Source organism: Physcomitrium patens, chromosome 26, assembly GCF_059467195.1.
Source record: "Physcomitrium patens ecotype Gransden chromosome 26, ASM5946719v1, whole genome shotgun sequence".
Lineage (NCBI taxonomy): Eukaryota > Viridiplantae > Streptophyta > Bryopsida > Funariales > Funariaceae > Physcomitrium > Physcomitrium patens.
In genome coordinates, this window is record NC_143435.1 from 3,622,818 (window position 1) to 3,694,906 (window position 72,089).

At 34.1% G+C, this 72,089-nt stretch overlaps 4 protein-coding genes and 3 long non-coding RNA genes across 13 annotated transcripts in view; 3 read left to right on the forward strand and 4 right to left on the reverse strand.

Moving 5' to 3' along the window:
- Positions 1–11,761: 11,761 nt before the first annotated feature.
- LOC112278006 (alpha-dioxygenase PIOX) lies at positions 11,762–15,722 on the forward strand. The gene is made up of 10 exons (XM_024510960.2): positions 11,762–12,055; positions 12,768–13,037; positions 13,159–13,308; positions 13,413–13,543; positions 13,655–13,868; positions 14,004–14,149; positions 14,283–14,513; positions 14,620–14,822; positions 14,934–15,177; positions 15,289–15,722. Exons 1-10 carry the CDS (start codon positions 11,957–11,959, stop codon positions 15,533–15,535), a joined length of 1,935 nt encoding a protein of 644 aa, XP_024366728.1. The 5' UTR covers positions 11,762–11,956; the 3' UTR covers positions 15,536–15,722.
- Positions 15,723–16,306: 584 nt separating this feature from the next.
- Positions 16,307–17,758, reverse strand: LOC112278007 (peroxisomal membrane protein 11-4). Its single transcript, XM_024510961.3, has one exon. It carries the CDS (start codon positions 17,346–17,348, stop codon positions 16,593–16,595), a length of 756 nt encoding a protein of 251 aa, XP_024366729.1. The 5' UTR covers positions 17,349–17,758; the 3' UTR covers positions 16,307–16,592.
- Positions 17,759–61,122: 43,364 nt separating this feature from the next.
- On the forward strand, positions 61,123–62,288 carry LOC112278090 (uncharacterized). The gene is made up of 2 exons (XR_002968593.3): positions 61,123–61,511; positions 61,595–62,288. It is a non-coding gene; the product is annotated as an uncharacterized LOC112278090 (long non-coding RNA).
- Positions 62,289–64,786: 2,498 nt separating this feature from the next.
- LOC112278021 (uncharacterized) lies at positions 64,787–66,795 on the reverse strand. The gene is made up of 2 exons (XM_024511009.3): positions 66,554–66,795; positions 64,787–66,001 (listed from the first exon to the last, which is right to left on the reverse strand). Exon 2 carries the CDS (start codon positions 65,976–65,978, stop codon positions 65,283–65,285), a length of 696 nt encoding a protein of 231 aa, XP_024366777.1. The 5' UTR covers positions 65,979–66,001; positions 66,554–66,795; the 3' UTR covers positions 64,787–65,282.
- An 820-nt stretch (positions 66,796–67,615) lies between these two features.
- LOC149986198 (uncharacterized) lies at positions 67,616–68,094 on the reverse strand. Its single transcript, XR_016501230.1, has 2 exons — positions 67,957–68,094; positions 67,616–67,881 (listed from the first exon to the last, which is right to left on the reverse strand). It is a non-coding gene; the product is annotated as an uncharacterized LOC149986198 (long non-coding RNA).
- Positions 68,095–68,443: 349 nt separating this feature from the next.
- Positions 68,444–72,089, reverse strand: part of LOC112278018 (transcription factor ABORTED MICROSPORES) — a 7,623-nt gene continuing 3,977 nt past the window's right edge. For all 7 annotated transcript variants that reach the window (XM_024511001.3, XM_073531722.2, XM_073531723.2 and 4 more), the window contains 10 exons: positions 72,049–72,089; positions 71,814–71,883; positions 71,507–71,578; positions 70,516–70,759; positions 70,308–70,367; positions 70,089–70,145; positions 69,758–69,942; positions 69,376–69,648; positions 69,074–69,244; positions 68,444–68,968 (listed from right to left, as the gene is read on the reverse strand). The exon at positions 72,049–72,089 is cut by the window's right edge and continues 148 nt beyond it. In XM_024511001.3, coding sequence (XP_024366769.1) covers positions 68,792–68,968; positions 69,074–69,244; positions 69,376–69,648; positions 69,758–69,942; positions 70,089–70,145; positions 70,308–70,367; positions 70,516–70,759; positions 71,507–71,578; positions 71,814–71,883; positions 72,049–72,089 — 1,350 coding nt within the window. In that variant the 3' untranslated portion in view covers positions 68,444–68,791. The remainder of the gene's footprint in view (positions 68,969–69,073; positions 69,245–69,375; positions 69,649–69,757; positions 69,943–70,088; positions 70,146–70,307; positions 70,368–70,515; positions 70,760–71,506; positions 71,579–71,813; positions 71,884–72,048) is intronic.
- LOC149986199 (uncharacterized) lies at positions 70,142–71,152 on the forward strand. The gene is made up of 2 exons (XR_016501231.1): positions 70,142–70,314; positions 70,493–71,152. It is a non-coding gene; the product is annotated as an uncharacterized LOC149986199 (long non-coding RNA).

Here is a 72,089-nt window from a genome sequence, read left to right on the forward strand (position 1 = left end):
AGACACCCTTTTCTTGTGTGTGGTGAAAAAAAAGAAATTGCTACCATACTATTATATGATTAGTGCCAACATAGGTAACACATTACATGCTTGATACTACTTCTTTGAATTCTTTCTTTAAGAAGTTAGATTTTTTCTTATTGCAGAAAATCTTTTAGCCATGTCTCATTTGATAATAATGGTTAAAATTTTCTTCTTCCACATTTTTCACATATTTTGGTAGTCTAGTTGCTACAACATCAATTGACAGTAATCAATTTTGCAACATCATTGTGATATTCATCTCCGACTATGTATATATTGTTATTCTAGTTGATTGATAAGGTTGTTGATTAATTAGAAGAGGTACTTAAAAGTGTATTGATTATATACTCTTATTTGGTTTTGATTGCATATTTGATGATGGTTTTTAACACTTGATTTGTTATTTATGGTAATTTTTATTTATACAAAAACTATCACAAAATGTGATATTAGATGCCTAATCACATTAGATGGATATAATTTACTTTAATTTAGTAGATTTTTATCTAATTAATATTTTATAATAATTAATATTGTAGTATCAACTAGGATTTAAGGATTTAGATTTAAAAAATTCCTTGACATGTCATTCTTATCAAGTCAAGTCTTATGAGTGTTTTTAAGAAAAAAACTTATAGCTGTAAGATTTTTCTTTGCTATGGTGATTTAGCCATTGAGTAAGTTTTGGATTTTTTCTACGCACTTGCACTCTTAGATTCTTTCTTTATGTCGTGAGAGATATCTTGACTAAGTTGTATTTAGATTCTTCATCTTTTCTTAAAAGTAGGTTAAATATGCATTCTTATTTGGATTTGATTGTATTTAATAATAATTTTTGAAAATTAATTTTTTATTCATAATAATCTATATTTATACAACAAGATAATGAATATTGTCTTTATATTAAGTATTGTTTTTTATTCCAAATAACAATACTTAATATAAAGACAATATTCATTATTAAAACTAAATTTCTTAAAATAATAAGTTAATATGTAAAAGTATTATAGAATATATATATTTTTTATTTTATTATATTCAAAAATTATTATATATATATATATATATATATATATATATATAAATTAGTATACGTTTTTGCATCCAAATATTTTTAAACAAGAAGATTTGGTTGAAACCTATGTAATTATTTTAAAATATCTTATAGTCTAAATGTGAATTTTTTGGAATTTAATTTTGTAAGTTAATTTCTATTTAAATTAATTCTATTAAAATATTCTTTAAGCTTTAATATAAAAAAGTACCGCAAATAATGATACCTATTAATGAGTAATTTTTTTCTTAGCAAATCCATTTTGCTTCTAAGTATACACTGTATTTTTTTCTCATTCTGTTTGTGGGAAAGGTTAGCAAAAATATTAAATAAATAAATATATATATATATATATATATATATATTATTCTATTATAACTTTAATTATTTAATTTTTTTGTTTATCTATACAAAAAAGCTATAATGTGGGAGTTGTTTTAATAACTTGGTTTTTTATAATAAATTTTGATGTCAATATTTGAAATAATCATTTCAAGTCATACAATTTTAAATATCCAAAACGTATTCTAACTTGCTTTAGATTACATATATTACAATCGACCAATTATAGTGTATTAAGAGTTCTTATATTTATTACTGGAATTTTTTATTTTTTACAATTCTCTTAATGTAAAGAACAAAAACATTAAATCAAACTAAATGAAATGAGCATGTTTATCTTTTGATAAGACTTGAATTTTTTAAATTATTTTTAATTAATGTTGCAAAGAAGTAGATGTCACAATTAGATTTAGTATACAATTTTTTAATTTTTTGTTCATATTTGTTCAATTAGAAGTTTAATAGTAACGTTGTCATCTCTTTTAATAAAACAAATTGTAGAATCATTTTCAAGATACTCTTGTTTATGACTCTTGGTATATAAATTAAACCTCTTTATTGGTAGCACATGTATTTCATGGCTATTAAATCTATATATCATGCAATTTATATTTGTTGTTAGTGACCAATGCAAAGAGTAAATATGTCTAATGTATGTATGTGTATACATATATATATATATATATATATATATATTTCATCTTATTATCAAGTTATTAGATTTTACATGTTAACATCTTTTTATAATAAGTCTTGTTTACAATCCTGTTTCAGGTGAATATGCTTTTTGCAGTAGAAGTAATTTTATGTCAAAATTAGAAGACTAAGATTTTTTAAAATTCTTCTTTTGAAATAAAAAATAGTATTCTTTTCCTTTGATATGATCATTTTCATAGTCACTGTTGTAATATTGTTCTATTCATTAGTGTAAAAATCAGGTTTATTGTGCCTTTAAATTATATTTTTTGTTCCATTTACTATATTCCGCAATTTTTTTATTTTGAGGCTTGGATTTAAGCCATAATTATATTTTTGAAAGTCGCATCCTTGGGTACTTCTATTTGTACTTATAAATAGTATACTACACTATCCTCGCAATGATTCCTTGCAGATACCAAAACGGTCGGTCAAGCCTATAAGATCGTCCAACATATGCCAACATTCTTATACAATTCACTCAATATTCACTCAATATTGCAAGCAAAGCCAAGAGTTAGATCTTTTTATATACAACAGATAGCTTCAAAGATGACAAACCTCTGGTATCTGAGAACCGAATAGTAACGGTTAACTTTTAACACAGTGGTCAATTCTGCTAAAAACAACTTTCTGTCACCATGTCGCGTAGAAATGAATAGTGTGGCAAGCGTGCATTTTTTGTTGTAGATTTCTTCGGAATAAATCAATCAGAAATGTCGACTATAGAGGAGCAATACATCTTGTGAAGGGATCTCCAGGCGTCAAATTCCGTTCAGATGAAGATATAACAGTGATTCCTGATGTGCTCACAGTGAACACATCAGCATTCCTGGTATTACTTCAGTGTAGACATTGAAATGAACTTCTTTTGTAGCCATTAACCTTTTGTCACTTAGATCGAGGTATATCCGTACCCAATTGTATTGAATTGCATCTTATTTTTTATTTTTTTGATCTTTTATGCCATCCGGGGATTGTGGAAAATGACCTCAGACCTTCCTACCACAACGCTATAAAATATTTAAAAAACAAAAACCATAAATGTGGTACCATACAATCATGTACCCACAATCTGAATGACGAATGTAACATCAGCAATTTTGATATCTCTCGAGTATAAGTCAATCTTGCCCTCATATTCTCCGTGTTCAACTTATCTCTATTTCAGAGGGTGCTGTACAACTCCAAAAGCAGATTATACGTCATTGATATAAAAATAGAAATAAATAAAATGAGGTCTGGATACATTTTCTACAAAGGCGAGGTACATATTCTTAAGCAGGATTACCTTGGGTTGAAGTGAGTATATATCTATATTATCGTCGGACACCAAAGTGTAGATAAGGTGGTCACTCCCACACCCTGGTTCACCATTGCGTGTTGCTGGTATGGTTGTCCCTGTGGTGTTTGACTTCAAACTGTGCACAGTTCCCTCCATTGCTGTACGAGGTGGAATGCAGTATACATCCGATGGATGAGCACCTCGCCAATTTGCAGTTAAAATCAACAGTTACTATCTTGATTTGAGTTAGGTACAAAACAATCTCATTCGAAAGATACTAATAATAACAATAACATCACCCTCTGAACTGCTCAAGTGTCTCACAGACCTCAATGCAACATATGCTAAATCAGGATTCGAAACCAGGAATCAGCATCAGTTGGTATTACACGAGGTTCTTTCGCTTCAAGCTAACACTGCTTCACTCCAAGTGTTTTCCGTGTCGCCGATATTTTAGCAAACGTGCTTAAGCAACAACAACAACCCAAAGCCTAGATCGTTGTCGAAAGTAATCACGAACAGAGAGCAAGTTGCGCGAACCTGGCACGCTTGCCGCATCGTCCGAGCATTGACCAGGTCCGGAGCACGTTGTGTCTGATTTCTGTGCTAGTCATCAGGACCTAAACCTGGGCTGATGCAAAAAACGTGCAAATGTTTTAATACTGACAGTGGACTCTGAAGACCCGGTGTGCGTGCTTCGTCGCCAATAATATCAGCTGATGAGGTGCTTACGCAATTGCTTCCGAGCAGTCAGTGAGCTGGATTGTGAACGTACGAGGACTCGTCGAGGATGGAGGTGGGGCAATCACGTGATGAAAGAAAGTGGAACAGTGTGTCCAAGTGACCCCCATGGGAACAGTGTCCGAAGCAGCAGCCCCACCAGGCTACCTGATTCCATCGCTGTAGCAGATCGCTGAACTAGGATTATCGAAGTTGATTGTGGGGTTAATATAATAGTATAAGAAACGTCTGGATTAGATTGCGGATTCCGACTTATCAGTTTCAGTTCCGCTTTGCAGCGTGCATTGACTTCTTCAAAGAATGGGCTTTGACGATACTTATATGTGTCCGGCACCGTGCGCGGTGGATGCGTTGAGCTTCGATGCTTCGGAGAATAGACAACGTGTCCTGCAATACTGGCGTGCATAGTCACGTTCAGACTCTGAACAATATGATTGTGTTTCTGCATATTAAGATATATATAAATATATATATATATGTATACATATAAACACACTACAGTAAAAAAAATCGATTTTTTCCTGAGCCAAATTCTGTCTGTATGTAACATCAAAAAATCCCATTGGCTGGAGCAGTAAAGGGCACTGATTTGCTGCTGAGGTATAAAAGAAATTAATGGCTGGCAGAGGAAGAAAATGAGGCCCGGGAAGTTATGAGTATTGCAGCCAATTGGACATTTCTTTTGGCGGATTGACCACTCTTTTCCAGTCTGCTTCCTTGGAATTGTGCAGGTCTTACTTTGTTACTTACCCGTTGGACAGATCTTCATGAGAATTGTTAAAGTTGCTCTGAAAACTCCGAATGAGATGCCTGTAATCTCAAATTGAACTCCATGCAGATATTACAGAAGGATATGTAACATTGTTGTCAATAGGATAAGCTTGTTTATGTCCTTTGTTTGTCTTGTTCCAATTTGTCTTCCACGTTAACCCTGTCTTGTTGATTATATATATCTATATATATATATATATATATATAAATATATGAACACAAGATTAATGTGTTTGTTTATATTTCAGTGATATTATGATTGTTTCATAGAAATATTTTAAAATATTTGTTTTCATTTGAATTCTCTTTCATAAATATATAAGCCTATTTAAATAAAAACTGTGGAAAAAAAATATGAATAAATTTATGTTAACAACTTGATATAGGTTTATGTATTTAAAAGGATTATTATTATTTTCATTATAATTTTTGCTATTGCTACCATAACCTATTATAAATGTATAAATTTACTTTGGTTAAAGGAGTTAGATAGAAGTAAGTAAAATTGATAATATCTTAGATAATTCTCTTAGAAATTTTATAGATGTGGATTTGACTTTATACATGTTTACAGGTGATTGATAGGTTAAAAACTTAACTAATAAGTTGGCCATGTAATGCACATATAAAAAACTTGTCTTGTAAGTTAAACATATGTCTTATAAATTAAACATGTGTTGAAGGTCCTATTGAATGTTGTCACATTTAATTAAAGCAATTAAAAAAAAAGGTAGCAAAGACAAAACTCTTATTTTGACTACAAAAATAATGATCACCTATCATATATATTATTAAATTTTAAAATCTTACTTAAAATATAGCTTAGAATGAAAAAGCCTTTATCAATAAATTTTAATATGGATTAATAGTTAATGTTAAAGACTTATTTTTGACAATAAAAAAAATAAATTTATTAAAATAATTTATTGTTCAAGCCATTATATACAAAAATTGGCTTTTTGAATGATGCCAAAAAAACAAAGACTTAGCTGGAGAGGAATAAGTCAAGTCATGAAAATAATTCCTAAGTTTTTAAAAATATATTCATCAAAGCTTGAACTTATGTAAAATTAATATAGTATGTTTTAAACTTTTCAGTAAGCAAGAATAGAACTATTATTGTTAAGAAGGATTTTACTTATATTATGGAAAATATAAACATACTTCTCCACATTGTGCAAAGAAGCAATACAATTATAAAATAAAAATCATAGTTACCAAAAAAGACAATGTATTAAAAAAAAAGTTTGTCCAACTATAATAAAAAATTTGTAGTTAATATCTTATATAATATCTATTAATAGTTTTTTTTCAAATCTTTCACCTTACTTTATAATAGATATTTTTTTAATATCAAAAAATAATAAAGCCTCTATATTAATAGATTTAGGAGCATCAATTTGTTTTACAGATAAAGATTTTATTAAAAAAATATAAAATATCTTTCATCAATAAACTAAATTAGTACATGTAGAAGTCATAGATAATTTTTTATTGTCTCCTAAAGATGTTGCTTACAAAACTATTTTTTAGACATAGCACCTAATGATCAATAGTGTATAATAATATTTAATATTATTAGATCTTCCTTATACTCAATTATTTTAGATTTAGTATAGCTACAAAAATATGATCTTAAAAAAAAGTAGATTATTGCAATCTTGATTCTTTTCAAAGCATAACTCAAAGTTTTGTCATTGAAGTAAAAAGTCATAAGTCTATTGCAATCAAATTTTTATTAATGGTGTAAGAACTTTCATGTAAGTTACAAAAAAAAAAGATCACATGATATAATTTATGATATACTTATTTTTAATGTTTAGAAGACTTAAAGTGAAATTTGAAGCCAATAATAAAAATAACAAGATATTTTTTAGAAACAAATAAGGATATATTTTTAGAATATTATCCTTATGATTGCTCAATTAATCTTCAAGAAGAAACTAAATTAATATTTGAATTAATCTATAGCTTATGAAAAAATAAGTTGATAACACTCAAGAAGTATATTTATAAAAACTTGATCAAAAACTTTATATGCCATTCATAATCTCTAGCATGAGCTACTATTTCTTATACATATATATATATATATATATATATATAGATTATTGTGGATGTGTGTAGATTATCAAAGATTCAATAAAATCACCATCAAAAATAGATTACCTCTATTTTTGTTATTAAAATTTTTTAATCAATTGAATCAAGGAAAGATCAATACTAAATTAAATCTATAAGGAACATACAATTTAATAAATATTAAAGAAAGAGATAAATAGAAGACTATATTTTGAACCAAATATGAACATTTTAAATATAATATCATATCTTTTGGACTTATAAATGTACCAATTGCTTTTCAATATCTTAAAAATGATTTTGTTTTAGATTTTTTAAATATATTTTTTTGTTTTTTATTTAAATAATATTTTAGTCTATTCTAAGAACAAAAAAAGAACATGTATTTTATGTTTAATATATGTAATAAAAATTTAGAAATATAAGTTTGTATGCTAAGATAGAAAATTGTGTATTTTATACAACTCAAGTTGATTTTTTATAATACATCATTTCAAATGATGGCTTTGTAATGGATTCTAAAAAGAGATTAAACTATCATAAATTGAAAGATTTCAAGAATAATAAGAAATGTATAATATTTTTTGGAGATTTTTTAATTACTATTAGATTTTTATCATGATTTTTTTTTTTTTTTTTTTTTAATTTGAACCTTGACTTATACATATTACTTGTAAAGACAAAATTGAGTGAAATAAAGAAGTTGAACCAATATTTAAAGCTTTAAAGATAGATTTTATTTCTATATCAATCTCATTTTGTGTAAATTTTTCAAGGCATTTTTATAAAAAAAAAATCTTTGTACATTGCTTTATATGTCATATTCTCACAAATAGGAGCAAATAACATACTTCACATAATAGCTTTTTATTTAAGAATTTTTTTAGCAACCAAGACTAATTACAAGACCTACAATATAGAACTTCTTGTAATTGTAGATATATTTCAAGAATAACACCATTATCAAGAAGGCACTTTTAGTTTAGTGATTGTTGATATAAATCATAAGAATCTTAAGTATTTATGTCTTCACATATTTTGAATTGTTGCCAAATCTATTGGGGTATGGTTTTGTTAATATTTGAATTCAAGATCAGTTGTCAATAAAGAAAACAACAAGGTTTATTAAATGTCATTTCTAAACATTTTTATTTTATACCAAAAGTAGGAGTTGAATTTTTTTTATTAATAAAAAATGATTCTTTTGAAGTTAGAATAATTTCATCTTTAAGCTATGAAATTAATATTAGTTTTTTATTCAATCTTTTTTTATCTAAGTATAATGAGGTATATCCTTAAATCTTCTTATTTATGATACTAAAAATATTTCTTCAAAATTTTATGTTATTTCTAAGTTTGAGGTTTAAGAATAATCTTTTTTATTTTAAAAGATACTTAAATGTCCTAGAAAATAAAACACAACTATGTGATCTTTAAGCTCACAATAATTTTCCAATTATATGGAATTTTAGATATAACAAGACTATAAAGCTAATATCAAAAGATTTTTAATAGCTTCAAATATAGAAATCAATTAAAGACTTTGTAAAATTATATAATATTTGTTCTAGATCAAAAATTCCTTATAATTATCCTAATAGACTTTTCTAACCACTACCTATATTATAACAACCAATGTCTTTTATTTTTATGGATTTTACTATCAATCTTTTGATCTCAAGTTCTTATGCTTTTATATTTTTAATAGTAGATTGTATTTTTTATTTACAAAAAGAATAAAGAAGATTGATTTTTTATTGGCAACATCCATCAAAATTAAGATGAAGAGTTTATCAATTCATTATCAAAAAACAAACAACAATTGCATCATACCTTTTATCTTTATTTGTAATTTTTGTAAATTTATTGCACTTATGAGATGAAAAATCAACAACCAATAGATTCAAATACAAGAATTATTATTTAATGAATTATCAAATGAAGCATTAAGATTGTGATAGTCTTCAAGACAACATAATAGAAATAAAGACCCTCAAGAATGATATATTCTTCCTCACATAGATGACAAAATACAATACGTTTGGTATTATGATTTTTGAAGAGACTCCCAATATCTAATAATATTATTGAAGGTGGGAACAACCTCTAATGGTCTTTCAAATATTTTATTAAAAGGAATTTATGAAGGCATCAATAATGATCGAATATCAAATTTTATTGTGATATGAGATACTATTGGTAGTTGAGGGGACCTATCAACTACCTTCAAAAGAATAATTATCAAAGTATGTGGCAAATATATTTTGTTGCATCTTCCACTTTCTTAATATGAAATAATAGCTCTTTGTGGAACTTGGCCCTAGAAAGGAGAGAGAACATAAATCTATATGCAAGGTAGAACTTATTTCTAGATTAAAAGAGTTAGATAGAAGTAAGTAGAAGTAAGTAAATTTAATAATATCTTATAGAGAAACTTTTTAGAAGCTTAAGGGATATGGATTTTACTATATATGTATTTGTAGGTGATTGGCACATTAAAAATTAGACAAAAAAGTTAGCCACGTATTATATATGTTGGAAACTTGTGGTATAAGTTGGTTAGGTGACGCACATGTAGGAAACTTATTTTGCAAGGTAGATATGTGTCTTGCAAGTTCAACACATGTCGGATGACTTACAAAACGTTGCCATATAGCTCATAGTTAGATAGTATATATGGAGATAAGCATGAGGCGTTCTTCACTCTTGTCAACATCTTTCTTGTTTTTAGTCTTGTTTTAAGAGTCTCTAGTCTTCTTATCTTTGGCAATAGCCATTCTAGTATTAGTATCATACTATCTTTCAATAAATATCTACTCTTTTGAAATGACATAAGAATATATTGAAGTTTTTATTCTTTGTAATTCATGTTCTTGATACAACTTGCTATCCACTCAATACGTATCTCTAATTTCTTTTTATTCTAATGAAAAATAATGTTAATAATTATATATATATATATATATATATATATATTGATTTTAATTATAAACTAAATTAAATATCTAATAAGAATCAATTGTAGTAGCATTAACAACACCTTTCAAAACATATTTAAAAAATTATTTTTTTTATTACCAAATTAAATGCTACAAACTAAAAGTAGTGTAATCTAAGCTTAAGCATCTTCTTGAAGATATCTATGCCAAAGTTGTTTAAGACAAGATCTTCTATTTCAAGAATGTCTAGGTAATTGTAAGATTAAGATAATTTTTATTAATTTAATAACTTTAATAAGATAAATTCAAATTTAAGATCCCAAGACTTCATGAAGAACATCTAATTTTATATTATAAAAATATAAAATAAGACCACAAGACTTAAATTAGAGTTTTTTAAAATTATTTTATCATCTCTTTTTTTTCTAAATATCTTCATTTGCAACCTCTTCTAAAAACTATTTCATTCACATCATTCCTATGAAATACATTTTTGTTTTTTTATAGGTGCATTGATTTATTTTTATAATTTTTTTAATAAAAGACATAAGTTTTTATTCAAAAAAATAGTTGGATAAAATAATAGCACATATGTTTATTTATTTATAAATGCATGTATATATATATATATATATATATATATATATGTATATATTATAATATACAAAGTATTTTTAATATTTATATTTATTTATTTATTAAATATATTATCAAAATTATATTTAATTTTACTCTAAATTGTACCAAAAATAGAAATCAAATATATTTAATTAAAATATATAATTTATTATAGGTATTTTAGATCAACAACTTAAAAATATATAGATTTATATAAAAAATTAAATTCAAAGTTAATTAATAAATATTAATAAATTATTCTTATTTTTTGTAGACTATATTCTTAGATAATCAATTTGTTTATTTTTGCTTTAAAAACCATATTTAAACTCTTGTTTAAACTTTAATTGAGTTTTTTGCTAATAATTTGAATCAATTTGGATATAACTTTGAATTTTTTTAATAGATAAAGTACAAGTTTCTTTAAGATGACAACAAATCAACCAATTAAATCCATTGTAACTTAGTTTTCTACATGTTTGGTTTTAAAAGGATTTACTCACAGGAGAGAGCATTACTTAAATGAAAATGGATCATTTTACAAAATCCCACAACTGTATCTACCAATGTCAATTCAAGTTTTAATAGTCAATACTTGTAATATTTAGATATCAACTCCATTATTTTTATAAAACCATAAATATCATACAAAAAGAACTTGAAATATGTTTAAATAATATAAAGATGCACAAGTTCCAAAACTATTTACAATAATCTCTTGAAATAAATTAGTCCTAAAATTTGAAAGCATCATCTACTTAAACCAAACTAAACAATACATTTTGACATGCTCTATTTTTGGTACAGTCTATTTTTGGTTTATTATTAACAATGGGCATTTCGAACATAACGACACATTCCTTGGTATTATAATAGTAAAATGCTGACATGGAATCTGACGTGGCGGCGTTGAAGACTTCTGACAACAACGACGCCGCAGCCGTCTCCACACCTTCGTGGAGGGCATGGTGCAAGAGCCACGGCGACGATACAACGACGCATTGCAAGGGGACTACTAACGGGCACCCACCAGAGAAGAAAACGGTGCCATGAAAACTACCCCATGATCTCCATTTACCCTTGAACGGTAGCTCATCACGTGCACATTGTTTGTCTTTCGCCGCCGTCTGACAGCATTCTCTCTGGCAAAAGTCGTGCCTTGTGCATGAATCTGCTAGATCGACATGGGCGAGTCGTGAGGGGTAACCTGGATTGGGTATTTATAAAACCGTAAGCCACCTCGGTTGCGACGTCACTGGACATATTTGCTGGCGAAGTGGGTGAAGCGTTGGTGCTTTATGCGTTTGCGTAGACAAGCTCGAGTGTGGAGTAACGTTGGGTCAGTTGCTGGGGATCGACAGTGATTGATTGCAGGTTGAGTTGGTCTCAGAGGGTTTGATCAACATGGGACAAGTTTTCGGAGCTCTGACTTCGTGGATGGTGCTCCCAGATCTTCGACCCACGTACAGACAGATGAGCTTCGTTCACGAAACCATGTTTCTCGTGAGCACTCACCACCTTCGCCGATGCCCCTCGTATGTGATTGGATTGTTCACACCAAGGAATGTGTCGTTATGTTCGAAATGCCCATGTTTTGAACATCATGCTTCACGTACCATGTCTTTTAGGTATTGAGGACCGGTCGATTGGCAGATCATAATAAGTTTCGGGATTCAAGGTTTCGAGACCGGCTCTGTAAATGTTCGACAACCAAATACTTGTATACGACGTTGAACACACTTCAAGTGTAGTAATTCTTTCAAATCACATCCATTGCAATTTAAGATACTCCACCAGGTAGATGCCAACAAGGAAGTATACTTGCTGAATATCCGGAACCTCATCGAATTGTTGCTCTTTTTCAAGAACAGAACCGCAGAAAAGTGACATAGAAGTTTGAAAAGGTTCTGCTCATTTTAACGGTGATTATGTCGACTGAATGGGTGTTGAACTTTCATGGGGTAGTTTCCTTGGGGCTTGACTGTGTAGGGGCTGTCATCGATGTTCTCGCGCTTCATTATGCATCTTCGTTCAGGATGCCTCACTTGGATAAATTCGCTACTAACAAGCTCGTGATAAATCTGCATCAAACCACAGCATGCGTTCCACATGGCCTTTGCAGCCAAGCGATTGTAGATTACTAGTATTGTCTGCAGCCAATTCTCTGACACCAGAATCTCTGACTAAAAAACTGAACCATCTCGTCCCCCAACAGGTAGTGCACTTCTCCGACCGCTTCTGGAGATGGTACAACACCCCTGTTGTGTTCGGTCTGTTGTACCTGGAACTTCGACGAACTATTCAGCAGAACTACAACCTCATAGCTGTCGGAAATGCGAAGGATCGCAATCTCCAGGTTCCAACTCCAAGTCGAATGGCGGTTGTCAATTATATTGATCAACCAGGAAGCAGTAGCCACACCACATTTGATGAGGAAGATTATGCTGGCTTCTTTGGGCGCAACATGGGGCCTCAAAAGAGCGAGGTGCACCTCTCTGACACTTATAATTGATCAATATGGTATAGCTTGCTAGGGGCGTAATAGCATTCGGTAAGTACTAGAGTTAGCAAACTGCAAACTGATCTCTGTTCGTCGTTGTGTGCAGCTGGTCAACCCCCATCCATCTGTTGTGGCCGCGAAGTTGCTATCTAGGACGGAATTGAAAGATTACGGAAAACAATTTAACATGATAGCTGCTTCATGGATCAACTTCATGATTCACGACTGGGTTGATCACCTAGAGGAATTGAGCAAGGTGCAATTCATCATTAGTAACCATGGCTAGAAACTCATGTGCTCACTGATCAAACTTGAAACTCGAACTGAACAGAATCTAACAGTGCCAGTTCTGGTGCTCAGGAAGTCGAGATTACGGCTCCACCCTCTGTTTCGGCGCAGTGTCCTTTGAAGAATTTCATGTTTTACCCTACGAAGGAGGTTCCTGCAGGCAACAACGTGACCGGTCACATCAACACTCGAACACCTTGGTGGTACGGTTCCTCTGGGAGGAAGGCTTAATTTCCAAATAAAAATGCCACTAAGCTCTGCTTTCCGAAAGACAAGCTAATTGAGTAGAATTATGTGTATGTTGTGACGAGCAGGGACGCAAGTGTAATCTACGGAAGCACTAAAGAAGCCGAGCGTAATGTTCGAACATTCCGAGACGGCAAGCTCAAGGTCCGACCAGATGGTTGGCTAATGACCGACGAGGACAACCTCCCGGTCACTGGCGACATCCGCAACCTCTGGGTCGGAGTGGCGATGCTCCAATCTCTGTTTATTGCAGAGCACAACATGGTCTGCGATACAATCAAGGTCAGTCACATATGAAGCGCAATTTCTCCTCCACACCTTGTTAGCCACGACTAGTTGAGGTTTAATGCTGCAGACTTGCTGCGCGGTGCTGGGACTTACCAACGAATTCCTCCAAACGTCTCCCGCTTTGAACAGAAAGCGCATCCAGACTTCAATGACGAGGAGCTCTTCCAGCACGCCAGGGTTGTGACTGCTGCGGTACTCGCGAAGATCCACACTATTGACTGGACGCCGCAGCTGCTGAAGAACAATGTCTTGCTCGCAGCAATGCGTGCCAACTGGTAAGCTAATGTGCCCTCAATCATCTTTAGAAACGGAGATCACAACGTGCACATGAACATTCGAATCTTATGAATGTTGTCTCACGTCCATCATGTTTTACTCACTTCCTGCACGAGGCTCTGTCTGTCATAGGTATGGATTGTTGGGAAAGAGATTCAAGGATACGTTCGGCACTACTCCTATCTCGCTCTTGAGTGGGTTGGTCGGCATGAAGAAACCAGTGGATCATGGTGTGCCCTACTCACTCACAGAGGAGTTTACAGCAGTGTACCGGTTACATCCTTTGCTGCCTGAGAAGATTGACATTAAGAACATTACGGCAACTGCGAGCAGTAGCCTACACACACCACCAACCGTAGACGAGTAAGTCCGTTCCTTCGTGGCCAGTTTATCGAACATTTAACCCATTGACAAGAAGCTCCCAAACAAGAGAAAGGAGTTCAATGATTTGACATTTAAACATTGGCAGGATTGCTGTGCCTGAGCTGCTTGGAAACAAGGGGAACGACAAGGCACTGAAACTTGGGTTGAAGACGCTTCTCACATCTCTAGGACATCAATCCGCAGGAGCTTTACAATTGTTCAATTACCCTCAATGGATGCGGGAAGTGACCTCTCAGAACAGGGACGGTACTGACCGGCCGGACAAGGTGGACATGGCCAGCCTTGAGAGTAAGTGTATCATTGTAAGAATATCCAGCATAATTCAGTCTGCGGTGATATAATTGTGCATAAGAATATTGCTATCAAGTGTTAAGTGCATTCGCAACGTTGCTCTTGCAGTTTATCGAGACCGGGAGCGCTCTGTGGCTCGCTACAACCAGTTCCGAAGGAACTTGGTGATGCCCACCATTGGGAAGTGGGAAGATTTGACAGAAGACAAGCAAACGCTAGCAATTCTTCGCGAGCTTTACGGCAACAATGTGGAGAGCCTTGATTTGCTAGTAGGGCTGCTGGTGGAGAAGAAACCCCCAGGGTTTGCCATCAGCGAGACTGCCTTCGTCATTTTTGTTCTCATGGCCTCCAGGTGACGGTGTACACGACGCTCAAATTTTATTTCATGAGTCCATAGAAGTGATGCTGACCCATATTAACCTACTGGTTCCAATCGCTGGCCAATTTGTGTTTCTCTGTGCAGGCGTTTGGAAGCGGATCCGCTTTTTACTTCACACTTCAACGAAAAAGTGTATACCGAGGAGGGATTGAAGTGGGTGAACACCACGGAGGGCCTCAAGGATGTGCTGCGTCGCCACCATCCCGAGCTGGTGGGAGACTGGATGACGGCATCTTCGGCATTCTCGCTATGGAATCAGACACCAGAGAAGCCGAGTTGGATCCCTTTGTACCTCCGCTGGGGCGCGAACTCCCCTGCAGCGAGCTCCTGAAGACCTACGGCAGACTGCCAAAACGAATATGTCGTTGATCTCAAGCCTGTAGAGATATAGAGGAAACATAGTTGTCTTAAATTTGTATATTGCCTATTGTGCATATTGAAAACCCAGTTGTAATTCTTCATCATGAATTTCATATCCTTTCTATGCAGTACTTTCAAGTGCTGTGCCCATTGACTCATTTCTTGACCTGGCTACAGTGAAAGATGTGAAGAGCTTCTCAAAGTTGAGTGCATGTATCGTAACAAGGTTGTTGGCGTACAAAGTTTCGTACAAGTTTGCTGAGAGTTTGCAGACCATGAGAAATACTATGTCCATAGAATACGAAGAAGGCATTTTCAAGACAGTCGGTGGTTCTCTGGTGGTTACAGGAATCTGAAGCTGTGGGGGATTGCTCCGAGGTAGATGCGTGCACACGTGATAATTGACAGTCTAACTCACTACCCCGGACAATTAAATTACTTTTAATTTGGTTTGGCATGCACTTCAATTTTAAAATACACAGCACTACACTGCACATTTCTATTATTTTCTCATAATGAGACCGGGCCACGAGGTGAGGTTCTCGGTGGTTCCGGATGCACAATCCGATGTTTCCTAATTGACTGGTTGCAGGCCAAGACAAAGATGAGACGGAAATACTTCAACGCTGTAAGGTATACTCCGGTGAATACCAAATGAGAAGCATACTGTTCACAGTTAGAAGCGGACAAGGACTCGAATGCAAGGGACTGAATTACGCACCACCCATGAACAAAACAAATGGAAGATGAACTTGTTAATATTCTTATCGAAATTATTAGCTTCCGGTTTCCTAGGAACGGTTGAGGTGGCCAGTTCTCCACTTGAGAAATTCTCTATCCATCGATCAAAAATGTAGTAAGATTTACTAAACTAAGGCAAAGAAGAGAAGAACGGACCGCCCAGCTTTGCTACGGCGGTAACAGCTGCTTTCCTTGAGGCCTCTCCAATTGTCCAGCAGATAACGATTTCTCGCAGTCGGAAGCAAGACGAAATTGAATCCTCGACAGAACTGGTGAAATTGGCTGCCTTACTTGGACGCCGGCCACAGTTGATACCATCCCGCCCAAGCAGACGCCAGCCCGCTGAGACCCAGCGTGATGGTGTGCGACACGAAGGGGTTAGGATCCACAACGGCAAGCGCAATGAAGAGGTCCGCCGTCTTGGCTATGATGGAACTGACCGCCATTACCCTCTGCAACCTGATGGAGGAAAGTTTTGCCTTCAAGCTCTTGATCTGCTCCCCCGTTGCTGAATCCTCCATCAACGGGGCACGTGCTTGGTCCTCAGACTTCACCAGCTTAGCCAACTGTTTTTTGAGCTCTACCTCAGTCTTCAAGCCCCGCTTGATAACGATCACGTCCATGGTGATGAAAAAAATGTACCACACGCTCTCACCAAACGCTGAGATGTACGCTGTCCTGACCCCAACGCTGGGGTCGAGCACGCCCACCTTGGACAGCCACGTGAAGTGGTCGAAGAACCAGTACACCATCTCCCCTCCATACCCAAAGATGGTGAGCAGTTGAATAGTGAGATCGGGGTGTGAGGCGGTGCGAAGCGTGTTGAACGCACCCAACGACCGTCCCGTTCGAAACGCCTTACGGCTCAGCCCGGCCGCGACCTCAAGGTTCTTGTACCGAGCGGCGAGGACCGGGTTTTTCCGCTCTAACCCATAGTGCGCCAATTTGCCCACATACTGAAGTGTCTTCACCACCTTGTCAATCCCGTCTCGCTTCGCCAGGAAGACCACGAGCTTATCGAGCGTGTCTTTCGGTTCTCCCATCCTGCGCACCCTGCAACCGAGTCTCCCCTCTACTCTACAACACTACCCAATTACGGTTCAATTCGCCCCTTACAAAAAAAACACGCACAATTCAACCCTATTGTAACCCGACCACGAGCGCCGAGAAGTGTGCGAAGGCAGAGTCGAATTACGCTAGAGCTAGTGTAAATCCCGTGCCGCTCTCAATTCCAACCTGCAGCTGTTTCTTGCACTCTACCGAAGCTGCTTTTCCCTGCATTGCCCCAGCGTCGCCCACTTCTCCATAACCCATAATCCGATTCCTAGTTCTAATTTCTCACAATCGCGAATGCTTGAGGATAATTCTCGCCCTGGTATAGCAACGAATTGGCTGCAAAATCCGGCGGCGGGGCTGAATCGCTGGGGCGAGCAGAGCAGAAAGGTCCGCTCGCGTTGCGCCAAGAGACACGGTGATCCGGGCTACCGTTCCTGCGGTGGAGATGGGCCCTTCTGCTGTGCCACGTCAGCTGTGTGGATATGGTTGCCAGACATTGAATGGCGGGCCAGGCGAGTCTACGTGGCGGAAGGGCTGTGGCTGTCGTGACACGGGGCTTCCTACGTGGCTCCTCCCCTGTGGTATGGGTTACAATATTAATCTATGATTTTTTTTCCTTTTTGGATATGCATCTAATAATTCTTGGTATATATATATATATATATATATAGTTATATATATTTTGCTTCTTAGAGGTTGCTGAAGCATATTCATTGTATTTGGAAATTTGAATCTAACATACTTGATACCAACAATAACCTTTTTTTTTCAGACATAACAAATATTTACAGATTTATTAACAAAGTTTGAAGCACCAATAACAGAAAAGAAAACAAGACTTATTATTTTTATTTATTTATTTAGAATTTTTTAAAAATAAACTAGGATTTTACTAAATTAATACATCATCATCACAAAACACATAGAATGTTGGCATCATTTGCATCATCATTATTTTGATTTTCATTTGAATTGATATAATAATGATTTTTTTAAAATGAAATTGATATAATGATGGTCAAATTACTAATAACAATAACTAACTATCAAAGCTTGATTTAATAGTCCATTTTCTTTATCTATATTATCAGAAGTATATCTTTTATGTACTAAGTGTCACAAATATTTATAGGTATTCTAATAAATACCTATATGATTAGATAGAAGTAAGTAAAAGTAGATAAAAGTAAATTAATTTCATAATACATTCTAGAGAAACTTCTTAGAAGCTTCATAAACAATGCTTTGACTTAACATGTGTTTGTAGTTGATTGGTAGGTTAGAAACTTGATCAACAAATTAACCACGTGTTGGTAGCTTGCGGAACAAGTTAACTATGTGGCGCACATATAGAAAACTTACCTTATAGGTTAAGATACATGTCTTGTAAAGTCAACGCATTTTGGAAGTTCTACAGGACATCTCTAAGGAGTTCCTAGTTAAGAGTATATATAGAAACAAGAATGATGTCTTCTTCACTCTTATCAATGACTTTCTAGTCCTTAGTCTTATTTCAAGACTTTCTAGTCTCCTTGTTTTTGGCAATAACCATTCTAATTCAAATTTTTGAATTTACTTGAGTTGTCTATGTAAGGAAAGATTATGGATGCTATTTTCAGTGAAAGTAAGAATAGATTTGTAACTATTGTAGATCTTCATGAGCTTGTCAATACTCCAAGAGTAAAAATCTCACATATTTCTAATATGAATCATCAAAGTACTATGCATATGGAAGAAGTTTAGAGTCTGTGATAAAAAGTTGTATAGTTGAAAGAAGCAAGTAGATCGACCTCACAACCAAATCTAGAGAGTTTTGCTTCTACAAGTATGATAGGGACAAGGATTAGTATGCGTGAGAAGTTTGATGGAACAAGATCAAAATTTTGAGGATATTTACAATAAGTCAAGCTCTATTTAAGATTATATCCTTTCAAATATCCCAATGGATTTACTCAAGTCAGATTTATTGGTTTGCAGCTTTAATAGAAAAGGATTTGTAACTCTTTTATGTTTTGAATTTATTTTTAGAAGTATTTATGACTACATTTGAAAAAAGTGATCAAGAAAGAGCAGTAGAGATTAAGCTCTTATCTTTTTGGCAAGAATCATGGTCAACCACCATATATGCTGTTGAATTCCAAAACCTCTCTTGCAACATGGACTAGAATGATAAAGCTATTATCAATTAATTTTGATATGGATTGAAGGATAATGTTAAAGATTTGTTACTAATAATACCAAAAGTAGAATCTTTAGAACAATTTATTACTTAAGCCATTGCATACAATAATCAATTATTTGAAAGACATCAAGAACAAAGATTTGGCTACAGAGAAACAAATAAAATAATGATGGCATCTCCCAAGTTTTCAAAAACTTATTCATTGATGCTAGAACCAATGCAAATTAATATAATACATTTTAAACTCCTCACAAAGCAAAAAAAGACTCGACAATGTCAAGAAGGCTTATGCTTATATTGTGGAGAAGCTAAACACATTGTTCAACATTGTCCTAAGAAGTTATGCAACTACAAAATGAGAAGCATGGTTGCGAAAAAAGATAATTTGTCAAAAAATGAGTTTCTCCAACTATAATAGGGATCGTGCAATTAGAATCTTGTATAACTCCTAGTAAAGGTCATATTCTCTCCTCAAATTCCTCATCTTATTTTACAATAGAAGTTTATTTAGGACCAAAAATCATAAAATCTTAGCTTTGTTAGATTCAAGAGCCTAAACTTATTTTATAGATGAAGATTTTGTTAAAAAATAGGAAATATCATTAATCAAGGAAACTAAACCTTTATATGTAGAAGTCATAGATCATGGTTCACTATCTTCTATAGATATTATGAATGACGTTGTTCCTTTAGATATAGCAATTAAAGATCATAATAGCATAGTTATATTTAACATAATAAGATCTTCGTCTAATTTGATTATTTTAGCATTATCTTGGTTAAAGAAGTATAATCCTCAAATAAATTAGATTTCTTATAATCTTAATTTTTCTGATAGTTTAACCTAAAATTACATTATTCAAATAAAAATATATAAGTCTAATACATCCAAACCCTTATTGATAGGTGCAAGAGCTTTTATGTATGCTGCAAAAGAAGGATTATCTTTTGCTTTATATGCCACATCTATTTCTGATGGCCAGAAGACATCAAGTAGTATTTTTAGCTAGTATCAAGATTTTTAGGACATTTTTGAAAAAAAAAAATACAGATATTTTTCTAGAACATTGACCATATGATTGTTCCGTTGATTTTTATGAAGGAGCTCAACCACCATTTGGACCAATCTATAGGCTATCACAAAATGAGTTGGCTGTATTCAAGGAGCACAATGATAAAAACTTGGCTAAAAATTTCACACATCATTCTAAATCTCCAACCAAGGCTCCTATCTTATTTGTAAAGAAAAAAGATGTAACTCTAGAGATAAATGTAGACTATTTAGGACTCAATAAGATCACTATTAAGAATATGTATCTTCTACCTTTAATTTTAAGACTTCTTGATCAACTAAATCAAGCAAAGATCTATACAAAAATAGATCTACAAAAAGCATATAATCTGGTATGCATTAAAGAAAGAGATGAATGGAAAACCATGTTTCAAACCAGATATGGATATTTTAAATATAATATCATGCCTTTTGGACTCACAAATGTACTATTTACTTTTCAACATTTAATAAATGATGTCTTTCATGAATTTTTTGATGATTTTAGCTCTAATATTTGGATGATATCTTAATCTATTCTAAGAATACAGAAGAGTTTGAAGTTTATGTTTGTCCTGTATTACAAAAACTTAAAGATGTAGGATTATATGCAAAGTTAGAAAGGTGTGTATTCCATACTACTGTCAAGGACAAAGACTCGATGAGGGAAAATATACACCAAAAGGCTATCTCGATATAATAAGTCAAAATATAAACAAGTAGGTATATTAAAAGGAAACTGGAATGGCTATTGCCACAAGACAAGAAACTAAAGACTCTTGAACCTGGACTAGAAGCAAGAAAGGAGTTGACAAGAGTGAAGAAGCCTTCACTCTTATCTGTATATATACTATCTAACTAGGGGCTACGTGGCGACGTTCTATAGGACCTCCAATATGTGTTGACTTTGTAGGACACATGCCTTGACTTACAAGGCAAGTTTTTCTACGTGTGGGCCACATAGTTAGCTTGATCTTCAAGCTAACAACATGTGTGGCACATGGCCAACTTGTTGACCACGTTTCTAATCCAAAAAGTCAATTAAAGACACCTATGAAGTCAAAGTAGCATCTAGGAAGTTTCTAGGAAGCTTCTATATTAAATATTATAGAATTAACTTACTTTTATCTACTTTTACTTACTTCTACCTATTTCTATATGTAATTATTAGCTTACATGATTATGGCCATGACATTATCCCCCCTTCTAGAGACGAGTTCCATGAAAAGCGGTCATCATATGTTGAGGAAATCTATGATGCGACGAATTGTATTTGCCACATACTCTGATCTCTATTCTCTTCGAAGATGATTGATAGGGCCTCTCAACCATCGGTAGTGTCCCATACCAGGGCGGGAAGACCACCCAGTTATTTGATCATTGTTGAGGCTTTCGTAACTTCCTTCGAATAGAATATTCGAAATAGCATCAGGAGTTGTTCCTACTTCTAGCAAAATCACCAAACATCGAGAGTCCCTTCCCAAATCGTGATACCAAACGCGTTGTATCTCACCATCTGTTCGAGGAAGAACATGTCGTTCTTGAAGATCTTCATCTCGATTGCGTCGTCTTGAAGGTTGTGACAATCGTAATGTCTCGTCCGGCAGGTCAGCAAACGAAGGTTCTTGAGTTGAATCCGCTGGTTGTTGGCTCTCCATCTAATTAGCATCACAAATGCAAAGAAGTTACAAACAAGGATAGGAAATTGAATGTTATCTTGCATCAATCTTGTCTCTTTTATAAGAGAGATTTTCATCTTGGTTTTGATGGATGTCGTTGATGAAAAACTTTGACTTTAGCTGATGCATTTGCTAGATTCCTGGATGGCTCCCATGTGCGTTCACTAATATCATATCCGCGCCAATGAACAAGATATTCCAGCTTATTTCGGCGCCGCCTTGAGTCTAATATCTCTTCCACCTCAAATTCTTCATTATTATCTACTTCTATAGGAGGCGGTGGCATTTGTCTTCTTCCTTGTATATCCACTGTCTTATATGGTTCAAGAAGAGACACGTGGAATACAGGATGGATCTTCATTGACTCCGGTAGATGTAACCGATATGCAACTGGGTTGATCTATTTAGAAACAGAAAAGGGGCCAAGCCTACGATAGTCCAACTTGTCACAAGGTCGAGTAGTCTTGATATTGTGACGAAGTAGCCATACCTTATCACCCACGTTGATTTGTGGTTGCTCCTTACGATATAGATCTGCGTTTATCTTTTGTCGTTCTTGAGCTTCCTTCAATTGCATCTTCATTATTGCATGTAACTCTGACAACCGATTTGCCATATCTTCTGCTGCAGGATTATCAACTTTTGAAAAATCAAAAGTATCAAGTCGTGGATGATAGCCATAATTGGCAAAGAAAGGTGTTTGTTGCGTGGAAGAATGTACCGTATTATTATAAGCAAACTCTGCCAATGGCAGAAGGGTTGTCCAATCATCTTATTGGTAGTTGATAGTACACCTTAAATATTGCTCCAAGACTTGGTTTACGCGCTCTGTTTGTCCATCAGTTTGAAGATGGAAAGCCGAAGATAGCTTTATGTCCACTTTTAAAATCTTGAAAAGGGTCCTCCAAAATCTTGACACAAATTGAGTTCTCCTATCCGATATGATATCTTTAGGTAATCCATGATAGCGATAGATATTATCAATGAAAAGCTTAGCTATTTCTTCACCTGTGATAGATTTTGTACATGGCACAAAATGTGCCATCTTGGTGAAACGATCTACTATCACAAATATAGAATCATAAGATCTTGAGCTTGGAAGATCTGTGATGAAATCCATAGAAACAGAAGACCATGGTTGTTCTGGTATAGGTAATGGCTGAAGAAGTCCGTAAGGTCGATGACGAGGAATTTTTGATCTTGAACAAATATCACATGATTGTACAAAGTCTTTGTCTGACTTCCACATTTGTGGCCACCAAAAATCTCTTGATATGAGTTCCAAAGTCTTATTATATCCAAAGTGCCTTTTTGCTGGAAAGTCATGACGTGCTTGAAGAACACGTAAACGTGCTTCTCCTTTTGGAACATATAGGCGTCCTTCAAAATATAATAGATTATTCTTGAACTCGAACTTAGAAGGATCATGAGACTTGGAAGAATTATTCTCGATATCATAAACAAGAAGGTCTGAGGACATACTGGACTGGATTTGCTTGAGAAAAGTTGAATCAACAGTCAATGTTGATTTCATTGCTCGGAGATGAAATTGCTCCGGTTTCAAGAGGACCGTTCTTTGTTGCTCAAAAGCTGCATCTCCTTCTTTTGGTGCAAAATAAGAACGTCTAGATAGGGCATCAGACAAACCTTGTTGTTTTCCTGGCCGATAAGTGATAATGAACTCCAATCTTGACAAAGACATACTCCAACGAGCTTGACGACGATTCAACACGCGTGCTGACATGAAATACTCGAGGTTCTTATGATTTGTATACACAGTGACTGGACTAGAAGTGCCTTCTAGATAATGACACCATTCTTGAAAGGAATCCACGATCGCAAGAAATTCTTTATCGTGGATCTCATAATTGATCTCGGCTGCTGAGAATTTTCTTGAATGAAAAGCTATCGGATGAAGTTTGTCATCTGTTCCCATTTGTGATAAAATTGCACCCAAGGCAAAATCTGATGCATCTGTTTCCATAAAAAATGCCTTGGAAAAGTCAACACGATATAAGACTGGTGCAGAGACAAACGATGTCTTCAAGGCTTCAAATGATGCTTCCGCTTCTTGATTCCATTGGAATTTCTCTTTACTAGTCAAGCGCGTAAGTGGAGCTGCAACTCGTGAGAAATCTTTGATGAAGATCCGATAGTAATTGGCAAATCCCAAGAAACATTGGACATCTCTTACTGTCCTTGGAATCTTCCAATCCATGATTGTTTGGACTTTCTTAGAATCCATCATGAGACCATCATTTGAAATGATGTATCCTAAAAAGTCAACTTGAGTAGTGTGAAATACACACTTTTCCATCTTGGCGTACAATCCTGCATCTCTAAGTTTTTGTAATACTTGACGAACATGTATTTCATGTTCTTCGACGTTCTTAGAATAGATCAGGATATCGTCTAGATAGCAGACGACAAAATTGTCTAAGAATTCACGAAATACATCATTCATGAGATGTTGAAAAGCAGCTGGTGCATTCGTGAATCCAAAGGGCATGACATTATATTCGAAATGTCCATACCTGGTTCGAAACGTAGTCTTCCATTCATCTCCTTCTTTGATCCGTACTAGATTATATGCTCCTCTTAGATCTATTTTTGTATAGATCTTAGCTTGATTCAACTGGTCAAGGAGTCCTGATATCAAAGGTAATGGATACCTGTTCTTGATTGTGATCTTGTTGAGTCCTCGATAATCATCACACATTCGTAAAGATCCATCTTTTTTCTTTACGAATAGAATTGGAGCTCCTGCTGGAGATTTTGAATGGCGTATGAAATTCTTCGCTAAATTCTCGTCAATATATGTCTTGAGTTCAGCCATCTCATCTTGCGATAAACTGTAAATTGGTCCAAATGGTGGCTGAGTTCCTTCCTTGAGGTCGATTGAACAATCATATGGACGATGCTCAGGAAGAATATCTGCATTCTTTTTCTCAAAAACGTCTAGATACTCGTGATATTGACTTGGAATGCCACTTGAAGTCTTTACGTTTTCAGAAATAGGTGCAACATAAATAGCAAAAGTTGATCCTTCTTTTGCTGCGTGTATAAATGCTTTTGCACCTATCAGTACGGGTTTTACTATACTAGACTTATAATTTTTTACTTGGTTGGTAGAACTATTAATAATGCTCTGGGAAAAGTCAAGTTTACGCGAATTCCAATCTATTCGAGGATTATATTTTTCTAGCCAGGATAAACCTAAAATAACTGGATTGGACGGGGATTTAATTATGTTAAAAGCTATATAGCTATCATGACCGTCTATTGTTACTTTTATAGGATGAGTTTCATGAGTGACATCTCCAGAAGACAAGGGACGACCATCTATGACTTCTACATGTACTGGTTTAGGTTTCTGTATAAAGGATATTTTACGACTTTTAACAAATTGTTCATCTAAAAAACATGCTGAGGCTCCCGAATCTAATAAAGCAGAGGCTTTGTAATTCTTAGGTCCTAAATATAAGTCTATTATAAAACAAGAAGAGGGTTCTGAGGAGAGGATAGGACCTTCATTAGGAATTGTACAAGGTTCCAGCTGCACGATCCCTATTGTAGCTGGACGAATCCGTTTTCTGACATGTTGTCTTCTTTGACCGTCGTACCCCTCATTTTATAGTTGCGTCGTTTCTTTGGACAATGTTGAGCAGTGTGCTTAGGTTCTCCGTAATATAAACATAATCCTTCTTGACGATGACGAATCTTTTCTTGCTCAGTTAGGGGTTTAAAACGTACCGTGTCAATTTGGATGTCTTCTACTTCTGAATGTACGTTTGGCCAAGATGTTGATGTTGCCATTGAGTAATAACATTGAGGTTCCCGTGAATGATTCTCGGATCGAAATTCGAAAAGTCGATTATCACATTTTACCGCAAAATCGATTGCTTGACTCAAAGTTTGAGGATCAGGTAAGTTGAGCATCAATTTCTTTACTTCATATTGCAATCCATAAAGAAATTGACTCATGAGTGCAGCATCATCCCACTTGATGTCAATTGCAAGTTGTCCAAATTGTGAAGCATATACTGTTACTGAGCGATTTTCTTGTCGCAGAATTCGGATCTTATTTGTTGCAACACGAGTTGCATCGTGTTCACCATACATAGATCAAAACTCTGCCAAAAAAGCTTCCAAATTGTCCAATATTGAATTTCGTTGTTCAAGAAAAGACGAAAACCATGATAATGCAGAACCAGAAAGTAGAGTGTCAATAAACCTGACTTGTGATCCTAGAGTTGGATAGCTTTGCGGTTGAAGTTCAATTGCCAATTGTACTTGATTGATGAATCCTCGAAACTTTGATCTCGTACCATCAAATTTCTCGGGTAAGGCAATTCTTGGTTCTCTAGTGCTTATAGGGTGTTGTACAATTGGAGAAGGAACGTGATTTGTTGTAGATGTTGAAGCAGCTCCGATCATCTCTATATCTCCACTTTCTGCTATTCTTGTTCTTTCCTGTGTTGGTGAATTGAGTTGATGCATCGCAAGCATTAATTCCCTCATTTGCTCTTGCATTTGTGCCATTGCACTCTTCATTTCAACAAGCTCTGCCATAATGACACTAAGAAGAAAAATTTGTTTGATATTGCTCAAGAGAAAAGAAAAGAAAGACTTGATAACAAAGAAGATACTAAGAACAATATCAGTTTAGAAGTGGGTAATCCGCAAACTTCTAATACGCATATGTCTTGTCAAGAGAAAGGGGTAATCCACTCTTACTCAAGAAAAACAAAGCTTTGATATTGTAAGTGTACTCTTGTCAATCTGTCAAGGACAAAGACTCGATGAGGGAAAATATACACAAAAAGGCTATCTCGATATAATAAGTCAAAATATAAACAAGTAGGTATATTAAAAGGAAACTGGAATGGCTATTGCCACAAGACAAGAAACTAAAGACTCTTGAACCTGGACTAGAAGCAAGAAAGGAGTTGACAAGAGTGAAGAAGCCTTCACTCTTATCTGTATATATACTATCTAACTAGGGGCTACGTGGCGACGTTCTATAGGACCTCCAATATGTGTTGACTTTGTAGGACACATGCCTTGACTTACAAGGCAAGTTTTTCTACGTGTGGGCCACATAGTTAGCTTGATCTTCAAGCTAACAACATGTGTGGCACATGGCCAACTTGTTGACCACGTTTCTAATCCAAAAAGTCAATTAAAGACACCTATGAAGTCAAAGTAGCGTCTAGGAAGTTTCTAGGAAGCTTCTATATTAAATATTATAGAATTAACTTACTTTTATCTACTTTTACTTACTTCTACCTATTACTATATGTAATTATTAGCTTACATGATTATGGCTGTGACAACTACTCAAGTTGACTTCCTAGGATACATCATTTCTAATGAAGGACTAATGATGGATCCAAAGAAAGTCCAAACTATCATGGATTGGAAGATTTTAAGAATAATAAGAGACATGCAATATTTTTTGTGTATTGCCAATTACTTTTAGATCTTCATGAAGAATTTTTTTTCAAGTTGCAGCTCCATTTATACGTTTGACTTGTAAAGACAAACTTTAGTGAAATAAAGAAGGCAAGTATTATTTTAGGCTTTAAAAAAAGAGTTTATTTCTACACCAATTTTATATCGTGTTGATTTCTTCAAGGTATTTTTTTATGGAAACAAATGCATCAAACTTTGCCTTTCGTGCAGTATTATCACAAATAGAAGTAGATGACAAACTCCATCTAGTAGTTTTCTATTCCAAAAAATTTTCAATAGCGAAGATTAATTATGAGATCCATGACAAAGAGCTCATTGCAATCATAGATTCATTTCAAGAATGGCATCATTATTTAGAAGGCGCCTTGCGTCCAGTCACTACATATATAGATCACAAGAACCTTGAGTATTTCATGTCAACATGTGTTTTAAATCATTGCCAAGCTCGTTAGAGCATATCCTTATCAAGATTTAATTTTAAGATTACTTATCGACCCAAAAAATAATAAGATTTGTCGCACATCCTTTTAAGACATTCTTATCTTATATCAAAAGAAGGAGATGCATCTTTTAATCAACAAACAATGATTCTCTTGAAGTCAAAATATTTTCACCTTTGAGTAATAAAATCAATATCAATTGTTGATTCAATCAAATATGTCTTCTAATCCACTTGTCCATGATATCAAAAATAATTCTTCTAAGTCTTATGATACTTCTAAATTTAAGTTTAAAAAAAACCTACTCTATTTTGAGGGATGATTATACAATCAAAAAGATCAAGCATGATTACATGTTCTTTAAACTCGTCATAACTTTCTAGCAATCAAGCATTTTTGATACAATAAGACTTTGGAACTAATATTGAGAGATTTTTAGTGGCTTCAAATATGGAAGGCAATCAAAGACTTTGTATAATCATGTAATATTTGTTCAAAATCCAAAATTCCTTACCATTGATCTTATAGACTTCTTCAACCCTTACCTATTCTAGAACAATCGTGGTCTTTTGTTTCTATGGATTTTATTAAGGATCTTTCAGTCTCAAATTTGAATGATTTTATATTTGTCGAAGTAGATTATTTTATCAAGATGGCATGTTTTGTATCATATACAAAGTCTATGATAGGTGAAAAAATACATAAGTTTTTTTTTAACATCTATTGCTATCATGGTTTGCCTAAAGAGATTATATTGGATAGGGCAACTCAATTTATATCAAGATTTTGGAGAACCCTTTTCAAGATTTTAAAGATGGATATAAACCTCTCTTTAGCTTTTCATCCTCAAACTGATGGGCAAACAAAATAAGTGAATCAAGTTTTGGAGCAATACTTGAGGTATACCATTAACTATTATCAAAATAATATGATAATTAATTTACTATTGGTAGATTTTATGTATAATAATTTGATATAATCTTCCACTCAATAAATACCTTTCTTTGCCAACTATGGTTATCATCTACAACTTAATACTTTTGACTTTTCAAAAGTTGACAATTTTATGACAAAAGATTTAGCAAATTGTTTGTTAGAGCTACATACAATAATAAAGGTACAATTAAAGGAAGCTTAAGAACAACAAAAAATTATTACACATGCCTATGGCAAAAAATAACCACAATTCAATGTAAGTGACAAGGTATGGTTACTTCATTGTAATATCAAGACTATTTGTCTTAGTGATAAGTTTGACTATCATAGGCTTGGACCTTTTCCTATTAAGAAATAAGTCAATCTTATTGCTTATTGATTATATGTACCGAAATCCATGAAGATCCATCGCATACTTCATGTGTTATTTTTTAAGCCATATAAGATACTAAATATCTCAGGAAGAACACAAATGCTACCTCTTTCCATTGAAGTAAATAACCATTAAGAGTTTGAGGTGGAAGAGGTCTTAGATTTAAGGTGGCACCAAAATAGGTTAGAATATATTGTTCCTAGGCATCAATATGATGTTAGTAAATGCACATAGGAGCCAGCAAAGAATCTTGTAAATGTAGCAAAGAGAGTTGAAGCTTTTCATTGATGACATCCATCAAAACTAAGATGAAGAATAGTAAATCTTTGCTATAAAATATATATATATAAATAAAAATAAAAATCAAAATCAAAGAAAGATAACACTTTATCTTCTATTCATCTTTATAGCTTTTATGTATTTGTGATGCTAAAGAGATGGATAATCAACAACCTGTCAAGGACATAAACTATAAGATGATGCATAAACCAATAAAATCTGTCTCAAAGAAAGAGTAATAAAATAAAAATAAAGAAGTACGTATATTAAAAAGAAACTAGAATGGCTTATTGCCAAAAGACAAGGAAACTTGAGACTCTTAAAACTAGACTAGAAACAAGAAAAGAGTTGATAAGACTAAAGAAAGCTTCACTCTTGTCTCTATATTTACTATCTAACTAGGAGCTACATGGCGATGCTCTATAGGACCTTGAATATGTGTTGACTTTGTAAGACACATGCCTTGACTTACAAGGCAAGTTTTTCTATGTATGGACCATATAATTAGCTTGGTCTTCAAGCTAACAACATGTGTGGCATATGGCCAACTTGTTGATTACTTTTTTAATCCAAAAAGTCAATTATAAACACCTATAAAATCAAAGTAGCATCTATAAAGCTTCTATAGAAGATATTATAGAATTAACTTATTTTTACCTACTTCTACTTACTTCTATCTATTTATATAAGTAATTATTGGCTTACATGTGTATGTCCATGACACAACCATTAGATTCAACTCAAGAGGTTTCATTTACAAACTATTCACAAACTTGGAAGAAACTCCTAATGTTTGGTGATTTTATTAGAGGTAGGAACAACTCTTGATAGTATTTTAAATATTTTATTTAAAAGAAGTTACAAAGGCTTCAACAACGATCAAATAACAAAGTCATCTTCTTGCCTTGGTATGAGATACTATCATTGGCTAAGAGGAACTATCAACTATCTTCGAAGAGAACAAAGATCAGAGTATGTAGCAAATATAATTTATTGCATCTTAGATTTCTTCAACATATGAAGACCACTCTTTGTGGAACTTGTCTTTAGGAGGCATAATATCAGAGATATACATAGATATTCTTATAAATACCTATATAATTAGATAGAAGTAAATAAAAATAGATAAAAGTAGATTAATTTCATAATATCTTCTAGAATAGCTTCCTAGAAGCTTCATAAATATTACTTTGACTTTATATGTATTTGCAGTTGATTGGTAGGTTAGAAACTTGATCAATAAGTTAACCATGTATTAGTAGCTTATATAACAAATTAACTATGTGGCGTATATATAAAAAAAACTTTCCTTGCAAGTTAAGTTATGTGTCTTGCAAAGTCAACACGTTTTAGAGATCTTATACGACATCGCCATATAACTCCTAGTTAAGAGTATATTTAGAGGCAAGAGTGAGGCCTTCTTCATTCTTGTCAATTCTTTTCTAGTCCTTAGTTTTATTTCAAGACTTTCTAGTCTCCTTGTTTTTGGCAATAGCTATTCAAATTCAATATTATATTAGCTTTGAGTTACTTTCTAGTTCTTTTCTATGACACAAGATTGTATTGAGGATTTTCTTTTTTTGAGATTCATATCCTTAACACTAAGCTATTTTACTATTGACTTTGTATTATATTGTTGTAATATATTTGATATTATATTTAGTATTTAGGGAGAGAAAGAGAGAGATCTATTCTTAGGTCATTTTATTTTAATAATGGATATTATATTGCATATATTCCTTCTACTAAATGGGACTTTTGATTCTTTTGAAGACATAAAAGAAAATATAGATGAATTTGAATATATTAAGAATTATGTCATTTGTAAACAATGGTCTGACAAGAATTATATTGATTTTAAATATGATAGAAGATAAGTTTATATCGAGCTAAATAATTCTATTTGTCAATAAAATATTATAAGCTAATTAATTAGATATCTATTTGAATTGCATGCATAATGTATCTCAAGTACTTTACAATAACACTTGACAATACAAAATAGTGAATACAAGAGGCCTTTTAATATCTCTTATTAGATATGTGATTGAATGACAATTAAATGAGTAGAGAAGGAGATGACAGCTTAGATGCTTGTGAAAAAAGTATTACCAAAAAACATTGTGACTGCCATGTATGAGAAAAATCCTAAAAGTCAAGTTATTACATGTACTATATATAATAAATACCAAAAATAGTATAAAATTTCTTTTGATGATTGTACTTCTATTATTTCACTTATAAAAACTTTGTAAGATGATGTGTTTCAATTTACTTATTAATATGATGATGAAAATAAGATAATTTATTTTATTTTTTTGTACATATTAAATATATTAAATTAGTAAAGAAATATTCTTCTTCTATTGTTATAGATTATATGTATAAAATAAATTGATTTAAGATCCTCATATTACATATAGTAAAAATAACCAATTTAAATACAACTTTTATAGTTGTTTTTACTTTTTTTGAAGAAAAAAATAAAATCATTCTTTTGTTGGATCTTGATTCAACTTATCCACTTGTATGGAAATATCCTATCCATTTGTATTGGATTTGATTGAGATTTGGAATTAATAAATGCCATTAAAAATAATTTTCCTACTTCTAAGTCTTATTTTAAATATAACATATTTTAAAAAATATTTTAACAAACTACAAGAAGTATTTTGGCATTGAGCTGGAAGCAAGTTGATCTAAATTTTTTTAAAAATTGGACCAATGTAATAAATGATCCTTCAAAAGCACATTATAATAAATAATAGACTATATTTTTTAGATACCACAAATAAAATACACCCTCACAACTACCCATGCAGCTATTAAATATTGTAAAATATTTAGATACCACAAATAAAATATTCTTAGTAAAGCTTAAAAAAATAATTATTTATATTTTTGAAATATAGCTACATCTTGAATTAAAGGTCAATATTCAATTTTAAAATCATATTTAAAAGTTTTTATCAAAGTTTTATAAGAAATATTGTAATTTTTGTTTTACTTATTCTACAAATTCTTTTCAGAATAAACCTATATAGGGGAATTCGAACTTAGGGAAAGACTAAGTATATGAGCTTTACTTATTAGGTTCATATGATTAATTGAATTCCGAACCACTAAAACACCAAGAAATACTACAATGCTTCCTCCCAGTAACAATACTCCTTCATCAACTGATAACAACAGTGTGCAAGCTTGTACTCTTAAAATACTGCTCAAAACTCATTAATTCCATCCAACACCAGAAAAATAGACTTCGCTCCAACCAATTTGGATTCATAGAATTTCTATAATCACAGACTTTTTCTATCAAAACATACACAACTCTTAATAAATAATAATCATAATCTTCCATCCATAATCAATCTTCTAATAACTTCTTATATAATTCAATCACATAATACTCCAATTACATAATCAATAACTCATAAATCAATCTATGATTTATTCTACAGACTCACTTCTTAGTATTCAAAAACTATCCATTACTCTTCAACAACAAAGAAAACAAAGAAACAAAGAGGTAGCACCAAGCTTAATTCCGGCTCAGGACTATCATAGTCTAGCACCCCAACAAACTTCTACAACTCCTATATAATTGCTATTGATTTCCAGATCCTAACCATAATCCTATAATAACCACTTTTAATAACTAATTTAACCATCCATCCTCCTCAATTGACTATTTTATGGACTATTAATCTATTTTACTAATATCTTACAGAAACGAACTAATATCTATTCTACATAGCCCCACTCCTATCTGTACAACGTCCTTGCAAACATACAATTGATTCTTATCTAAAAACTACTTAAAAAAACTCTACAAAGTTATTATTTTCTCTGGCCCACCCAATTAATCATTTGCTACATTATCGAATGTAGGTTCTATCAATTCTGGTTCTAAATTCAAATTTTCTTCCTCCTCCAATCCGTCCATCGACTCCTTCCTCAATTGGTTTGATAGATCTTCATTATACTCACCCAATACACGCACTTGAGCCTCCAATTTCAAGACCTGGGCATCCCAAAGTCCCAATTGATGCTGCTACTAACTCATCTATTTTGGAACATCTTCAATTGACACTTATGACTGGCTCGTCACTGTTAATTCTTAACTGAAACTACTATGCTTGAATACACAAGAAACACTAGAAATGGCACTCCAATCAACTCAAAACAACACCATAGAATGACTTTAATTGGTGCCCCACTCCTATTCTCTTATTACTTGGTGATACTGATAATAAGTTACCCATACTATCCGTGAAAGGTAATGGAAAGTAATCTTTCTTGGTGGCCGCATTAAGTTTTTAAAAATCTTGACAAATTTAGATTTTTCCGTTCTTTTTTGGTACTATGACGATTGAAGAAATCCACTCACTATTCGGTACTGCGTAAATAAAACCAACCGCAAGAAGCTTGTCCAATTCCTCCTTCACCGTGAGGGAATATTTAGGATTAAGACGATGTTGTCTTTAGCATATTAGTTTAGTGTTCTCTTCTAAAATGATACGATGCTTACAGACGTCAGTGAGAATATCCTTTATATCGGCATAAGTCCAATCAAAAGTGGACTTATGATGAAAGAAAAATTCTATCCAACAGATCAACTCCTGGTCCTTAATACCTTCGTGGACTTTAATTGTTCGAGGCTCTATTGTAGTTGCCAAGTGAATAGTTTGACATAAAGGTGTAGTGGTAATGTTTTGTTCAATCCTCGCACATGTTAAAAATCAGTCGATAAGTCCAACATGTGTAAAGTACTGAATCCTATGTCTAAGGTACTAACATGATGCACATCATACTTAGTCATCCAATCAATATTAACATAATCAGAGCTTTCCTAATCCGTCGAGTATATCAAGTACTCCTCCAGACCTCCACATTGGTACACCACTCTAGGATGTTGCGCTGCCTCTACGGGTGCCTCTGTAATCAGTGTGACTGCGTCATCATCAGAGCTAAGCTCATCGTCCTACGTCAATTCATATTCTGGCAATTGAGACTCCCTGTGATAGCGTACTGGATATATTTGTAATACCATTTTATCGCCGTCCTTGCCAATTGTCAAAGTACCTTGATCCCAATCATTCTTGGCCTTCGCTTGATAAAGCTAAGGTCGTCCTAATAAAATTGGATATGATAAAGTCAAACGTTGTAGCCAAAAGATGATATAATCATTTGCATATGCAATACCAACAATTATAGTTTGAACACTCCGTAAAATACCCATTGGTTTAACCCGGCTATGATCTGCCATCCGTAATACCAATATTGTGGGTACTAAGTGTTCCAAATCTAAAGCATCCATTGTATCAGCATTCATTAAATTGACACTGGAACCACCATCCACCTGAACACTAGAGATCATGACACCGTCAATCGAAACATCGATGGTTGGTGCACTTAGGTCAGGGTTCAAACTGACTTCACATACTTCCTTATTACGTTGCCGATGTTGTGTTAGCGATGAATTCAATGTAGAACAGTACTTTGGTGCGATCGCTAAAAGTTGCTTCATAAAAATAGAACACCGAATAGCATCTAGATCGTTCAATATGTCATAGGATTCCATATTTAGGATAATGCCCAATACCCTCTTTCTTTTCATTAGTTGGAATTTAACTCCATGAGGTAAGATATTCTTGTGCCTTGGACTCAAAATTAGAATAGCAAACGGAACTTCTTTGGAATTTATGCCTCTTAGAGGATCTTTCAACGGAAAAGACGTTTCTCAAATTTATGTAGAGAACGAAATAACTTGAAACAGAACCAAAGACTCCGTAATCGGGACGTCATTAGGTTGCCTAACCGAGTCAAGTGTCATACTGGATAAGAGGCCCATAACAAGATCTGGATTGGATGTCCCCATAATTGGGTCAAATTGGTCCTTTGCATCAGACTCACCCAAATGCTGAATTGGTCCTTTTCCCTTTTACTAATTCCTGGTAAGAATGGCTTGGACACATTCCACCCGATTTATCGGAGAATCTTGAAGACCTTGATTTATCTCTTCCATTTTTTCTTGGTTTTGGATCTGCTGATCTCGATTATTGAAATTGAATGGAGCATTACATTGCTGATAAGTATGCCTCGACTGCTTGTAATTTCCACAAACTGGCGCATAATCATCATTGGTTTTGGGATTGGGACATTCACTCCCATAATGATCAATCTGTCTACAATAGAAACAACACAGTGGTCTTCTTGCACCTCCATCAGGCATATTGGGTGTCTCCATTGATATATACCTACTACGCTTGTTTCATGTAGGGTTAGAAAATGATCCAAGTTGTTTCGTTGGAACAGAGGAAACTTGGTTTGATGCCACCAAAGGAACATATTGCTGATATCTCTGTTGCTCCTTCCCGTAGTATTGGGGGTTTGATGCAGATCCCTGATTAAAATTAGAACTTTGAAATTATTGAATGCTTGATTTTATCGATTAGATCGCTTTCCATTCCATCCAAACGTATTTCTTGATTGAACTTGATTGACATCCCAGTGAGTTGGTGGGATCATGGTCTGATTATTGAATTATTGTTGCTTTTGTAAATTCTAATAATTAGCTGTTAAGTACTTTCTTTCGCAAAATATACATTGATCCATCATTTGTGAGGATGAAGGATACTTTATTATCAAATGACCGTGGCCCTTATAATTACTGTACCAAACATTGGTGCTAGTATTGGTAGGCTTTTGCCTCTTCTCCTTATCCTTGGCCATATTGACGATCATTTCCTCCATTTTTTTCGTGGGGTTCAACAACAAGGCTTCATTGGAATCTTTTGGGGCTGATATTATTGGTAACTCTACCGCAGTTAATGCTTATTGTTGATACAAAAAATAGGGAGCATACGCTGTTGTCACCTTCGGTGGTATAGCTTGCAATGGAGTGATATTAATTAGCCCCTGAATATTGGCACTGGAATTGGCCACTGTTTCTAACCTCCGTGAATAACGACCTATTGATTCATTCCAAGTCAGATTTTGATAACTGCCTTGAATTGGAATCATCGTAGCTCTTGCAGTTAAAAATTGATCATAATGGCATTCCTCCCAAACCTTGGCTCTATTAAGGGATGCAAACACCATAACGGATTGAGCTTCTTTCACAAATATTTTTAACTCTAGTGGTTGTAAACCATTGATTAATATGGATAAGATAAATGCCTCCGGTATTTGGTGATTCGGCCACTTACTGAGTATATCACCCACCTAGCCATAATACGATTCCATCACCTCCCTTAGGATCATTTTGTTATTCATTAACCTCTCTCGAAGACAATCCTCAAAACCTATTGACCGAAAATGGGTTAAAAATACATTCTTCAATGCTTCCCAATTCGGAAATTGACCCACTGGTTGGCAGTTGTACCATTCAAACGCCATATCCTTTAAGGTTGATGGCAACCATCGTAACCAAATATCTTCGATTCTTCCATTATTGGCTATACATACTGTCAAAAACTGAGATAAATATTGATCGGGATCCGCACCCGGAAAGCCCCTAAAAGTAGGTAATGGAACCACGCTCATTGTACAATCGCTCACGTCACGCATTTGTACTGCTATTGGAAGCGTTGGACCACATGTCGCCATTGAAGAGGACAATGTGCCGCTTAATCTCTTATTAAAATTACCACTACCTTCTCTAATTGTCTTTTCTAGACTTTCCAACCTCCTCAATTTACTATTATTATCTTTGAATAAGTTTATTGATTGAATTGGAGGTAAAAACAATGAATTTTGAAATACGCTTAATTTGTTCTTATTGGCAAGCAATTTATGCTATGCTACGAAATCAATTTTTACAGAATCGGCAGTTTTCGCTATTAAGAAGGTATCCAACGGAGTACCCAATTCTTCTGTATTTCCTCCACTTGCAGTTAATAAGCTCAAGAGATACGCTGGGCTGTTGACAAAATTTCCTGCGAGTGCTCTTGGTAATTTTCTTAACGATATATATGTGTGAAATATTAGAGATTGGTCAGCTTCTAGATATGCTCGGATATGCCAACAAACATGCAATCATGGCTTAATCCAATTTTATTGACGCTTCCTTTTTAACTTACATTCTTGCTTGTTTTGTAATGATTTTCTTACTTGTGCTCTCTCTTGTTTTTCTTTTGACTCGCATGTTTTCTTTACTGCAATGTTCTCATTCTTGATAACCATAATCTTTCATTATATATTACTAAATTTGCTTCCTATTTCCCATCTACTCATCCAGTAGTTAATTCCTAATATTCAATGCTAATCTCAATCTTCGGTAGTAGCGCCAAAATGTAATTATCATTTTACTTATTCTACAAATTCCTTTCAGAATAAACATGTATAGAAGAACTCAAACTCAGGGAAAGACTAAGCACATGAGCTTTACTTGTTAGGGTCACACGATTAATTGTATTTCGAACCACTTAAATACCAAGAAACACTACAATGCTTCCTCCCAGTAACAATACTCCTTCATCAATTGATAACAACAGTGTGCAACCTTGTACTCTTAAAAGACTGCTCAAAACTCATTAATTCCATCCAACACCAGAAAAACAAACTTCACTCCAACCAATTTGGATTCACAGAATTTCTGTAATCACAAACTTTCTCTGTCAAAACATACACAACTCTTAATAAATAATAATCATAATCTTCCATCCATAATCAATCTTCTAATAACTTCTCATATAATTCAATCAAATAATACTCCAATTACATAATCAATAACTCATAAATCAATCTATGATTTATTCCACAGACTCACTTCTTAGTATTCAAAAACTATCCATTACTCTTCAACAACAAAGAAAACAAAGAAACAAAGAGGTAGTACCAAGCTTAATCCCGACTCATAACTATCATAGTCTAGTACCCCAACAAACTTCTACAACTCCTATATAATTGCTATTGATTTCCAGATCCTAACCGTAATCCTATAATAACCACTTTTAATAACTAATTTAACCATCCGTCTTCCTCAATTGACTATTTTATGGACTATTAATCTATTTTACCAATATCTTACAAAAATGAACTAATATCTATTCTATAAATATAAATTTATTTCTTCTATTTTTTTGAAAATACAACAAAAGAAATTAGTGAATATGAAAGTTCAGAAAGAATTCTTATATGTTATTAACATATCATTCTTTTTTCACAAATATTATACAACAAGCATCTCTGTATATATTCAACCTATCTTTGAGTAATTTAAATAATTAAAATAGTAGTTTCATGTTAACTCCTATACATGCAAATTAACAAAGACATTGGGTATATCATGTAAGCATAAGATTTAAAATATGCTACTTAATAGAAGTATTTTTACAATCAAAGATTTTTATTTTTCTTATTATTTAATAAATATTAATATTTTAATATCTCTATTATTAGTATAAAATAAATTTATATCTTGAAAAGATCTTTACCTTGTCTTTAATAATGTTGGTCAAACATTTGAGTTGCTAACCTCTCACTAATAAGAAAAAAATTATATTCAATTGTTGGAACTTTTGTCAACAAGTATGAAGTTAAAAAATCTAATAGTTAATCATCCAAAAGACCAATTGTATGAAACACCTAATTGTATGAGACAATTTGATATCAAAATATCTATACAAAGAACATCCTCTTAATTTGAAGTTGTTGAAGCAATGTCACGGCCATAATCATGTAAGCTAATAATTACATATAGTAATAGGTAGAAGTAAGTAAAAGTAGATAAAAGTAAGTTAATTCTATAATATTTAATATAGAAGCTTCCTAGAAACTTCTTAGACGCTGCTTTGACTTCATAGATGTCTTTAATTGACTTTTTGGATTAGAAACGTGGTCAACAAGTTGGCCATGTGCCACACATGTTGTTAGCTTGAAGATCAAGCTAACTATGTGGCCCACACGTAGAAAAACTTGCCTTGTAAGTCAAGGCATGTGTCCTACAAAGTCAACACATATTGGAGGTCCTATAGAACGTCGCCACGTAGCCCCTAGTTAGATAGTATATATACAGATAAGAGTGAAGGCTTCTTCACTCTTGTCAACTCCTTTCTTGCTCCTAGTCCAGGTTCAAGAGTCTTTAGTTTCTTGTCTTGTGGCAATAGCCATTCCAGTTTCCTTTTAATATACCTACTTGTTTATATTTTGACTTATTATATCGAGATAGCCTTTTTGTGTATATTTTTCCTCATCGAGTTTTTGACCTTGACAGATTGACAAGAGTACACTTACAATATCAAAGCTTTGTTTTTCTTGAGTAAGAGTGGATTACCCCTTTCTCTTGACAAGACATATGCGTATTAGAAGTTTGCGGATTACCCACTTCTAAACTGATATTGTTCTTAGTATCTTCTTTGTTATCAAGTCTTTCTTTTCTTTTGTCTTGAGCAGTATCAAACAAATTTTTCTTCTTAGTGTCATTATGGCAGAGCTTGTTGAAATGAAGAGTGCAATGGCACAAATGCAAGAGCAAATGAGGGAGTTAATGCTTGCGATGCATCAACTCAATTCACCAACACAAAAAAGAACAAGAATAGCAGAAAGTGGGGATATAGAGATGATCGGAGCTGCTTCAACATCTACAACAAATCACGTTCCTTCTCCAATTGTACAACACCCTATAAGCACTAGAGAACCAAGAATTGCCTTACCCGAGAAATTTGATGGTACGAGATCAAAGTTTCGAGGGTTCATCAATCAAGTACAATTGGCAATTGAACTTCAACCGCAAAGCTATCCAACTCTAGGATCACAAGTCAGGTTTATTGACACTCTACTTTCTGGTTCTGCATTATCATGGTTTTCGTCTTTTCTTGAACAATGAAATCCAATATTGGACAATTTGGAAGCTTTTCTGGCAGAGTTTCGATCTATGTATGGTGAACACGATGCAACTCGTGTTGCAACAAATAAGATCCAAATTCTGCGACAAGAAAATCGCTCAGTAACAGTGTATGCTTCACAATTTTGACAACTTGCAATTGACATCAAGTGGGATGATGCTGCACTCATGAGTCAATTTCTTTATGGATTGCAATATGAAGTAAAGAAATTGATGCTCAACTTACCTGATCCTCAAACTTTGAGTCAAGCAATCAATTTTGCGATAAAATGTGATAATCAATTTTTTAAATTTTGATCCAAAAATCATTCACGGGAACCTCAACGTTATTACTCAATGGCAATATCAACATCTTTGCCAAACGTACATTCAGAAGTAGAAGACATGCAAATTGACACGGTACGTTTTAAACCCCGAACTGAGCAAGAAAAGATTCGTCGTCGTCAAGAAGGATTATATTTATATTGTGGAGAACCTAAGCAAACTGCTCAACATTGTCCAAAGAAACGACGCAACTATAAAATGAGGGGTACGACGGTCAAAGAAGACAACATGTCAGAAAACGGATTCGTCCAGCTACAATAGGGACCGTGCAGCTGGAACCTTGTACAATTCCTAATGAAGGTCCTATCCTCTCCTTAGAACCCTCTTCTTGTTTTATAATAGACTTATATTTAGGACCTAAGAATTACAAAGCCTCTGCTTTATTAGATTCGGGAGCCTCAGCATGTTTTTTAGATGAACAATTTGTTAAAAGTCGTAAAATATCCTTTATACAGAAACCTAAACCAGTACATGTAGAAGTCATAGATGGTCGTCCCTTGTCTTCTGGAGATGTCACTCATGAAACTCATCCTATAAAAGTAACAATAGACGGTCATGATAGCTATATAGCTTTTAACATAATTAAATCCCCGTCCAATCCAGTTATTTTAGGTTTATCCTGGCTAGAAAAATATAATCCTCGAATAGATTGGAATTCGCGTAAACTTGACTTTTCCCAGAGCATTATTAATAGTTCTACCAACCAAGTAAAAAATTATAAGTCTAGTATAGTAAAACCCGTACTGATAGGTGCAAAAGCATTTATACACGCAGCAAAAGAAGGATCAACTTTTGCTATTTATGTTGCACCTATTTCTGAAAACGTAAAGACTTCAAGTGGCATTCCAAGTCAATATCACGAGTATCTAGACGTTTTTGAGAAAAAGAATGCAGATATTCTTCCTGAGCATCGTCCATATGATTGTTCAATCGACCTCAAGGAAGGAACTCAGCCACCATTTGGACCAATTTACAGTTTATCGCAAGATGAGATGGCTGAACTCAAGACATATATTGACGAGAATTTAGCGAAGAATTTCATACGCCATTCAAAATCTCCAGCAGGAGCTCCAATTCTATTCGTAAAGAAAAAAGATGGATCTTTACGAATGTGTGATGATTATCGAGGACTCAACAAGATCACAATCAAGAACAGGTATCCATTACCTTTGATATCAGGACTCCTTGACCAGTTGAATCAAGCTAAGATCTATACAAAAATAGATCTAAGAGGAGCATATAATCTAGTACGGATCAAAGAAGGAGATGAATGGAAGACTACGTTTCGAACCAGGTATGGACATTTCGAATATAATGTCATGCCCTTTGGATTCACGAATGCACCAGCTGCTTTTCAACATCTCATGAATGATGTATTTCGTGAATTCTTAGACAATTTTGTCGTCTGCTATCTAGACGATATCCTGATCTATTCTAAGAACGTCGAAGAACATGAAATACATGTTCGTCAAGTATTACAAAAACTTAGAGATGCAGGATTGTACGCCAAGATGGAAAAGTGTGTATTTCACACTACTCAAGTTGACTTTTTAGGATACATCATTTCAAATGATGGTCTCATGATGGATTCTAAGAAAGTCCAAACAATCATGGATTGGAAGATTCCAAGGACAGTAAGAGATGTCCAATGTTTCTTGGGATTTGCCAATTACTATCGGATCTTCATCAAAGATTTCTCACGAGTTGCAGCTCCACTTACGCGCTTGACTAGTAAAGAGAAATTCCAATGGAATCAAGAAGCGGAAGCATCATTTGAAGCCTTGAAGACATCGTTTGTCTCTGCACCAGTCTTATATCGTGTTGACTTTTCCAAGGCATTTTTTATGGAAACAGATGCATCAGATTTTGCCTTGGGTGCAATTTTATCACAAATGGGAACAGATGACAAACTTCATCCGATAGCTTTTCATTCAAGAAAATTCTCAGCAGCCGAGATCAATTATGAGATCCACGATAAAGAATTTCTTGCGATCGTGGATTCCTTTCAAGAATGGTGTCATTATCTAGAAGGCACTTCTAGTCCAGTCACTGTGTATACAAATCATAAGAACCTCGAGTATTTCATGTCAGCACGCGTGTTGAATCGTCGTCAAGCTCGTTGGAGTATGTCTTTGTCAAGATTGGAGTTCATTATCACTTATCGGCCAGGAAAACAACAAGGTTTGTCTGATGCCCTATCTAGACGTTCTTATTTTGCACCAAAAGAAGGAGATGCAGCTTTTGAGCAACAAAGAACGGTCCTCTTGAAACCGGAGCAATTTCATCTCCGAGCAATGAAATCAACATTGACTGTTGATTCAACTTTTCTCAAGCAAATCCAGTCCAGTATGTCCTCAGACCTTCTTGTTTATGATATCGAGAATAATTCTTCCAAGTCTCATGATCCTTCTAAGTTCGAGTTCAAGAATAATCTATTATATTTTGAAGGACGCCTATATGTTCCAAAAGGAGAAGCACGTTTACGTGTTCTTCAAGCACGTCATGACTTTCCAGCAAAAAGGCACTTTGGATATAATAAGACTTTGGAACTCATATCAAGAGATTTTTGGTGGCCACAAATGTGGAAGTCAGACAAAGACTTTGTACAATCATGTGATATTTGTTCAAGATCAAAAATTCCTCGTCATCGACCTTACGGACTTCTTCAGCCATTACCTATACCAAAACAACCATGGTCTTCTGTTTCTATGGATTTCATCACAGATCTTCCAAGCTCAAGATCTTATGATTCTATATTTGTGATAGTAGATCGTTTCACCAAGATGGCACATTTTGTGCCATGTACAAAATCTATCACAGGTGAAGAAATAGCTAAGCTTTTCATTGATAATATCTATCGCTATCATGGATTACCTAAAGATATCATATCGGATAGGGGAACTCAATTTGTGTCAAGATTTTGGAGGACCCTTTTCAAGATTTTAAAAGTGGACATAAAGCTATCTTCGGCTTTCCATCCTCAAACTGATAGACAAACAGAGCGCGTAAACCAAGTCTTGGAGCAATATTTAAGGTGTACTATCAACTACCAACAAGATGATTGGACAACCCTTCTGCCATTGGCAGAGTTTGCTTATAATAATACGGTACATTCTTCCACGCAACAAACACCTTTCTTTGCCAATTATGGCTATCATCCACGACTTGATACTTTTGATTTTTCAAAAGTTGATAATCCTACAGCAGAAGATATGGTAAATCGGTTGTCAGAGTTACATGCAATAATGAAGACGCAATTGAAGGAAGCTCAAGAACGACAAAAGATAAACGCAGATCTATATCGTAAGGAGCAACCACAACTCAATGTGGATGATAAGGTATGGCTACTTCGTCGTAATATCAAGACTACTCGATCTTGTGACAAGTTGGACTATCGTAGGCTTGGCCCCTTTTCTGTTTCTAAATAGATCAACCCAGTTGCATATCGGTTACATCTACCGGAGTCAATGAAGATCCATCCTGTATTCCACGTGTCTCTTCTTGAACCATATAAGACAGTGGATATACAAGGAAGAAGACAAATGCCACCGCCTCCTATAGAAGTAGATAATAATGAAGAATTTGAGGTGGAAGAGATATTAGACTCAAGGCGGCGCCGAAATAAGCTGGAATATCTTGTTCATTGGTGCGGATATGATATTAGTGAATGCACATGGGAGCCATCTAGGAATCTAGCAAATGCATCAGCTAAAGTCAAAGTTTTTCATCAACGACATCCATCAAAACCAAGATGAAAATCTCTCTTATAAAAGAGACAAGATTGAGGCAAGATAACATTCAATTTCCTATCCTTGTTTGTAACTTCTTTGCATTTGTGATGCTAATTAGATGGAGAGCCAACAACCAGCGGATTCAACTCAAGAACCTTCGTTTGCTGACTTGCCGGACGAGACATTACGATTGTCACAACCTTCAAGACGACGCAATCGAGATGAAGATCTTCAAGAACGACATGTTCTTCCTCGAATAGATGGTGAGATACAACGCGTTTGATATCACGATTTGGGAAGGGACTCTCGATGTTTGGTGATTTTGCTAGAAGTAGGAACAACTCGTGATGGTGTTCCAAATATTCTATTCGAAGGAAGTTACGAAGGCCTCAACAATGATCAAATAACTGGGTGGTCTTCCCGCCCTGGTATGGGACACTACCGATGGTTGAGAGGCCCTATCAATCATCTTCGAAGAGAATAGAGATCAGAGTATGTGGCGAGTACAATTCGTCGCATCATAGATTTTCTCAACATATGATGACCGCTTCTCGTGGAACTCGTCTCTAGAAGGGGGGGTAATGTCACGGCCATAATCATGTAAGCTAATAATTATATATAGAAATAGGTAGAAGTAAGTAAAAGTAGATAAAAGTAAGTTAATTCTATAATATTTAATATAGAAGCTTCCTAGAAACTTCTTAGACGCTGCTTTGACTTCATAGATGTCTTTAATTGACTTTTTGGATTAGAAACGTGGTCAACAAGTTGGCCATGTGCCACACATGTTGTTAGCTTGAAGATCAAGCTAACTATGTGGCCCACACGTAGAAAAACTTGCCTTGTAAGTCAAGGCATGTGTCCTACAAAGTCAACACATATTGGAGGTCCTATAGAACGTCGCCACGTAGCCCCTAGTTAGATAGTATATATACAGATAAGAGTGAAGGCTTCTTCACTCTTGTCAACTCCTTTCTTGCTTCTAGTCCAGGTTCAAGAGTCTTTAGTTTCTTGTCTTGTGGCAATAGCCATTCCAGTTTCCTTTTAATATACATAATTGTTTATATTTTGATTTATTATATCGAGATAGCCTTTTTGTGTATATTTTCCCTCATGGAGTCTTTGTCCTTGACAAGAAACAACAAAAATCACAAAAATTATAAATGACATGGCCACAATGTGTAATTTAAATAATTATATTTTTACAATTATCTACAAATAGATTGCAAATATAATAAATTTTATATATTGAATATAGATTCTTATTTATTAAATAATAAAATAGGTTGATATGTAGGTGGTAAAAAAGATATTATTGAGTGATATGAGGTGAGATTCATAATTATAATTGTGAAAGATGTCTTTCTATACCTCTTGCATAAATTTATAAATATTTATATTGATTTGAAAAATTAGGAGTGTCTATCAATTCTTACATATATATTACAACAATAAAAGTGAAAACAAATCAAAGAGACTTCTTGTATCATGTCATGACCAGTATTTTATTTTTTGGATTGATAAGGATATGAATCTCAAAGAACAAAAATATCAATATACTCTTGTGTCACTCAAAAAAATTAAAAAAATACTCAATGTTGATATGATATTAAATTAGAATAGCTATTGCCAAAGACAAAAAAGATTAAAAAAACTTGAAACAAGACTAAGGACTAAAAAAGGTATTGACACACTTAAAAAAGTCTTCACTTTTACCTGCATATATACTATATAATTAGAAGTTATGTGATGACATTCTATAGGATCTCTAATACATGTTTAATTTGTAAGACATGTGTCTTAACTTGCAAGAAAAGTTTTATATATGTGCACCATATTGTTAACTTATATTACAAGCTACCAACACATGAAATATGTGGCTAACTTCTTAGCCAAGTTTCTAATCTATCAATCACCTATAAACACGTATAAAGGTGAAACTGCATCTATGCAATTTTTAGGAAGCTTTTCTATAAGATATTATTAAATTATCTTAATTTTATTTATTTATAATATTTAAGTAATTATTAAAATAAATATATATGTTTGTCACATTATTCTCTCTTTTACAAATGAATTCCATGAGAAGTAATGATTACATGTCAAGAAAGTCCAAGATGCAACGAATTATAATTGCCACATATTGTGATCTTTATTCTCTTTGAAGATAGTTGATAGGTTCTTTCAACCACCAATAATATCTCATTCTAAGGCAAGAAGACCACCATATTATTTAATCATTGTTGATGCTTTTGTAACTTCTTTTAAGCAAAACATTTATATTATCATTAAGAGTTATTTTTACCTCCAATAAAATCACCAAATATTGGGAGACTCTTCTAAGATTGTAATACCAAATGCGTTGTATCTTGCCATCTATTTAAGAAAGAACTTCTCATGTTAAAAGGTCTTTATTTTTATTATTTTGTTTTGAAGATTGTAATAATTGCAATACCTCATTTGATAAGTCATTAAATGATAGATCCTTAATTAAATCTGTTTGCTATTGATTCACTATCCTTTTAGTGCCACAAACACATAGAAATTATAAATAAGGATAGAAGGTCAAATAAAATCTTTTCTAAATTATAGTTCTTTTATAATAAAGATTTGTTGTCTTTTATCTTTATTTTAATAAATATTTTTGATGAAAAATATTAACCTTTTTTGCTGCATTTACAAGATTCTTGGTTAGCTTCTATGTGCATTCACTAATATCATATTTGTGCCAATGAACAAAATATTTTAACATATTTTGATGCCGCCTTGATTCTAAGGCTTCTTTAATTTTATACTCTTGATTATTATTTACTTATAATGTCCTTGTAATAAGCATGCACATTGATCTTTTGTCATTTTTGAGCTTCTTATAGTTGCACCTTTATTATTGCATATAGCTATAATAAATAATTTTTTAAATTTTTTGTTGTACAATTATTAACTTTTGAAAAATCAAAAGTATTAAATCGGAGATGATAACCATAATTGATAAAATATATATATATTGAATAGAAGAATGTATTGTATTATTATAAGTAAAATCTATTGATAATAAAAAAATTATCTAATTATCTTGTTGATAGTTGATGATATATCTCAAATATTGCTTTAGAACTTAATTCACTCATTCCGTTTGGCCATCAATTTGAAGATGGAAAGTAAAAAACTATTTTGTGTCAACTTTCAAAATCTTAAAAAGAATTTTTTAAAATCTTAATACAAATTGTATCTTCCTATTTGATATAATATTCTTTAGGAATCCATGATAGCAATAGATATTAAAGAAAAACTTAGATATTTCTTTACTTATAATAGATTTGATATATAATATCAATGTACCATCTTAGTGAATCAATCTACTATCACAAATATAAAGTCATAAGAATCTGAGATTGAAAGATCTGTAATAAAGTCTATAGAAACAAAAGATTATGATTGTTGTGGAATAGATAATAACTAAAGAAGTCCATAAGGTTGATGATGAGGAATTTTTTATTTTAAACAAATATCACATAATTATACAAAGTCTTTGACTGCCTTATATTTTTGAGGCCACCAAAAATCTCTAAATATTAGCTTCAAAGTTTTGTTGTATCCAAAATATCTAGTTGCTAAAAAGTTGTGATGAGCTTGAAAAATGCATAGTTGTACCTTGACTTGTAGAAAATATAATTATTCATTGAAATAAAATAGATTTTTTTTGAATTCAAACTTAGAAGTATCTTAAAACTTAGAAGAACTATTCTTAATATCAAAAACAAGAGAATTATAGAACATATACAATCAAACTTACTTGAAAAAGGTTAAATCAATAGTCATTATTGATTTTATTACTAAAAAATAAAAATATTATGGCTTCTAAAAAAATATTTTTTGTTAATCAAAAATTATATTATTTTCTTTTGATATAAGATAAAAATGTCTAGAAAGGACATTTAAGAAACCTTATTATTTTTTTAATCAATAAATAAACTTAAAATCAAATTTTGATAAAAAAATATTCCAAAAAGTTTTGCAATGATTCAAAACATGTATTGATATAAAATACTAAAAATTCTTGTAATTTGTATACATAATAAGTGGATTAAAAGTACCTTTTAGATAATGATGTCATTCTTGAAATGAATCCATGATTACAAGTTCTTTGTCAAAGATCTCATAGTTAACCTTGACTACCAAAAAAAAATTTGGAATAGAAAGCTATCAAGTGGAACTTGTCATCTACTTTTATTTGTGACTAAATTACATTCATAGCAAAGTCTAATGTATTTATTTTTATAAAAAAATACCTTAGAATAGTTGGCACATTATAAGATTAATACAAAAATAAATATTATCTTTAAGACTTCAAAAGATACTTCAGCTTCTTTGCTCCACTTAAGTTTGTCTTTATATGTCAAATGTATAAGAAGAGTTGTAACTTGAAAAAAATTCTTGATGAAGATTCAATAATAATTGATAAATTTTTAAAAAATATTCTACATCTCTGATTATTTATAGGATCTTTTAATCTATGATAGTCTAAATCTTCTTAGAATCTATAATAAGGCCATCATTTGAAATGATATATTCTAAGAATTCAATTTGAGTAGTGTGAAATACATACTTTTCTATCTAGGAATATAATCTTACAGCTTTTAGTTTTTTTAATATACAAGAAGTATGAAGTTTATACCTTTGTATGTTCTTAGAATAAATTAAGATATTATCCAAATAAAAGACAACAAAGTCATTAAGAAACTTACCAAAGATATCATTCATTAAATGTTAAAAAATAATTGGTGTATTTATGAATCTAAAAGGCATGATATTATATTCAAAATGCCTATACTTAGTTTAAAATGTAGTTTTCTATTCATTTCCTTCTTTAATACATATCAAATTGTATGCTCCTCATAAATCTATTTTGGTATAATTCTTTCTTTGATTGAATTAATTAAGTCCTAAAATCAAAAGTAAAAGATATTTCTTCTTAATGGTGATCTTCTTGACTATTTGATAGTCCATACTATCAGCTCTCAATTATACTCTAAAATTTAAATTTTTATTATTTTCCTATTTTACGATAACTAAACATGTTAGATTAGGATTTATATAAGTAGAATTCAGATTTATAGAATTTTTAGGATTACAACCCCTCATGATAAAAATCATAGCCTAATTCCTTGAATTAGGTTAATTAGAACTAAAGTGACAAGAGTTAGAAAATTAGAATAGCAACTTAGTTAGTTTAATAATTTAGAGGTTGTTAGTCATTACTATAAGGGTTGACTAAAAGCCAATGAGTACGTCTAGAATCATTCACATGATTTAGGGGTTGGAATTATAATTCTCTAAAAGATTTAGGGAAGTTAGCAATGGTAATTTTGGATTTTTCCTCCAAATTCGGCAAATTTAAGCGACATGGTGGTTCTTCTACTTAATGGGAGTCTCTTTAATGCAATGGTGGCACCGGATTTACCTCATGGAGTGAAGAAAACAAGATCATCAACCTCTCCTTCAAAATACAAGAGAAGCAATGAAATTCTCATTTTGAAGAATTTCACAAAAAAATTGCCAAGATCCTTGTAAGTAAAAACTTCCATGAAAATTATAATTGAGCATGGATTGGAGCATGTGAGTAGTCGATCTTAGCTTAAAAAGGTGTTTTGAACACAATAGTGAAGTTAGATTTACAAAAATATTTCTTCTTGACCACTTACAAGGGCCATCAGCCTTGATAATGAGATTAGCTCTTGGATGAATGAAGGCTGTAGATCTAGATTAGGGATCTGAAAAATCAAGGGTGGAGATGTAGTCACCCTTCTACGAGCCTCCACTCAATTTTATAAGAGAGGCTTGGTTTTCCAAGCCCTCTCTCTCTCCTCTTTTGGTGAAGGGCAAAGCCATGCTAAAATTTGGCCAAAAATCCTAATTTTAATTTCATTTAGATTCTAAATCTCATTGTGAATTTTGTGGGTGGGTGTGCATGGATTTCGAGTTGTGAATGATAGTCATTGGGTCTTAAAACACGTTTCATTGTGGTGAATAGATCCCTTGGCCTCCCAATTACTCCAAGGGTTTCAAGAGCCTCAGAATTCCCTCCATCAGGCATTCAATTGTTTTAGTTCCAATGTGATTTTTTTTGTGGTTGTAGCTTTTGTTGTTAGCTTTTCAAAAAATTAAGGCTCGCTCCATTTAGAGTTGAACTGAATTTTTGGTGAAATTTTGAGTGTGAGGGGGTCGACTGCCTTTGCAGTTTGGATTAATCGAGTTTGGGAAGGCATTTCTCAGTGCCTGATAACTGGATTCGTTTGAAATTTTGGGAGCATCAAGATTTGTAAGCTAAGCTTTAAAGGGCACAAGTTTCGCTGGATTTGAAGAAAATTTGAATTTTTAGCGAATTTCTAAGTGAAGGGGGTTGGTCGCCATTGCAGTTTGGATCAATAGATTGCAATGAGATTTATTGGGGCAGGAGCGTCTTTAAGCTAACCTTGCAACAACTTGTGAATCATTCAATTTGGAGCTAATTAAAAGTTTTGGCGAATTTTGGAGTAGAAGGGGGTGGCTGCCTTCAATCCTTAGCGTTGTCAAGGTACCTTCGCTTTTACCCCTCTTATTTTATTTTTACTTTTATCTTCACAGTAACTCGTAATCTCCACATTTCAACTTTTGACTAATAAATTTTAACTTTTAACTTTTAACATTTAATATTCTCACTTTAATTTTTAAACTTTGAACTTTAACTTTTGAATTTAATATTTAACTTTAATTTTTAACTTTTAACTTTAATTTTTAACTTAACTTTTAACTTAACTTTTAACTTTTAATTTAAACTTAAGTTTTTATTCTTATTGTGAATTAATAAGAAAAACTTAATTAATTACTTTTATCCTTTTTTTGTGTGGTGAATTTCATTTGATATTTTAATTTAATATCAGTAACCATTGCTTGGAAGGCGTTAATTTTAATTGAATTACAAACACCCACATTTTAATTAACCTAAAAATTTCACAATTGGGAGTTCTTCCATTCTACCTCTTGAGCTCATTGTGTAGTACTAAATCCATAGAGTGGTGGATTTTAGGCTCATACAGATACATCTACAAAGATTTGTCTTTTTTCTTCACAAATAAGATAGAAGTCTATGCTAAAGATTGAAAACGGCAAATGAAGTTTTTAGCCAAGTTCTCATTCATGTACTCCTTGAATATAGCCAATTCATTTTATTATAAGCTATAGATTGGTCCAAATGGTGGTTGAGATTTTTCTTGAAGATTGATGGAATAATCATAAAAATAATACTTTGGAAGAATATTTTGATTTTCTTTTTCAAAAACAACTTGATAATCTTGGTATTGACTTAGAATGCTAATTGAAATCTTTTTTCTATCAAAAATAAATGTCACGTATATAGCAAAAATTGACCTTTTTTTGCAGCATGCATAAAAGCTCTTGTACCTACCAATAGGAATTTAGATGTATTAGACTTATAGATTTCTACTTGACTAGCAAAATCCTAGATTAAACTATGAAAAAAATCAAGGTTACAAAAAATCTAATTTATTTGGAAGCTATACTTTTTTAGCCACCATAATCCTAAAATAACTAAAATAGTTAGAAGAATATCTAATCACATTAAATTTTTCTAAGCTATTATAATCACTAGTTGTTACATCTAAAGAAAATATTTCATAGGTGATATCTTCAAAAGACAACAAACAACCATTAATTACTTCTATGTGCTTGAATTTGATTTTTTTTAATTCAATATATTTCTTATTTTTTGACAAAATCTTTATCTATAAAAAAAAAAAATGAGGCTTCTAAATCTAATAAGATTAAGAATTTGTAATTTTTTAGTCCTAAATAAATTTCTATTGTAAAATAATATGAAAGATTAGAAGAGAAGATTGAATCTTTAATAGGTGTTGTACAAGATTTCAATTGCACAATCTCTATTTTAGCTAAAGAAACTGGTTTTTTTATACATCGTCCTCTTTAGCAATCATGTTCTTAATTTTGGGGTTACATTATTTCTTTGGATAATATTGAGCAGTGTGTTTAGATTTTCTACAATATAAGCACAATCTTTTTTAAGAGCATCAAGATTTTTTTTTGTTGAGTAAGAGGTTTGAAATGTATCATATGAATTTGCATACATTTTGATTTTGATGAATAAGATTCTATGAACTTAGAAGTTATAGCCATGACTTGACTTATACATCTTCAACTAAATCTTTATTCTTAGTATCTTTCAAAAAATTGATTATTGCATGCAATGACTTAAGCAATAAATTTTTCTAATGAATCTACTTTAATCATTGTCAATAATAAATCTTTGATGTTATCTTTTAATTCATATTAAAATTAATTGACAAGAATCTTGTCATTCCAATCCATATTGCCAGTAATGTTTTAGAATTTAGCAGCTTATATGGTAGCTAAATATGATCCTTATCATAAAATTACAAGTTTAATTTGTACTACCTTTTCTTGATTATTTTCTCTAAATTCAGCTATAAAGACTTTTAATAATAAATTTAAATCATAAAATAGTCTTGAATCATTTTTCATTAAAGGTACAAACAAAGAGAAAATACTTCTAGAAAGAAATGCATCCATAAATCAAACTTGAATAAATCCATCAAAATATTAAAAAAAATATAATTTTAAATAGAACTTTTTTTAAAAAAAATCCTTGAAATTTTGATCTTATTCCATCAAAATTCTCTAGCATACTTAACCTTACCTCTTTCATACTTATAGTAATAAGTTTTTTTGAATTTAATTGTAAACTTAATCTACTTGTTTCTTTTAATTATACAACTTCTTGGCATAGACTTTGAACATTATTATTGATCTCTTTCATAGGAATTGGAATACTACTTCTATGATTGATATTAGAAATATGTGAAATTTCCACCCTAAAAGTGTTGACAAGCTCGTGAAGATCTGAAATGGTTACAAGTCTATTCTCAATTCCATTGAGAGTAGCATCCATAATTTTTTCTTCCATAGACAATTCAAAATAAATCTATAAATCAAATTAGTGTCGAGGATAATTCAATGAAAGCAAATAAACAAGTGACACTCTTTCAAAGAAATAAAAATAGAAAAATATATATATTAAAAAGAAAAGTGGAATGGCTATTGCCAAATGACAAAGAAACTAGAGACTCTTAAAACTAGACTAGGAACAAGAAAAGAATTGACAAGAGTGAAGAAGGCTTCATTTTTACCTCTATATATACTATCTATGTAGGATCTATGTGGCAACATTCTATGTGACCTCCAAAAAAATCTTGACTTTGTATGATATGTATCTTGACTTGTAAGGCAAGTTTTTTATATAGACACCACATAATTAGCTTGTTCTACAAATTACAATACATATGACACATGGATAGCTTATTGACTAAGTTTTTAACCTATCAATCAACTATAAATATATATAAAGTCAAAATAGCTTCTAAGAAGCTTTTTTAGAAGGTATTATAAAATTAATCTATTTTTATCTAATTCTACCTATTCATAGTACCTAAATAATAATTAAAATGGATATATATATATATATATATATATATATCCATGATAATTAGAAGAACGTAATCTGTAATTCTTAATATCAAATGAAAAATTTTATAAACAAAGATAGTCTACTCTCTTTAAGAAAAAAATCACTATTAAGAAATTAAAATATTAAATTAAAGATAGATAATCTATAATATTTAAAATATAATAATAAAAGTAAAAGAATATGAATAATAAATTAGCACTCTTATCAAACTATCAAGGATATGAATCTCAAAGAATTAAAAGATCAATACACTCTTGTGTCACTTAAAAAGGCTAGAAAATCACTCAAAGATGATATGATATTAAATTAGAATGGCTATTTCTAGAGATAAGAAGACTAAAAAATCTTAAAACAAGAATAAGGACTAGAAAGGCATTAATAAGAATGAAGAAGGTTTTATTCTTGCCTCCATATATACTATCTAATTGTAAGTTATATGATGACATTCTTTAGAATCTCTAGCATGTGTCAAATTTGTAAGATATATGTTTTAACTTGCAAGAAAAGTTTTCTATATGTATGCCATATTGTTAGGTTGTACCACAAGCTACTTACACGTGTAATACATGACTAACTTGTTGGCCAAGTTTTTAACCTATCAATCACCTATAGATATGTATAAAGGTGAAATCACATCTATACAGCTTTTATGAAGCTTTCTTACAATATCTTATCAAATTATCCTACTTTTACTTATTTGTAATATAAAGATAACTATTAGAGTAAATATATATATCCATGAAATGGATAAAAGTTCATCAATTTATATCTAAAGAAATATAAGTATAAAATCTAGGAGCCACAAATATTATTGGTTAAAAGAAAGCTTCGAGAGCTTCAAAAAAAATTAAATTTATCTTAATTAGCCTCCTATCAAGTAACTACATTAAAAAAAAAAAAAAAAAAAAAAAAAAAAACCAAAAAACCAAAAAACCAAAAAAAACCAAAAAACCAAAAAACCAAAAAAAAAAACCAAAATATGAGTGTGGTTATGAAAGACTAGTTAAGTTGTGAAGTAGTTACAATGCATATTGTCAACCTAAAAAAAACTACAACTAATAAAATAATATAATATGTAATGTGACCTATTAAAAAAAACATAAGTATAAAATTTTAAAATTTTTATGAAGGTAAAAATACTAAATACAAGTGATAACATAGTTTTTGATGTATAATAATATACTAATAAATATATATATATATATATATATATATATATAATAAAGCCATGCAATGAAACTTGGCATAGAATTAGATTCACATTATTAAATAAGAATAGTATCAATTCTTTGGCTAGTACTTAAAAGAATATCAAAAACATAATTCATAAAATCTTATAAAGATGTATCTACAAAACAAAGATAAAGCAACTAATCATATAGATAATATCTAAACTTAATATAAAAAAAACTAATAGAAAAGATCAAAGAAATAAAAGAAGATATATTTGAAAGAGTATCAAAAATATAGTAGCCGCCATATATATGAAATATTACTCTTGTTACGTGTGAGTCCATGAGATTGTAGTCATTTAAAATAATGGCACTCCACTAAATTTCATGGATTTTAAGTCTAATATACAGGTTTGGATTTGAGTCGAACTACAAAATTCATTCAATAATTATTTTAAGGTCATTTAATTTATAAAAGAAAATTCCATCTTTGAACTTAACAAAGACACCATAATTACTTGCAACAACATTGAGCCAGGATTCAAAGTGTGGCATAAGTACTAGGATCAAATGGTAGATTATTACTTGCACCTAGTGGATGGTACTTTGCTAATGTATTACAATGAGCACTATACAAGGTCAAAAAAGAGATATAATATGATTCTAATAGGAGCCATGTTCATGAATAATAAGATAGTTTTCCAAAGCTACTTGAATTCCAAGGTAGAATAGGTGTGCATTGTCTTGCACGGCCTCTTCAATTGCAAAGACATCCTCATAAAATTTATTCTAATAAATCAAACTATGGTGTTGTGATGTAACACAACTAATAAGTAATAGGAATTAAGAATCTATTATATTATAGAAGATCTTACTTCAAATATTGTAGCAAATTATCTTAAAAAATAGACAATAGTCCAAAAGAAAGTAGAACTAAAGGTTTAAATCCTACCTTCTTACAATGTAGACTACTACTTACTTTGTGAGGCCATAAATAAGGCAAAATAAGGTAGATTGGAAAAATAAAGAATATGAGCATATGTAGCAAGAAGTTAGAAAATGATTTAAATAAAAATTAATTCAAAAGAGTAAAAATTGATGTCTAAAAAGGACTAGTTATCAACCTGGGTTGAAATCAGACCTTAAGGCACAAAATCAAGCATAAATGGCAACTTAGAAATTCTTTGGTAGATCAAAGAAAAAGTTTTGAAAGAAAACTTGTTAGGATTTTATTAAGCATTTATTTTGAGAGAATTAAGTATGTAATGACTTTGCAAGAGCTTTGTAAAGTCACACTTATTTTGGATAACTTTGGAATTTGAGAAATAAAAAGAATATTACATTTTGAAAAAATTTGTGAGTTTGGTAATAGATCTATAGTTCAAATTTTGAAAAATTATAAAAATAGTTATTTAAAGTATATGCTATAAGTTTAAGCTTGATCAAATAGTTGAATTGAAGGTTATTGAATTTCAAGTAGGTTGAGGTCTTAAAAATTGGACGTTGAGAGGTAGTTAGGATTTCTAAGATCTTTAGCAATCTACTAATTGGATTGAGATAAAATTTATGTTTAAAAGTAATAAACTTGATATTATACACACATATAAAATTTGAAAACAATTGAATAGTTTGATAAGGAGATATTGGTGCTGGAAGTCCAACATTCAGATTGGAGTAGGAGGCCGGCCAACATCAGAGCGGATTTTAGGATTTTTCTTCTATTTTGTAAGTGCAATTGTCTTCAAATTTTTTATGCTTGTTTCCAACTTAGTTTTTAAAAGGTATATAAATTTTTAAGCAAGATCAATGATTCAATTGATAGATATTAAAATTCTAAATTGTACTAGGATTAGATTGAGTAGGATTTGGATTTGGTTTAGGATTTGATTTAGGGTTTAGTATTTGTCTAGAGTTTGGTTTAGGATTTAGGATTTTTCTAGGATTTAGTTTAGAATTTATGATTTGTCTAAGTTTTGATTTAAGATTTGGTTTAAGAACTAGGATTTGAATTAAGATTTGATTTAGGATTTAGGATTTGTCTAGGATTATTCTAGGATTTGATTTAAGATTTGATTTAGGATCTAAGATTTGATCTAAGGTTTGGTTTAGGATTAGGTTTTTTTTTAAGATTTGATTTAGAATTTGATTTAAGATTTAAGATTTGTCTAAGATTTGATTGAAGTCCATTAGGATTTTAACTAGGGTTAAATTAGAACTTAATTGAGATTTATTTAAGATATATTTGTGATTATTCTAATATTTTTTAAGGCTTCTTAAGGATTCTTTTAAGGTTTATTAAAGATTTTCTTTCAACTCGTTTAAGTTTTCTTATTGTTTTTTTGGTAATTTCTTTAAGGTTTCTTTTGAATTTGATTAAATTTCGTTTAGGATTGTTAAGGTTTAATTAGAGTTTTTATAGTATTCTATTAGTATTAGAATTTTTTTGTTATAATTTCTATTCTATGTTCTATAGTCAGGTGTCCGGTGCACTCTTGAGTAAGATTTCATGTAATACAATAATGGATTGTATTGTGGAGTATGTACATCTTACTTGGACAATTGATAGCTTGAAGTTGTTATCTATGACAATTGGTTGCAATATCCAAAGGCATTACAATAAGAGCACCAAATGCTTGAAGAAGTTGATTTAGATCTTTGATACAAGTCTATGCCATTTTTATGAGTACTTCCATTGTATTGATGATCTTCAACATCAAAAGATAGAACAAAATAGGTGTAGAAAGGTACTAATAAAGGACAATGAAATACAGCATCTTCTTTATTTCTAGTATTGAAGCCGAGCTATTTAAGCTTGGAAATACAACCTATATCACAAACATCAATGGCTATAAAGTTGAAAAGACAAGGAAAAAAAAATTACAATGTAGGTCGAAATAGAATGCAATATGACTCAAGAGAAAGATGGAAGATGTGGCAAGAATAATGAATTGAAATCTATATCTAGTTATTTTTTAAACAAAAAAATATGATTTTTTTGTAGGAGGTGTGAGATTATGTGGCTGCTATGATTATAACAATAATAAAGATTATAATAATGATAAATATGGTTGTTTTTATTGATTGTAGATCCAATAATAAAAAAAAATGAATGTAAAGGTCATTTCATAATGGTCAAGATGGGTAGATTGATTTAATAAAATTATAGATTATTTTAATATTTTTTATATTTATTTTTTTAATTTTTTTAAAAATAAAAATTGATCATATTTTCTTATTCTATAAAAATATATATATATATATATATATATATATATATTAATATTATTTATTTATTTTTACTATAAATCAATTTAGCCATCTTATTATTATTATTTAAAACTTGTAAAATAAATTTGTAAGTATATTTTTTTTTAAATAATATCTATAAAATAAAAATGAAATATCTACAAAGAATTTTTTTAAATATAATATATAATTTACAAAATTAAAACTATGTAGATATTAATAACTATTATTGGATATTTTTTGAGATTTTAAATTTTTGAAAAAAATATATATATTTTGTATTTAAAATTTTCTTTAAAAAAATTAAAAAATATTCCAATAAAAAATTTGTGATCTATTATTATAGACATAATAATTATTTGTAATTACCTAAATAAACAAATTTAGGTAGAAATAAATAAAAGTAAGTAAATTTGATAATATCTTGTAAAGAAGCTTCTTAAATGTTGTATAGATGCGGATTTAATTTTATATATATTTGTAGGTGATTGATAAGTTAAAAACTTTACCAACAAATTGGCCACTTGTTGCACATATTGGCAATATGTGGTACAAAATGGCTATGTGGTTTACATATAGGAAACTTGTCTTCCAAATAAGACATATATTTTGCAAGTTGGTCATATATTAGAAGTACTATAAAATGTTGTCACATAGCTCCTAGTTAGATAATATATATGGAAAGAAGAGTAAGACCTTCTTCACTCTTCTCAACTCTTTTTTTGTATTTAGTTCTCTTCTGAGAATCTCTAGTCTTTTTATCTTTGATAATAGTCATTCTAACTTACATATTATATTATCTTTGAGTGAATATTCATTCTTTTCTAATAAAATAATAATATATTGAGGTTTTTATTATTTTTATTTATATCATTGATAATTTGTTTAAAGTGTTAATTCACTATTATTATTTTGTATTAGAAGTGAGTAGATTAGTCTACTTCTTTTAAGATTTAAAGTGTGTTGATTTATCTATCTTTAAACTATTATTTTTTATTTTCTAACATTGATTCATTCTTTAAAGAGAATGAACTATCTCTCCTTGTTGAAATTTTCATTTGATATTAGTGGTTGCAAACTACCCTCTTTTAATTTGACTTGTAGATTTCTTAAGTTGTTGGTTATGGACATGGAAGAAAAAAATATGGATGCTAGACTTGACAAAAGTGAAAATAGATTTGTAACTATTGAAAATTTTTACAAGCTTGTTTATATTTTTAGGATAGAAATCTCATATATTATCAACGTTTATCATAGAGGTATTATTCTTGCACTTATGAAAGAAGGCTACAATGAAGTCTAATATTTATACTAAGAAATTGTATAGTTGAGAGAAGCAAGAAAATCAACCTCATAATTGAATCCAAGAAGTCTTGCTACTACAAGTATGAAATAGATAAGGATTAGTATACCAAAAAAATTAATTAAAAAAAAAAATCTACAACAAATCAAACTTTATGTAAAGTTACATTCTTCTCAATATCTTAATGGATTTACTCATAGGTGCATTCTTATTTAGAAATGCTCTCTCTTGCTTTCTACCTTTGATAGAAAAGGTTTCACAACTTTTATATGGCTTAAATTCATTCTTAGAAGTATTTATTGCTATATTTAAGAAAAAATAATAGAAAAAAGGTAAGAAAGACAAAATCCTTGTCTTTACAACAAGGATCACAATCAAGTACCATATATATTGCTAAATTCCAAAATCTTGTATGTAACATAGATTGGAATGATAAATGTTATATAGAATTTTTTAAAAAAACATATACTAAAACAAATGACAAATATATCATAACAATGCATGTATATGTTACAATTAACAACAAAAATTATTATTGCAAAGATAAATAATTGAAAAAAAATCTTCGTCTTATCGACTTCTTCCATTTCAAAAGCCATTATCAATTTTTTTATTAAATTTTGATTAAATAAATTTTATTTTAAAAGATTCATTATATAATTTTGACTTATCATTAAGTTTCAATTATAAAAGAGCTTTTTTAGCCATCCTTAGTAAATTAAGATATACATTTGGAGCATTGATAATACATGAAAATTATCAAAATCTGATAGAATCAGAATCCCTTAAAGATAAATTCCATGCATTTAGCAACAAACCTCCCATCTTGAACCCTCTAATGAACCACCTCCTACAACTTCAACAACACCAAGCATTCAACCTCAATTCCTCATGTGGCCACAAAGCATCATCGAACTAACTTAAGAACTTTCGAAATAAATTTGATCTAAAACGAACATAAAGGTGTCAAAAAAATTCAAAAACTAAACAAGTGGAAGCCAAAATCGACACACCGACTCATTAGACATCAGTAGACTTCGCATCACAGAAATTATGTGATTCTGTGGGTTCAATCAAAGCCATCGCTGGTGGGGTCAGTGCTTGCGCAATAAACTCGGAGTTGGTGATCGAAAAATTGATCTCCTCGTGGAAGCATCAAAATAACAATCTAGACATCTGGTGTTACATGCCCCTACAACACCAGGTCCGGATTCCAGTGAGCGATTCGACGCAAGAGCTTAAATCCTTTTGCTCTTCTGTAAAGTGTAGATAGTCTTGCTGGATCATCAGACTGCTTATGCAGCAGGGATCCGGGACAACACTTGGTGGAAGCAAAAACTGAGCATCTGACTGAGACTGACGGTCATCGACAATGGGACATATCGACATCTGCAGCGTGTGCAAATACGTGTGCGCGTGAAGCATGCGATCATAGAACGCTTCTTTGCTCTCCACCTGGGTATATCCGGAACTATAGCGATTGCGAGTAGGGTTTGCTCATGTTCTCTGACCACTCGCAAGATCCGGCACAGGTGCGGCAGTTCCTGGCAGGTAAGAAGTTTGTCCATGTCCGTTTGTTTCAAATTCAGAAAAACCTTCGATTCAATTGCACTCACATGCTCTTCGGCACGCAGGTCGTTAGTCGTCATCAGCATGTATCTCGAGTCACAGAGCTTCCATGTCCAGTTTCAGCGAGTGCGATCACAAAAGCCTTAAACCATTATTGATTCTGGGAAACCTGAAATTCTAAGCTTACATTTATCTGGCAAGTTCTTACCACCATTATGGAATGCCAGGAGCTTGTACATGCATTGTACGAAGCCATGACCCTCGCTCTTCTCACTCCTGCGGACGCCATCCTTGATCCAGGAACAAGAAATGTCCAGCTTTGCTTTTTGTAAGACAGAAATCTTGTGGAGTGCCCACAAGACCTTGTGGACAGGCGCATTTACAGGTGCTGTTGTAAGCTGAATGGAAATACTGGTTCAACGACTCTCACATGATTTCTTCTCCTCAACTGCTGATTGGAATAGGAATTCGAGCGCACATGGATTATCTGCAGTTTAGCCTGGTAGGGGAGGAGGACTTCTTATGGTAAAGCGTAGGGTTTATGCTTGACCGGCATGTGTTTGGGGAAAACATGAATTGACGATCACGTATTGCCGTATGAAGAAGGCAAGAGCAGACTTAAAATGTCGTATGGATTCCTGACCAACAGTTAGTCCATTAACAACTACTGTTGTAAGCCAGAATCTTGAAGATTCCATGTAACAAGTCCGTTGGGTTTTCAAAATCTCATTTATGCTCCGAGACAAGTTTAATTTGGTAAACTCGGTCGAGATTTGATTTGTGAAATAATGTTGCTGTTTAGCGTATGCTTTACACAGTGGTTGGTTCCAGTTATGGTATGTATGTATTCCACAACCATGCATGTAAGACAATATTTCACGAGGCCTTCCACGCGTTTCACATTTTTCCTGAGTATACAATCTTCTTTTCTTCCGTGCTAACTTCTTTACTTCACATTTCGAAACAAACTACATCATATGTTCATGTAGACTGTATTCTGCCTTCTTCGTGGGTACACTACATATTTGCGCTATGTGGACGATGAAGGGAGGGAAACAGGCAATGGGTGCTTCGGCGGCCCATTAAGTGATAAGTTGATTGCGATGAGTACTTAGCCCTTTGGAACCATGATAGTATTACATTGATTCTTCTTAGATGCTCTGGCGCTAGAAGTCTTTTTTAAGCAACATACTCCCAGTTAGTCCGCCAACTTACTCGATGAGCACTCAAGTGTGTTGGCTGCTGGAACAGAACTCTCGCTGTTGTCAGGAAGTGTACTGCTGATTGTATTTGAATATCTCTACACTAGGTCATTGCCCACAGCTTTTGCGGTTTCCAGGACTTTCAAAATTATGCACAGCATTCATTGGAAAGGTGGCAGCTTTGTTTTGGTCATTAGTCTTAAGCAAATTTTACCTTGTGTATCATCAAGAGAACTGGGATCCCTTAAAAATGGTGGAAGTTACAGTTTGGTGATTGATATGCGTTATTGCAATGCCTGGAACGTTGCAGCAACCGATGGTTCTTGTTGGCGTAATGAGTTAAAATCTCTTGGATACCCCAAACTCCGGTTCAAATCATAGCAATGGATAGGGTTAAGCGAAGCAATGAAAATTGCAGTAGAATGCTGCGGCTAAGGTTCCAGCCTTGCCCAGAAAGGGGCCGATGGAGTTCAGCTGCAGGGAATTGCGTCAGAGATAGATTAAAACTCGAGCGTTCTTGTTTGAGAATCTTTTGCAGTGCTATACTTCGATTTAGTTTGAGCTGCATTGTGTAAGGGTTTTCCATGGGGAGTTGTCGTCATGTGATTCTCTGCAGCACATAATCCCCACATGGTTTCGATGGTGCTGCGTGGTATTCAAGATTGTGAAGTAACAGGAGCATGAGTTCTGATCAAACCTTGTAATGCCCCATTTGAAGGTTGTTGATCACAATCGTTCATGTCGAATAGACCGTATTGTCCAGTTTACAAAGGAGAAAACGTGATTTAGTAGACTCTTCTTGGAAACTTTGTCAAGGGCAGATCTGCCGCAAAGAATAAGTTCTATGATTATACATACACCTCTGCCGATGCCAATCAGCGACGTATGCTTATGGGATAATACGAGAACTTTCTATGAGGATTGATTTCGGGAAAGGTGTTTGATATGATGCTCTTCAAAACATCAAGGAACAGGTTACTTCGCCGTAAATGATTCAATGCTTGCAAGAAGTGCAAATGCATATTTTAAACTTGGACGTGAACATGATGATGCTACTATGGCTTGCCACTGAGGTCGTGAGGTATGTGGTGACCAAGACCACGGCAACCGCTTCAGAGCCTGGAAGCAGTGAATCAGATGAAGACGTCAACGATGACTCCAGCTCAAGGCACCAATCGCATAGACACCGCTTGTCTAGTTTTCAAGTTCAATAGGTTTGAATGCCAAGATTACGCAACATCTGAAAGCACTTTGTACCGTGTGACTGTGATGCTGTTGTAGATGCTCCACAGGACAACTATTTTAGGAAAATGATGAGCTACAGGACCTGGTGAGGATACCATTCTTATATTTGAATCAACCAAATCAAGCAAAATAATGAAAAAATCCTTTCATGGACCTCTCTTTGGTCACCAGAGATATCTTCTGTACACAGTTGCAATAAGCACAGGGCACAAGGGACATTTCTGGGGGAATGTGATCGGCGGATTAGACGCAAGTAACTTCTTGGAGTGTTTTTTTTCTTTTTTAGTGAAATTTGGATTCTTAGCGTACTTTTAAAGTTGACCTATGTCCAGTCGAACCCTGTGATAAGCGTAATTTTTCGAGGAGACGACTACGACCTGCAACAAGCAGATGAGTATATTGTTCGTACGTGTCGGTGACACCTACATGCCCACTTACATCTGACAGGGAATACAGATTTACGGATACTGTGGCGACAAGCGCTATCTTGCACGACGGCAGGGAAAGAGACGATGCTTGAAGGCTGCAGTAGAACTGTGGAGAATGTCGGGTCTCCTGGATAAACTAACAGGAAACGTTTGTTGTTAAGTCACGATCGTTTCATGACACGGAGAATCATTACCGACAGAGACAGGCATTTGAAAGTAGGAGCAACACAACGGGTCTCTTCCTTTCCGACGATGTCACTAGTTATTTGCACAGTTACGGCTATTTAAAACATTTACAAAAAAAATGGGGCAAGGATCTGCTACACGAGACAACAGCAAAGACAGAACAAACTGACACCATATGCCAGGACAAGGCACCCCGTTTAGTGAAAAAGATCCCAATCTTGTATTCTTCACATTCTGAAACTGGTAGGTGGTAACGACATGCAACCACAAGCATTCAACTCGCACCAGTTTACACTGTCCTATTGACCTGCTTCAACCAACCAAAATATCCTAGACATCTCTTTTGCACACGACGACACCCTCTTTCAAGCGAAGACACCTACAATAAACATGGACACGGAATCGTAGAGAAAAGAGACAGCTTTGACCGTCTCATTCTTTACGTCTAGAACCTACTACTGTCGTGTCTGCTCATCTGCGCTTGGAGCTTCCGACGTATTCTTCACGCAATGGAAATCTAGACGAGCAAGGAGCATTCCTTTGTCCCCGAGCAACTTCAGGCAAGTGACTCCTCTGCAGACGCATCTGTGCAAGCGATGCAGACCTTGACAAAGCTCAAATGTCAGAGCTACACACATCCACCGACATCGCTATACGTCGAGCTACGGCGCGTGAGAGTGAAAGTCAAGTATCTACGTCCTTTGTTTCTTGATCTTGGGCGCACCCTCGTCATCTTCCTCGTCTTCGTCATCGTCGTCGTCGTCGACTTCCTCGCCTTCGTCATCATCGTCGAGTTCTATGACATCGTCTTCACCTTCCTCATCATCCTCTTCCTCCTCCCCTTCTACTTCTTCCACGCCCTCTTCGCCCTCATCGACTTCCTCCTCAACCTCTTCCTCGTCGCCTTCTTCTTCGTCACCCTCTTCTTCCTCCTCATCGTCCTCCACGTCTTCAGACTCATCAGGATTATCGAGGTCCTTCAAGAAAACACTCTCCTGGAATGGCTGCACTGGAGCCAATGGGAACTCCAATACTTCAAATTTCACCACAGGAGCTTCCGGGTCCTCATGGGCTTCGGCAGCGACGTCAACCACCTTGTGGATGTTCTTCAAACGCTCCTTCAAAGATAAGCTCGTCTGCGCAGCCACCTTTCGGCCGTTGTGTGTCCCATTCTCGTCAAGCTCCAGAATCTGCTCCCGGATGGCAACCGCGTATGCTTGCTTCTCATCCACGTAAGCGAAGTCCAGGTATGAAATCTCGGGCTCATAAGGCTGATCATCGGTGTTAGGATTTATGTGCGAGTTTAACTCCCTAAACTCTGCACGCCGTACCACAATATACACTCTTTGTTGCACAGCGGCCTTCTGCCCGTTAGCTGAAGGCGCCATAGTGGAAGCGAAACTTAACCAACCTGACAACAATTAATCTCCCGATGTTACTCAGAGGTATGATCAACAAAACCCATAAAGACGAGCCTCAAGAATCACACTGCTCAACTCAGCTCGCAAACTACGACACATTACTACTTGCATGGGTGGGAAAACATCGTCAACAAACCACTGATTTCTTTCTATTCCCTTCTAATGAGCAAAGTAGCGAATTTCTACGAGCCTCTCTTCCCTCAATAAAACCTGCAAGTGCACTAATCGCTCCTCATACACACAACCTCATCATCTAACCAAAACCCAACCCTCTAGGTGACTTCGGTTCCTCTCACGGCTACCCAGAACTGATCAGTAACACCAAGCACACCATCAATAACCTAAACGCCTCAGAGTTGCTCAGGAAAACGGAAATAACCCTAAACTGCCTGCACAGGCACGAGGCCTCAGCACACATTCAAAAAAAAATTAACCTAAAGGCAACAGCACTCAACATGCCACCTCAACAACACAAAAGATGTTCACAGAGACTCCGCACAGAGCGCCAAAGGCAGCTCCGCGGGCTGGGTCAGAGAGCCCACCAAGAATCCCCAGTCAACGCCCCGCGGCTCGGATGATGGCAGTCGCGACGAGGTAGTGTAATGTAAACGATGGTGAACGTCGCAGTTGGGGGGGTGGGGGGGGGGTCATTCAAGTCGCGCTTCTGCCCTGGTTCACCCGCACAGTTGCCAAGAGGATATGGAGATGCTGCGATTCATGTGCGAAACTCTGCCGGGGAAACTAGAAGAGGCCAAGTAAGCCCACCGGCTCAGGGCACTGGCCCTGAACCGGAGAGGCGCACGACGAACAGAATGCTCATCCTCACTGCCGAGGAGCATCCATTGGCGACTTGGGTTTCACGTCATCGTCGATTTCTTCTTGAGAGAAGGAGATGAGAAGATCTTTCGGTTGCGATCAAAACACATCTATTGTCCAGTATTCTAAATGTATATACATACATATATAAATATGAAGAGGACGAATGTGGGTTTTCGGAAACGTCGAGGGCCCTGGAAATCCATACACCAAACCCTCATACTGCGGTTTTGAGGAAGCGTGTCGAAAACAGGCGCGACGATGAGATCGGTTGACGAGATCCGAAGCCGATTGTGGATGGTGAATTCTGTGCGTCCTGTGCGGGTGGGAATGCTCAGAAAACCCCGGCACTTCGGAATGTTTTAAGTAGGTTTTCTTCGTTCCTGGGAAACAATCGTGGACTACACTTCAGAGGGAACCCATTCGTTACAGTGAGTTGAGGAGGAAATTATGTCCCCACCGGACTCTGATTATCGACGTAGTTATTTATCAAGATGTTTCTGAGAATTTTTAAACTGTTGGGACCGCGCCCCAACAACTTTGCCATTACTTCGTACCTTGAGTTATTACAGCGGCTCTTTGACGGTGTTGTGACGTTAACCAACTGGTAAATGCTCTTCAACTACTTCGACGTGATGATTTCGAGTTCTATTTCGAAGTTTGTGTACCACCTACTGGATCCATGAGCATGAGGGACCTAAGACATCGACAAACATGTTCGCGAGTTGTGGGAAAGGAGTTGATGCACCTGCGAGATTGGATTCAGTGATGGTGGCAGAGGAGTAGGATGAGAGGAACTACCCACAATGGGTTTCACAAGGATACGCAATCATGTGTAACTTGAACAGCAAGTCTTAAACAGAGTTCACTTCTACGAGCCATGCATGTCTGCTATTGCCCCGTAATACGGACAGGAGGTGGAAATAGGTTTTCGAGGAGAAAGAGCCATGGAAGCGCGTCTTCACTCTCGTCTCAGTACGAATTCTCAATTCCCGTCGCGAATTCCTACTTGTGTGCCGTGACGTACCCTCCCAGAGCGGTGCGAGATGTGAACCTGCCATGAGCAAGAAGCGTGAGGTCCAGGAAGCGTGAGGTGTCGGTATACAAGCGAGGGTGCATGAAAGATTACCGGTCGCATGTTCAACAGGATCACCCGCTTGGTGTGAGCAGCACGATGATACACTACTGCGGCCGCGCATATGCCTCATGGATATTCGCCACGAATAGGTCAGAATCGTGGAAGCGCTCAAATATAATCACGATCTCTTTGAAGGTATCTCGTAGTCGTCTGTCATGCTCCTGTCTATCGCAGATTTCCGACACACGTACCGTAGCTGAACAATGCACATGATCGTTCATAACAAACGAATTCTCGTGCAGGGATTTCATATCTTCGGGCCCGTCTTTGAAGCTCTTCCACGTACGTAACTCTGAGTAGCAGATCTACCCTTCATGCCTTCAGCCAGCAGCCCTCTCATCCCAAGCAGTTACAGTAGTAGGCAGTCATGAATGCAGAAATTGGCTTACAAAGTGCGCGATAAGAGCAAGACAAAATAGAGCAAATCTATCGTCCATTGCCATAGCCACGAGATCTTGGGAATCACACAACGCTCGTATCTTTGTGAAAACTTGTTCATTTCATGCTTGCAATGTTTTTTTTCACCTATATAGTTTCTAACATTAGGCTTACCTTCTGGAAGAACCCTTGCTTACATGTGAGTATTGAATCTGAACTCCAAATGTAGGGTAGTAAGGTGGACGTTTCAATAGAAGAGGAAAATTAATATCAGAAGATTTGGGTCCTTGTAGCTGAGTGATGAGAGGGTAATTTATCATGCACCCATTATTGCTCTCGTTGCTGGCTTCAAGTGTTGATAGGCCAATCATGTGAAATTTACGGTTCAGCCTATTGTAGGGTTTAGTGCAGCTTGCCCCTGTGGCGCAGATATGAAATAGATTTATGGCTATGGGAATGATCCTTCGGTTATCGTCTCTAGTCTGTCTCCGCTCATGGAGGATGGTTGCAAACTGGCTGGGGGATCTGTAGCAGCGAGCGCTAGTGACCGGTGATTGGATTGCGAAGCCATCTCAAACAACGTGTCGCGCATTTGCTCCACACCGACAAGCTCCTTGTCTCTAACCTGCATAAGCACATTAAACAGAGGTTAGAGGGTGAAATCAATCACTCTTGGAATGTATAAATGGCTAAACTTTTTCGAATTGAAATTTTGGTGTATGTGAATTACCTCGGCATTGAAAACATTGAGGACTAAGCCACGGAATGTGGTGATGTTAGCGTGGACAACGCTGAGACCAAGGACATCCAGCGCCTGCATCAACTTCACGAACACTCCAGGTCGTTTCTCACAAAAGATTCGGAGGCTGAACAAACGCCCATCCATCTTGCTCACCTCCACCTGAATCACCATCAACAGACAATCTAATCATGAAATACACCTTCATTTGCTGGAATCAGTCCATCCCAAGTAAAACTTTGATGTTATTCTGAAAAGTCAGCGAAATCGAGGAGGACAAGTGAATCGCTAACCTGCATGGGCTGTGTGAGCTCATGGTCACCTTTCCTGTCAATGACCTCAATCGTGACAGCCTGGGAGTCGACCTTCCCAGAACATCGCCCGATGTCAATGGCGCCTCCAAGGTTTGCCTCTTCAGCAGCTACTGCTGCCTCTTCAAATCCTAACCCAGCAGTGCCCATGTCATTTTCTTTGCTGTCCAGAAGCTCTTCTTGCAACTCCTTCACCTGTTGTTGCAGCTCCTTCACATACTCTATGGCATCTCCCAAGATGGACGCGCGGTCCATCTGCAACATCGTGATATCCCAAAAAATTCAACCAAGCAATTTGAAATCTAAATTTGAAGTAGTTGAGGATCATTAAGCTGACATCTAGACAAACGGGTGGGCTCATCACCTTGGTGATTTTTGGGACGAGAGCCCGCAGCGAGTAGAGGCGTTCGTTAAGCTTCTTCCGGCGCTTACGCTCGGCGACCAAATTCTTCGACAAGTGGCGGCGAGCAGATCTAGGACCGCCCTTCTCTTCGTCGTCTTCCATGGGATCGCTGCAATCGGAGGAATCCCCACGAATCTCCTGCTTCACTAGTGAAGCCCAGAATTCGATCATCACAAAAATGCATCATTTACGTACAAACCTGCAAAGCACAGAATTGACAGAATCTAAACGCAAACCAACATCTTGCACACAAAACTTGTTACGTGGCATAGTTGGTGTCTTGGGTGCTGACCTTCCCCGTCATCTTTCGACAACCCACTTCCTCGTGGGGACGAGTCTGCCATTGGCCCTGTAGTACTTGCACAATAACAATCAAAATCTATCAGGGTGACAAGCCTCTTATCTGAAACCACTTGCAACAGACTAAAGCGTATGATAATGAACAATGGAACAGTAATAACCACTGCTAGGAATCAGAACAGGCGATGTAGAGATCAATTCCAAAATTAACCTGCATGGTGAGGAAAGTGCACATTTGTCCCTAGTAATTGAATCAATTCTTGGTCCATACCTGCAGAGTGGCAAGCAAAAAGTTGGCAACCATCAGTGTTACTGCCTCTTGAATTCCACATAGTTATTGACTTGTGAATTCAACTACATGTACGTGAGACATCTAAATGAAATTCGTCATGGCAGGAGAAAATTCTATGGAAATGTACCCCCAAGGAGCTGGGACTCCAACATGGGGTCTTCTTGTTCCCATGGGTGTGAGCTTGGCCAGGAGTTCTCCAAGTTGGTAGGAAAATGGCGTGAGTAGTACATCTTCACTGCCTGCTGGTCCATCATTCCATGTCCACCTGAAGCTGCATCAAGGGCAGTGTTGCTACTGCTCCCTTGCTTTGATTGCCACGGTTCTCCACAACTACCCCTTACGTATTGCACCAAGGCTGCGTTTTCAGTCACCTAAAGACATGACCATCTCCCCATGTCATGCAATCAATCAGCACATAATGAACCCCTCAAGGATAGGGTTCTAAGTTCTGTCAGACTTACTACTAAGTCAGGTGTACATGAAGAGTTTAGTGTCTGATATTTGGAAGAAGAAGATTGTACCATGTCATAGTTTTTGGATCACATCTTTATAGATACTGTTGCTAAAAAACATTGACATTTTAAACAAGAGAACTTTGAAATTTGTTGGTAAGACAGACAGCTACAATCATGCATAGTCCAATATTAGGTAATTAAAAACTTGAGTTTGGTAAAGCAACGATAATTCTCTTTAGTGATTTTTTAACGAAATGAATGTTCCTTCTAAGGTGAAGTTAAACAAAAGGGGGGTTTTTGAAGCTCAAAGTTATAATCTGGTTTATAAATCATTTGTGTTTATTCCGAACATTTGAACCTCATACTTGTGCATATAATTTGCTCGTATACTCAACTCAAAAAGAAAACATCGAAACATTAAGTCAATCCGAACTAAGGGGAGTTCAGGAAAACCAAACGACCGAGAACGAATCAATTGGTCCCACCAAGGTTCAATTGATCTTAGTCATCAAGCTGAAAGTAAGTTATTCTCCAAGTGGTAGCAATTCAATTGATAAATCTTCCTTTCAATTGATTTTAAGTTTATTCACTCTACATAAGGTTTAGATTGAAAAGACGAAAATTCATGGAAATGATTTATTAGAGAGGAAGTTGGACATGTACATGATTCGCAACCCCTAGCTCCACAAGACCACTTTGGACAGGTATGCAAACTTTGGTTTGTACTGCCATGTCCTGCACCAAACTCAGAAATCTTAGAATGTCTAACAAAGAAATCCAAGTTCTCTAACAACGGTAAAGACGAAACAAGTGGTCTGCTTCCAGGACAGTCAATTACACAGTCGATTAAGCTGAATGCCACAATAGATGAAATGAAATAGGCCTAAGGTAAGCAATCATACGCTTTCACCCAATTGCTAGACAAGATGAGAAGAAGGCTACCAACTTAGCTTGAGTGAGTTAAAATAACCTGTCCCTCCATGGATGGATCCATGTGTACCCACTTGGGTTGGCCTCCAAGAAAAATCCTTCCTTGAATCCTGCTTCCACCATCATTAATTACCTTTTTAAGGATACAATTACGGCTTCCTAAATGATGAAGTAATGACATTGTACATGTAGCACCTACCAATAGTTAAACACCTGTAAGTATGGATAATTCTAATTGAATTGGGAAGTATCAGATATGAAATTTCAGGACATACCCTGAGTCTAACGACACCGAAGATGGCATGCTTGCAAGTAG

Bases quoted from the DNA above. Each gene is read 5' to 3' on its own strand.
- LOC112278006 (XM_024510960.2), top strand. From the start codon at position 11,957: ATGGGACAAGTTTTCGGAGCTCTGACTTCGTGGATGGTGCTCCCAGAT. The intron at 12,056-12,767 runs GTGAGCACTCAC...GTCCCCCAACAG, and splicing joins TTCACGAAACCATGTTTCTC to GTAGTGCACTTCTCCGACCG. The intron at 13,309-13,412 runs GTGCAATTCATC...TCTGGTGCTCAG, and splicing joins ACCTAGAGGAATTGAGCAAG to GAAGTCGAGATTACGGCTCC.
- LOC112278007 (XM_024510961.3), bottom strand. From the start codon at position 17,348: ATGGGAGAACCGAAAGACACGCTCGATAAGCTCGTGGTCTTCCTGGCG.
- LOC112278021 (XM_024511009.3), bottom strand. From the start codon at position 65,978: ATGGCGCCTTCAGCTAACGGGCAGAAGGCCGCTGTGCAACAAAGAGTG.